The sequence below is a fragment of the Phymastichus coffea genome, unplaced genomic scaffold (assembly GCF_024137745.1).
Source record: "Phymastichus coffea isolate CEN01 unplaced genomic scaffold, Cenicafe_Pcof_1.1 PCOF00110, whole genome shotgun sequence".
In the NCBI taxonomy this organism is placed as follows: Eukaryota; Metazoa; Arthropoda; class Insecta; order Hymenoptera; family Eulophidae; genus Phymastichus; species Phymastichus coffea.
Window position 1 is genome coordinate 525,270 of NW_026706921.1, and position 69,168 is coordinate 594,437.

At 47.5% G+C, this 69,168-nt stretch overlaps 5 protein-coding genes across 10 annotated transcripts; 1 reads left to right on the forward strand and 4 right to left on the reverse strand.

The window, feature by feature from the left end:
• Positions 1 to 3,272: 3,272 nt before the first annotated feature.
• Positions 3,273 to 40,160, forward strand: LOC131670439 (vacuolar protein-sorting-associated protein 36-like). Of its 3 annotated transcripts, none has more exons than XM_058946042.1 (2): positions 3,273 to 3,577; positions 36,813 to 40,160. In XM_058946042.1, exons 1-2 carry the CDS (start codon positions 3,554 to 3,556, stop codon positions 38,109 to 38,111), a joined length of 1,323 nt encoding a protein of 440 aa, XP_058802025.1. In that variant the 5' UTR covers positions 3,273 to 3,553; the 3' UTR covers positions 38,112 to 40,160. The 3 variants fall into 3 exon arrangements, with proteins under 3 accessions (XP_058802025.1, XP_058802023.1, XP_058802024.1); XM_058946040.1 differs by lacking the exon at positions 3,273 to 3,577 and adding an exon at positions 34,343 to 34,713; XM_058946041.1 differs by lacking the exon at positions 3,273 to 3,577 and adding an exon at positions 34,733 to 35,025.
• A 2,170-nt stretch (positions 40,161 to 42,330) lies between these two features.
• LOC131670442 (fatty acyl-CoA reductase 1-like) lies at positions 42,331 to 45,234 on the reverse strand. The gene is given in 5 exon segments (XM_058946044.1): positions 42,331 to 43,530; positions 43,598 to 43,846; positions 44,049 to 44,238; positions 44,343 to 44,652; positions 44,870 to 45,234. Coding segments are annotated over 5 exon segments (1,362 nt in total). The 5' UTR covers positions 45,131 to 45,234; the 3' UTR covers positions 42,331 to 43,178.
• Positions 45,235 to 45,393: 159 nt separating this feature from the next.
• On the reverse strand, positions 45,394 to 50,117 carry LOC131670437 (fatty acyl-CoA reductase 1-like). The gene is made up of 5 exons (XM_058946038.1): positions 49,857 to 50,117; positions 48,231 to 48,750; positions 47,779 to 47,968; positions 47,369 to 47,614; positions 45,394 to 45,849 (listed from the first exon to the last, which is right to left on the reverse strand). Exons 1-5 carry the CDS (start codon positions 50,115 to 50,117, stop codon positions 45,492 to 45,494), a joined length of 1,575 nt encoding a protein of 524 aa, XP_058802021.1. The 3' UTR covers positions 45,394 to 45,491.
• Positions 50,110 to 59,830, reverse strand: LOC131670436 (fatty acyl-CoA reductase 1-like). 4 transcript variants are annotated; one of them, XM_058946036.1, is made up of 7 exons: positions 59,663 to 59,742; positions 59,541 to 59,595; positions 54,818 to 55,337; positions 53,540 to 53,729; positions 53,056 to 53,301; positions 50,304 to 52,280; positions 50,112 to 50,216 (listed from the first exon to the last, which is right to left on the reverse strand). In XM_058946036.1, exons 2-6 carry the CDS (start codon positions 59,562 to 59,564, stop codon positions 51,917 to 51,919), a joined length of 1,344 nt encoding a protein of 447 aa, XP_058802019.1. In that variant the 5' UTR covers positions 59,565 to 59,595; positions 59,663 to 59,742; the 3' UTR covers positions 50,112 to 50,216; positions 50,304 to 51,916. The 4 variants fall into 4 exon arrangements, with proteins under 4 accessions (XP_058802018.1, XP_058802019.1, XP_058802017.1 ...); XM_058946035.1 differs by lacking the exon at positions 59,541 to 59,595 and having other exon boundaries at positions 50,110 to 50,216; positions 59,726 to 59,825; XM_058946034.1 differs by having other exon boundaries at positions 50,123 to 50,216; positions 59,541 to 59,830.
• Positions 59,831 to 61,710: 1,880 nt separating this feature from the next.
• LOC131670438 (fatty acyl-CoA reductase wat-like) lies at positions 61,711 to 65,468 on the reverse strand. The gene is made up of 5 exons (XM_058946039.1): positions 64,759 to 65,468; positions 63,372 to 63,891; positions 63,081 to 63,270; positions 62,779 to 63,024; positions 61,711 to 62,697 (listed from the first exon to the last, which is right to left on the reverse strand). Exons 1-5 carry the CDS (start codon positions 65,011 to 65,013, stop codon positions 62,349 to 62,351), a joined length of 1,560 nt encoding a protein of 519 aa, XP_058802022.1. The 5' UTR covers positions 65,014 to 65,468; the 3' UTR covers positions 61,711 to 62,348.
• Positions 65,469 to 69,168: the final 3,700 nt, after the last annotated feature.

A 69,168-nucleotide genomic window follows, 5' to 3' on the forward strand; every position in this document is an offset into this window, starting at 1 on the left:
GACAGACTGGTTGTTATTCGTGTACATTTGCTTCATCATAATTTCACTTGGCGCGGTCTTCTATGGTGTTGTCAGTGGAAACTTGCTTGGTTCAGTTTGTTTTCATTTTCCAAATTCATGAACTGTTTCATTTGGATTAAAAAGGTAATTATTGTACTGATCTTGGCGCTGACAGCTTCATTGTTTCGTGGAATCTCAAAATGTCTGTTTGAGATTTTATAAATTAGCGAGGCTTGTAAGGCTTGAATTTTACATACTTCCCGTTGGCAATGTATTTCTTTTACTGGCACAGCTGTTTTGAATAGTCAATTAATTAATAGGTATTTACTATCATCGCACGAGGATCATACGTCCCATTAAATTAGGAAATTGTTGTGATGAGTAAGCCGTTAATTAACATGATGAACGCTCAGTCGATATATTTCGAACAAGTCTGAAAAAATCCGATGGGATGCATTTTTCCCAGAGCGTAAATATTCAGAATCCATTTTTGAAGAATAACTAAATAAGCCAGGCATTCGATGCGCGAGGAGCGCGCAGAGTCCGAATGAAATGCTCATTATTCGATCGAGCCAACACCGCATCCCGATCAATACACGTCGCTATCGCGCATTACAAAATACATCGGTCACCACGTACAAACTCTATTAGCATACGTCGAGCGGAGCGCCATAATAACAGGAGCATTAATCCGAGCGCGTAGTTGCGACTGGAATATCAAAACAAACAGATCCAAGCGTCGATACATGGTCGACGGCCGGCGCGCATCGCAATCGACAGCGGACAGCGGAGCGGCACCGGCTAATTCGACTCACAGCTGATCGCTGAAAAGGAAAGGCCTTGAGTTCGTCGCTCGGCCAAACAACCGGCGAAAGAGCGGCGCGAGGTTCTCCCCTCGGCGAGCGCGTGCAGCCTTGGACTAGAGCGTTCGCACTGCGGCGGCACGCGACTGCGACTCATCGTCTAGCACCTTGCCATTGCATAATCGCGCGGCGCCGGCCAGCTCGCAAAGCTCGCGCGTAATTAACGCGCCGAAGCTGCTGCGTGCGCTGCGCCGGCGTCGCTTGATCGCCTCCACTCTCTCTCTCTCTCTCCCCCTGTCGTCCCAGCCGACGATCCGTCAAAACATCGCGCGCGCACGTTTGGCGCGCTCCGGTGGCGGACAATCGCGGCCGCGTCCCCCTCGTCGTTCGAGATCGCGCGAGTCCGGCCGCGGCGACGTCGCAGCGGACGAGGCGCAAATTAATGGCCGACGATGACAATGAACTTGGCCGGTCGTCGTCGCCGCGGCCGTGGTCGTCGTCGGCGCGCCACGCGGACCGCCGCCAACGTGCAATTACGCGGAGTGCATCGCGCGCGCAAACAACGAGGCCGGTCGCAGGTGTCGCGCATTCATTAGCCGCTCGCTCGGTCGCGCGCGCGCGCCACTACTACGCCAGCCGACGCGCCGTTCATTCATGCGCCGAAAATCCCTCGCCGCGCGAGCCGCGCTCGTCACCGATCGATCAGCTGGCGAGCCAATCGTTCTGCCTCGCAAATGCCTACGTCGCACGCGCGCGCGCTCCGTCTATTACGCCGACCGACTCGCTTGCCTTTTTTTCTCTCTCTTCTTCTTCCTCTCCTTTGTTTTGCTTTTTCGCGCCGCGCGCTCATGACGCTCCGCTGATTTGCCCGATAATTGGGTTAGCGTGCTAATTGACGCCTTTTACAAGCTCGCATTACTACTCGCCACGATAAAAAAGAGCGAGAGGTGGTATTGCCATATCGACGTTTCCCATTGATCTCTCGCTCCTGCCTTCGCTACCACTACGCGGGTCGACGAACTTTTGCTTTTTTCTTTTTCATTACACCTATACGCGTGTTTGTTTGTTTGCTTTTTTTCAAGTTCAATGCGATCCCAGCGGCTGTCGTGCCGTTATTGTGTTTGTTCATTACGCGTAATGTCCGATTGCGCTGGCGCGCGAAATAAGTGTGGCGCGTATCAATATTTGCAGATCGTCGTGGGAGAGAGAGACGAACGCGTAGATGTATTTGCTCTCGGAGTCTTCGACAATTACGATACGATTTCCGCTGTTTATTCGGCCTGACGCGCGCGCCACGGGACTTCCCCTCCGAGCAGCCACTGCGCGTTATGCAAAATATGCACGCGAGCATTTTCGCTGCACTGCCGTCTTCTCGGACCTCGCCGGCAATGGTTAGGTGGCAGCTCGCCGAGCGACGTCGACTGCTCGCGACGGTCTCGAAGCGGACGATCGGCAGCTGGCCTACATCCTTCCAACGACCACGCGACCGTCCGGAGCGTCTTGGCGGCAGCGCACGCAGCGTAGCAGCCCCCCGCGGTCCGTCGGTGGCGCTCGCGTGCGTCATTAAGATTTTACGACCCTCGAGCAGCTCAAGCCCAATGATAAACGGGCTCTCGCTGCTCATTCAGCAAAACGACTCTATTGTTGCTTTCTGGCCGCTGCAGAAGCAAACAGGTATACCCACCGCTCGACCGATTATATTCCAGGCTTTCGGCGGGCTTTTATTTTTACTCTCTCCCTCGGCGGCTTCTTCGCTTCTTTATTGCCGGGCGCGTGGCGGCGCCTAACCGATTAACGACCCAATCATTAGGGGGCGCCTGACCGTAACGCGCTTTTGAGGGATTTGCCGCTGCATTCAATTGTCTTGGCATTGCACGACCGCGTTCGTGGGCAGTCGCTTTGCGGTGCACGCCCGTGCCTCCCCGCGTTCTTACACCTGTGATTTTAAACACGGGTTAATGTTTCAGTGGGCTCTCGGCGTGTAATCGCTCACTTTGCGCACCCGACCGACTTGTTAACTCGACGGGCTATAGACGAGCGCGTAAGCAAATAAAAAAAAAAAAAAAAAAGTCGAGCGAGCTGTAAAATTGCCTCTGGATTATTAAGCGGCGTGTTTTCGCTAATAGGCAGGCGTTGACCGGGGAACACCGAGCAGCCGAGCACGGTCGGTGCTCCAGCGCTAGTCTCGGCGAAGCTGCTCGAGCTGGCCGTGGCGATGTGGTAGTATAGGGTATAGCTGGTGCTGATGCTGCTGCAGGTGTGGGTCGCTATATGCTTGCTGGCATGCCGAGGCCGAGCCGAGTCGAGCCGAGCCGAGCGAAAGCCGGACTCTCGCTATAACAGCCAACTTCTCTCTCTCTCTCTCTCTCTCTCTCTCGCTCGTTCGCTCGCTCGCTCGCTCGCTCGTGCGCCTTCGAGCCACGCAGCTCTCTCAGTTTAATACGGCCGCTCGCTCTCTACACGCGCCTAAACTGCACACCGACTCTTGTTGATGTTCACGGCTCTCTGCTTTTCCTTCGTTATCCTTTGCTTTTGATATTTGAATACGACGACGACGACGACGACGATCGTCTCTGAGTGACGCAACGCTCTCGAACGTAGAGTGAGACACAGAGACAGCGGGAGAGAGAGAAACACACACGCACAGTGACGTTGTTCTCTTCCCTCTTTCTGACGATTGTTGTAAACAAATCGTTCGTGCATGACGACGCACCCAACTTCAAGATGCTGTCCCATCTGCCAGCGAAACAATGATGTGGTACGACAGTGGACAGGTGAGTTTGTCGAGTACGCTCGAGCAGCACATTCCCCTTTTCGTCAGCTTCCTCTTTGGCCGTTATGAATTAGCGGCAAATACTTCTCGCTAGAGGGATGCCGACTAGCCACAATTTGATCGTCCTCTGTCACGAGCAATGTTTTCGGACGAAGCAATGTACGCTCGGACGTTTCACGTAACAAAGCAAAACTGCTCCGTCGAGCAAAACGAATTCCACTGTAAATATCGCTCCGAAGCTCCCTCGTCGACACGGTCCTCGAAGAGAAAGCTCGAAAAACGCGAGCTTGCGGGAGCCAGACAAAAAGAGCGCGAGCACGAAGAAAATGAACATCAAAGAAAAAACATTCCGCCCGATGACGTGCAGAGCCGGCACACGCTGGCGGCGGTGCACGATGACGTATGACCGGCGAGTCGGGTATCAGATTTGACGCGTGCCGAGCTAAACCTCGTGTTGGGATAGTTTGAATTCGAAGCGATCCCGCGTTTCCTCGGGCGCTCCCGCGCTCTACAGTTCAGCCTCTCTCTCTCTCTCTCGCTCGCTCGTCAACTCGGCCCGGATCTACCTACTGGCCGGCGCGTATTCGCATTTGCGTAGATGGCATATCGAGCGCTGGAGGGGGAAGGGGAGACGGGCTATAGATAGTGCCCTCTCGCTCTCTCCTTGTGAGGCGAGCCGGCTGCGAGCGCGCCCCGATGACGCTTGGTGGTCGCAAGAGGGCCGACCGCGAGGCGACTGCGTCCGGCCGAGCTTTCCATTGTCCGTGCGCCACGGGGCCCGAAGCCTTGGCGATAGAGAGTTCGTCGGCGAGCGCTGCGCGAGCGTGCAAGGGTCGAGCAGCTATATCAAGCCGGCGGAGGGCAGAGCAGCAGCAGCAGCAGCAGCAGCAGCAGCAGCAGCAGCAACAGCAGCAACAGCAGTACCAGCACCAGCAGTTGTCTTGCTTCACTTGGCCGCGCGCGCGGAGAGCGAGCTGCCGCCGCTGCTGCTGCTGGTGCCGCTGGCACTGGCGCGACTGCGTTCGTCGGCAGGGTGGGGGAGGGCTGGCGACCAATCGCCGAGAGGCAACCGCGTTGCCATGGCCACCGCGACGACAACAAGCCACCGTCGAGAGCTGGTAGCCACGATGAGGGGCTCCGCTGCTTAAGAGCTGCCCCTTCTCTCTCTCTCTCTCTCTCTCTCTCTCTCTCTCTCTCTCTCTCTCTCTCTCTCTCTCTCTCTCTCTCTCTCTCTCTCTCTCTCTCTCTCTCTCTCTCTCTCTCTGTCTTTCCCTCTTTGCCGCATCTAATTGGCCCGACTGTCGATTTCTCGACGGTCGCGGGGCCGAAAGCTCGGCGATCGCGGTGAGCTTGCGCCGCGAGACAGTCGAGGTCTTCGCGACGATAAGCATTGCCGAGCGGACGAATGCCAGAGAGTTGAGTCACGAAACGCCGAGTCTGCCACTTTTTTTTTTCTTCGCAGCGGCAGCTCCGCTCGATCGCCCACACGCGCCTCGGTCGTCTATCGAACTCATTAAACTTGGGACGAATGATAAAAGCCTCGGCGATCGTCCCATTGGAGATACGGCTCGACGACTCGATCGAACGCGAGCGCATTTGACGAAGTCTCGCGCGCGGCGGCGGCGGCGGCAGCAGCGGCGGCGGCGGCGGCGGCTAGGTCATCGGGAACTTCTATCTTTATCCATCAGGAGCGCGCATAGCGCGCTCGGCGCCAGGTGCATTACCCGCGTCCTCGGTTTTGCGGTTCTCTTTTCTCTCCGCGCGGCAACGCACGCGCGCACGCTCGAGCTTTAAATTTTTGAAACAACCGTTCCGCGCGTTGCCGACCCACCGCGCATTATTGATCCCTAAGCCGCTGGCGGTTTTTCGAGATTTCGCCCGGCGTCTCTGCGCCCGCTCTCGTTCCCCGTCGCGCGGACTCGTCGCGATCCAGCGATGCTTTTTCTGCTCGCGAAACGCGCTGCATCCTCCGCCGACGCTCCGGCCGCGCGCACTCCAAATCAACGTCGACGCTCGAACGTGGCGCAAGCCTCGCCGACTGGCCGGTTTATCGCTTTACTTATTTCGACATCTTTGCTCCGCAAAGAAGAAACATTGTGCAACGACACGTAGGAAATATTGATTTACTCGTAAGTCGTTTATTGAGCGAACGTTGCTTGCTACAGACGATCTGCCGCCAGTAACTCAACCGTGCGAAGCCGCGTATTCAAGGTTTCGGAATTGATGAAATAACACGCCGAGCTCGACGCAACGTCTCATCTGCCCGACAAGTCAGCGACTGATTTGCCTCTTTGCGTTGGACGACGACGACGACGAGCGCGGCGAGAAGAGAGCCGCGATAATAATTATGTGACACGCGGGGAAAGCGGGCAGGTACGCGCGAGCCCTCGAGTATCCGGCGAGAGGTAAACAAATGTTTGACGGTCGATCGCTCACGGTAGGTATACGATACGTATAATGCGGTCGGTGGGTATGCCGAGCACGTTGCAATCAGGTTAAACTAGCGAGCGAGACAGAAAGAGAGAGAGAGAGAGAGAGAGAGAGAGAGCGCGTGCTGTAATAGTAACACGTACGAGTATAGGCAAAATATACACGTGCGTGCCATTGACCCAGCGAAGCGCGCGCGAGCCGGTAACAATTCTTTCCCCTCTCCGCCTCCTCCTGCGCCAACTTTGCCGGCTCTTTAATTCGCAATAAAACGCCGGCGAGAGCGCGGCTATCGATACGCGATCTGTCAATAGCCCATTCATAAAGCGCGCGCGCGAGAAAAAAAGAAGGAAAAACGAGAGCGCGTAGCGGCACAACAATGCGCTCGTCAATTCACCCACGTCACTCCGATATTTTCGTTTTTCTGCTTTTTTTTTTTCTTTCTTTCTTTGTTTTATTCAAATTTCAAGTTTTCAATGGCTGAAGGTGGGTCGATCGTTACGGGACTTGAATGGTCAGCACCGATTCGCGTCAACGAAGACACGTACGTGCCGTGTGATTTACGTTGGCCGCGTGTCGCTTAACGGCGCGCGGCGGCATTGCAATTACTATCGACGCCGAAGATCGTTCGCGCACGTTGCGTCGCGAGGGCTAAGCCGAACGCAAGCTGAGAAAAGCGAGCGACGATCGGGCGCACCGGTGCCCGGAGAAATCCAGTCGACAGGCAGGCGCGTCGAGCGTTGCGCAAGGCATCGCTTTGTCGACGCCCGGGAGAGGGACTAAAGGTCCGCCGAGCAGGCGACTAGTGCGCGGTGCGGCGCTTTTCCGCGGTTCGCTCGCGCGTTCGCGGGGCCGCCCGACGCGCACTTGTCCCATGATCGACGAGCGCCGCCAGCCGCGAATATACATCAATCTGGCGTGATCGCCGTCGCTCGAGTAAAAAGCAACGGGGGAGCACAAGCAGAAAATCCCGCGGGCAGTCGGAGAGTCGCGTCGTCGCGGCGCACGCCGTTGTCGGCCGCTCGCTCGTGCTAACGGTAAACCGAACCGTTACACTCTCCCGCGAGCGAGAAACTTCTCTCGCTCGCAGCCGAGTACCGCGCGCCCGAGCCAAGGGGAAGACTCGCGCTGCCTGCGCACGCACGCCGTGCGCGCGTAGGAGGACCGGGCCCCGTGGGCGGCTGCCTCGAGCGGGCACGGGACTTTCGGCGGAAATCCCCGAGGGACGCGCACTCGCGACCAGTGCCAGCAACGATGCTCCCGCACTCGGACAAAGAAGGAAGAAAGGGAGGAGAGCAAACGAAACGAAGCGCGAACGGCCTGGGAGCGTTGCGCGAGCCGAGCGCCGAACCGCGGCTCGCGACGAGTGCGTACGAACGCGCTGCATTTCGAGCGATAGCCACTGGCGGACGCGTTTTCAATCAACGAAACGAGTTCGCGTGGCAGCGAACGGGCGTCGATTCGTCGCCTCGTCCTCGACCGGCGAACGAGTCGCAGCGAAGGAAGCGCCGGGCAATAAAGGTGTCACCTGGCGCGCGCGGCCGACTGCGGTCTCCGGTTGTCCGCGAGAGCGAGACCGGTGTGCAGGTGCCGCGGGGCGACATTGGATGCGCTCTCCTCCTCCCCCGGGCACGTTGTTAAAGACCTTAACCCTCGTTCTCTCGTTCTCGCTCTTTCATCGGACCGATCACCAGCGCGACTGTCCATGCCCGGTGATCGATAAGCCGTCGTCGGAACGTTTGCCGGAAGACGCCCGGGTAAAGGCAACGCAGTTGGGAGCGTAATAATTCAATCGTGCCGCGAGTCGCGTCGCTTCCGCCTGTAATCGACGGGATGCAGCCGGCTGCAGAAGCGCGCCAGGCTCGGCGCCGCTGATCGATCGCGCGTCGCCCGTTAAGAAGTCACTCGCTGGCCGAGCGCGCCCCGCGCCTGTTATTGCCGTGTCGCTGACCCAGTGAGCGGATCGCTTGCGCGCAGCGTGTCGCGCGCGACGAAGCGCCCGGCCGGGCAAGGGAGCGATCCTAGCGAAGGAGAACAAGATGGAATCAGTCGCGCGCGACGCCGGGCGAACGACGTCGTCGACGTATAAACGGGCGGGCGCGAGAGGGCAAGAGAGGTCCCTCGTCACTTTCGCCCTCGGCAGCAGCGGCGACGCACCTACCCGCGAGAGCTCCGGACCGCATGCCTCACCTCGAGATGCAACAGCTGACGGCAACGGGGCGCTTTCTTTTTCTCTCTCCTGTGCAGTCGCTAGCCTGCGATCGATAATACACAGCCTTCGAGCGGTGGTCTGTCATCTACCTGGCAGCGACGATCCGGCCGTGAAAACGGCCTGCGGCTTGACGCGATCGTCGTTTCTCTTTCTTGCGGGCAATCGCGGTGACCCTTCGATAATTGATGCCGTGCAGGTACAAAGAGGCAACGACCTCCGCGCGTAAACACAGGCGCCTTCGGCCGTGCTTGTGCTTCGCCCGGTCGTGGCCCGAACTCCGTACCTGCCTTCGCCGCGCGCCTTTGTTCGCTCGACGCTCCGTCGACGTATCGAGGCCCATTCTTCCGCGCCCGCTGACCGCATTCTGCTGCTGCACTCTCGGCCGCCCGGCGAGCGCTCGCCGCGCGCTCCGTGTCTTCGCCCGATGGGTTGGGTTAATAGCAGCGCGACGAATCGATGCGATCTCGGTCGGACGACCGTGACAAGCTGCGGATCGAGGAGGCGCGTGCGAGTGGACACGGCCAATGTACGTATGTACACATAGGTATCGAGCGATGCCGCTGCGGCCATTTTTCATTTTTCAAAGGCATTTTTCAAAGGCCGCCACTTCCCGACCCGGCGCATGCTAATCTCGAGAGGGTCAGCTTTGCGTAACTATAGTGCGCCTCTACGATTTGCGCGGCGGTTCGCCGTGTGTACACACGAGCTATCCGCCTCTATCTCTCTCTCTCACTCCCCTCGCTTCTCGCGATGCGGAGCCCATTTGAGCGTGAACTTGACAACAGGTGACACACGAGTCTTCTGCCTCTCGCGCGCTCTTGCATTTTCCGTGTACGTGTGTGCACGTGCTCGGTCGCCGCTTCTCCCACACAGACACCCGAGCGCCGTCGCTTTGGCTACTGGCAGCAAACCTTCATTCTACTTTCCTTTTCTCTTTGAGAGTCGCGTGCCACCGCTGCGCCGCACGTCTGGCTTATATACCTGCCCGCCAGAAATATCACGTGTCGACGCTTGTATTTGCTCCGTGTTTTGCTCTTCGTTGCGGGCTCGTCATCGATACTCTTGGCTCGCTCGCCTGCTTACCGTGGCGCACGCGACAGCGCCACCGATCGAGTCGATCGCGCTCGTGCGCGATCCTCCGCGCATACCGCGACCGACAAAAGACAGCCGGCGGCGCAAGCGACCGAGCCACTTGTCGACGCCGTGCGGCCCGATCTCGAACGGCGCGAAGAAGCAGTCGGCCGACGATTCGCCGCAGCCTCCTGCCTTTCGTCCCGTTCCGTCGACTCGGCCGGCGGAAACGAAGCGCCGCCGTGGGTGCGCGAACAAGCGAGACGCGCTCCCTCCGTCCCTTTTATTGGCCGTATTCGCGCTTTACTATCCGGCGAATCGGCCGACGGAGAGAGGAGCACGTACCGCTCCGCACGTGTGTTCATTCACGCATCCTCTCGCCGCCTTGCGCGCACTTCGCGGCGTGTCTCGTGGCGTCGATCGCGCGCGCGCGGCCAGTTTTTCGCCAGCGGCGCGCACGTGGGTACTCGCGTTGGCGCCCCCCGCCCCGTCCCCGGGGAGCAAAAAGAAGCGGACGGACCGCGGCGCGCCAAGACGCTAGTCGCCACGCGGCAGGCGGACGGCGACGGGTCGCGCTTGGCTTTCGCGCGCTTGCTGCTCGGCCCTCCTTCGGGCTCCGTCCACCTCGTCTTCCGAGACTCGGCTGTCCGACGCGGCCGGCCTAGGGCCTTTCGTCGTAGGGCTTTGCAGCGCGTTGCTCTGCCTCGCTGAGCAGCAGCTGGCCGGCGATCCTCTTGCTTCCTCCTTTTGTCGATGCCGCGGCTGTCGATCAGCAGTCCTCGTATGGCTTTCCTTCGACGCGAGCCAAAAGGTGCATCGTCGGCTGGTGACGACTGCCATTGGGGATCGTCGAGAATTCGCGAAACTGCGCTACGCAGGCATGTATACAAGCGACTACATCGGCAGCGCCAGCAGAAGCTAGCGCACATAACGAGTATGCGGCAGTTATCTCGCTAATGACTGCTCGAGCTGCAGCGGCAGCAGCAGCAGCAGCAGCAGCAGCAGGTTGCAGGCAGCGGGATAGGAATAAATTGGCGCGACGGATAGCAGAGTCTGAGGCGAGAGAGAGAGAGAGAGAGAGAGAGAGAGAGAGAGAGAGAGAGAGCGAGGAGCTTATCGTGTGTGAATTGGCCGGAGCGAGCGAACGAGGGAGGAGTGGGAGGAAAGAGCCGCGTGGGTGCCGGGGACTCACACGTGCACACGAGACAGAGGAGACCTTTAAGGCACGCCGCTACGCAAACGAGAGCGCGAGAGGTAGGGGAAAATTTACGGCGAAAAGAGCGCACTCGCGGCGCGGCCTTCGCGCTGACAGGAGGCTCTCCGCGACCTTCTCGCGCTCGCCGCTCCGGCCCGCGATCGACGACGCGCCGATTCGCGATTGGCGGCAGCTTGGTAGCGAGCCCGCGCGACTCGGGCGCGGCGGCGATCGCCCGACGCGCAGGAAACATCGCTGACGCTCGAGTCGAGCGCCGGAGCACGACTGGTCCAGTGAGCGCGAATCAAAGTCGAGCCGCGTCGCCGACGATGGAACTTCGTCAACGCGAAGAACAGCGAACGGCAAGAGCGAGACACGAAGAATCGTCGGCGAATAAAGCAACGACGCGTCGTGGGATTTCTCAAGGCTCACCTACGCCTCTCTCCTGGGCGCGCACGTGCGAAGCCTGCCAACGCGGCCGCTGGCTGGCGCTAGTTCTCCAGCGCGGTCGCGGCTTGTTAGAGACGGCGTATTTCTCTCTCTCTCTCTCCCCTCCGGAAATTCCACGCTCGTACGTGTGCGCTCGCACACGCGCACGCACACACGTACACACACACACGCGCGCGCGAACGAGTATAGCGTCAGAGATAACCTCGTCTCTCCGTGCTGGTTTCGTTCGCTCGCTGCTGCTGCTTCGCTCATGGTTATACTACTCGATTTTACTCTCCTTCGTTTTTTCTCGCAACAAATCGTCGACGAATTTCAATCAAAAGTTATCGCTTTAACTTCTATTTAGCTCTTTGTTCTACGTGGGAGTTGTTTTTTTTTTTCATTCGTTCGTGGCTTTTATAATGTACGAGTTTTGCGATCGAATATTTCGCTTTTGCAGAGACCGAGAGAGAAGTTGAATTATACTCGAAGAGCTGAACTTGCGAGACTGCTCGAACGCGCTTCAACCTCGTTTTTCTTCATTTCATTATTTCGTAAAGTACTTTTTATGAGTCGGAATGAAAAGCGGCTTATAATTATTTTATCCTAAAAAAGGAATATATTTTCTTTGTAATAAATAGACGTTTCATTTATAATACGATTTCAGCGAGTATATATCTGTAGACCTTGTAGATGGTTTGTTTACTCGATATTACTTCATACTTATTAATCAGCTGAGGCCTACACAATTGTATTTCAATCGAAACTATTAATACAGATTTACATTTACGATGGTAAATGCACGTCATCGGGCAATTGATTATTGATTTGGCGTTGGAAGTACATAAGAAATTCGGCAGCCACGTGAAATTTCATTTATCTTTCAACTTCATTCCAGTAATCAATCTTATCAACCTTATCAATCGATCAGCCCTCGAATACTTAGACAAACACAACGGGACAGAAATAAACGTCGAACGATCAACGTATACGCACAGGATTACGAAACAGCAGTGGTGTCCCGTAGGTCCCGCATCCCCCCCTCTATCCCGCGGTCAGTGCGCAGCTCGCAATTACGCAAGAACTCAAGTCTATGTCACGTACTCTAAACTCGAGAAATGCAAAAATGTTCGTGGAAGCAACGGGAGGATGTAACCATGAGGAGGTCGTTACATCCTCGCCGCGGTGTACGTAAACGCGCGACCGTTGCCGACGTTGATCGAGCTTTCGCGCCGTGCCGCGAACGAGGATTACGCAATTGATGCCGTTCCTTGCCCGCGACTCCGCGAGGCGATTTGCGCGTTAAGGGGTCCGGCCGGAGCGCGCGCACTCCGACGCGCGAACGCGGCGCCGCGCCGTTCCAGCGACGGACGAGAGGTCGGGCCCCGGCTAATTATTCGCCGTCAGACGACTCTCGCGCGCCTGTCGACGGCGGGCTGATCGAATTAAACTTTGTGCCGCGGATGACGTTTGCCGCCAACTTCGCGCTCCGACATTTGCATAATCTGAATTAGACGTAATCGGGTTTAAGATTTCGGGCGACGACTCGCGGTTCTTCGGCTTTCTTTTCGACGCTCGCTCGCCGCGCATCGCATGCCGCGCTCAAGTTTGGCGCAAAACACCGCGATGGTACGCGCATTCGCAGGCGTATTTGTACACTTGTGCCTTCCCACTTTTTTTCGTTCGCGACGTAAAAGAAAAAAAAAAAAAAAAAAAAACAAGCTGCACCACAGGCAGTCAGCTTACGTAACGCTCTATGTACTGGCGGGCTCGCGCGCCGATGACTACGCCGTGACGTATACACTGCAAACAACAACAAAAGTGATCATTGTTCCGGCGATTGAGTCTCGTTGAGTTTTTACCACCTCGGCTCGATCGTTCCGACGAATTGCCGACTATTGGCAGTTACGCGGATTACGGCGCACGCACTATAAAGACTCGGAGTCGTTTGTGCATCTTGCGTGGTGATCTTTCGTAATCGCCGTCGCGACGAGAAAAGCTGCGAGGAATCAATAGTCCCATTACGATTGCCCGGTCCCTCGGAGAACAAACAAAGAGAGAGCGTTCCGCGGGGTTCGCTCACCTCTCGGCGAAAAAACAAAAAAAACATCGTGATTAAAAACACATACCTGTGGAGACTGGTCGTCGCAGTCGCCGCGACGGCGGGCGTCGCGCGTGCGTAATGCAAGTAACCTATAAAATAAAAAGAGAGAAAGAGAGAGAGAGAAATGTTGGTGTAGTACGTACGCAGTCGGCTACATAGCTTGCATACGCCTCTGTGTGTGTGTGTGTGCGCGTGTGGCTGTATGTGTATGAAGTTGAAAGCAGGAAGTCAGTGTCCTATGTGGGACATTGGCGCCGCGGCGGCGCCACGTGTGCCCGCTATCGAACCGACATCCACCCACCCGCCTACCGACCCTCCTCCTTCCCTCTGCACTGCCGACGAGCTCGTGGCCCGAACGAATAACGTTCCTGCCAGACTCTGTCTGTCTGTCTGTCTCTCTCTCTCTCCCTCATTTTTTTTTGTATTTTCGAGCATGTTTTTACACGGCTTCGCTGAAATTTATAAATCCATGGATTTACGGCACCATCAGTCGCAGCCTATGCACTGTAATCAGGTCGAATGACACTTTGACGGATCGTCGAGCGTTCGCTGCAATGGAGCGCAGGGATTAACGCTGTGCCGCGGGCCTTCGCGGATCCTCGCCGTGGCAGAGCCGGCAGTTACGCGCGACGGTCAGCGAGCGGGAAAGCAGGAGGTACGGACGAGGGGCACTTTCGAATTCGAGTGGGCGCCGCCTCTCCGGCGCCCTCTTCCTCGTTACCGCGCGGGATCGCGTGCTCGCCGCGCGAGGGAGTCAATTTTCGAGTGGCGCGGATCAAAGTAAGCAGCTAATCAATCGAAGCCTGCGTCCCTCCGCCGCTACGTCGCGTCCGCGTTGTCCAAGCGCGCGCGGACGATTCGAATCGACGATTCCGCTCGCTGCCAAATAACCTGTATGCACTTGGATCGCTCTCTCTCTCTCTCTCTCAAATCTCGGTTTCGCGCTCGCCGTGTCCCGTCCTCTTACGTTTCGATTACTTACTGTTTCTTTTTGGTCCTCTTCGGCGTCTCCGCTGGCTTATCCGCGCTTTCGATCTTGTCTAGCGACTTTACCCGCCCCCTCCTCGCGTCCCCGCGCGTTCTCGTAGATTCGTGTTTCCTATTAAGGTTAAGTTTCCCTTTATTGCGGGATCCGCTCATCTAATTTTCCACTACGAATCATTTCGTTTTCTGCGCGTTCTTTGCCTTGACACGGCCCCTCGTGCGCTCGTAATCAAGACTTCGCGTCGCATACGCGTCCGATCCCATCCTTTTCTGGCCGGTTGCAATGCCGGAGAGTGCAGCGACGACTTCGCGACAAAGTTCGCGTGTCCACGTCGGCGCCGACGGGCGATTTGTTCGATCGACGATCCGATTAACGGTTATTGGCGAACCGAGGGCGACGGCGATTGACTCCGTGCGAAAGGAATAGCCCGACAAGCGGCCAAGCGGCATCTGTACACGGGACGCGCGGCCCGGCGATCGTTGGCGTTCAGTAGAAGCCGCGCGCACCGTTGGGACGGCCACCAATCATCCGTCCATCGCCAAGCAGCGACGACGGGTTATCCAGCAAAATTGCGTACCGGTCAGCGTCTGATTTTCCATTTGCGATTAAAAAGTGGCGGGTGCGCGGGGTGGCTGCCGTGGGGGGGGGGGGGGGGGGCAGGACGGTCAAATATAGCGTCGGATCGATGATTAGCGGCGTGCGGCGGCTAGCTGATATCGATCGAGGCAACAGCAGCGCCATCGGCCCTCCCTTCGCGCAAAGCCACTGCACTCGGTCCAGAATACTATAGCCGGCTTCAGCCCCGAGAGCGCCAGCGCCAGGACTATCGATCCTCCTGCCACCACCACCACCACCACCACCACCGCTGTGCGGAGAGAGAGCGCGCGCACGAATATTTAAACGCGCTCTATTTTTCGACGCTCCCTCTCTCTCTCTCGCATTAATGTGATTGGATTTCTCTCTATCTCTCTCTCTCTCTCGTCCCTCTTCTTTATTCAGGACAAGAAAAACCGGGTTGTCAAAAATTTTTGAGCCTCAGCTGGCATTGTTTTTCCAATAAAAAGCGACAGTGCGAGCGGCATCGGATATCGATTGGCGGGAATTCTTCTGTGTACGCGCGCGCAACAACAAGAAAATAAAAAAAAAAATAAAAGCGAGGTTTTTCAGCGCGTACGACATCCTTTCGCGCGATCGAAATTACTTTTGCTTACACGCGCGCGATGGAATAGCCGAGCCTTGTTATTCCTTGGGCCGTTAGCCGAATAGCATAAAAATGCAAGCTTCTCCGTCCAATTTTCGCGATGGAATGGCTCGTCTTCTTCGGAAATTCCGTCCCCGTTGTCGCCGGTTGCCGCGCGAATATCGCGAATGCGTGAAAACGCTGGATAATTCATTGGCGCCGTGGTCACCGATATTGCCGTTGCATTATTGATAGGCGGAACGTGGGAGGGGGGGGGGGGCTCGGATAAATAATAAGGAAAGAAACAGGTTGTCGAGAGATCTGGATGTCGGTCCGAGAGGCAGGTGCGTGGCGTAATCGGATTATCGAGCGCGTCAAATGCGTCGAGGCGCGCGGATTGTACAATGGAGCGTTCACGGCGGCAAAGTGATGGATGCAGTGCGCGCGGAGAGCACGTGCTCTTTGCCGTCTCGGGCGTTAAAAAGCGCGCTCGCCGCCGCCGGCACACGCGCGTCACGCGTACCTGCACGTCTATTGTTACGGCTCGTAAAAACCCGTCGGGCCGTTAACATTCGGCGCTCCGATACACTGGCTCCGCGATCAGCTGATGTCGGAGCGCCGCCGCGCAAACAAACTCGCATGCATTGTCTCTCTCTCTCTCTCTCTCTCTCTCTCTCTGCTGCCGCTGCCGCTGCCGGTGTGCAGTAGTACACTTCGCCAACTTGTTTTTCCAAGAGTCGCGAGTGCCGGCTCAGCGTCGTAGTGTCGCCGCCGCTGTCGTCGCAGCCGCCGCCGCCGCCGCCGCCGCTAGAGCCACAACAGATAAGCCGTATCGCCGGGAAAACACGTACGATGCGCGTGTATCTCCGACTATATATCGATGGCGATGTGTTTACGGGCAACGTGTGCGCGTACACTGACGTTTAGCCCCGGTCTTTATAATCGCCAGCTGTTAAGACGACCGGTACACTTGCTTCCATGGCTTTTGAGACGATCGGCTTGTGCTTTCATTTGTGCTTGTTTTTTTCTTTTTCTTTTTTTTTTCCTTTGTTTTTCTTTGCGCGCCGATCGTATATTCAAATTAGGATGCGCTTCAGGCTTTTGACTAGCGATGTTATCGAAACGTAATGCAGCTCTTAGTACTTCGCAAATGATGGTTTAACGGGAAATCCATCCGAAAATATTGTATTCTCGCGTTTACGTAATGTAGGCAAAAAAGCGGCGGTTAGAGGCAGGGGGATTCGAGCACGCAACAAACGTGAGCTCATAAAAATTGATTCCCCCAAAAGGCCGGGACCTGTATCCGAATCCCCGCGCGTAACAAACAACAAGAAAAAGGATTCGAAGCCGTACATGACAATGCAAATCCCGTGTATCACGGATTGACATCGCTCACTCTCTCCGCGTGCGGCATTAGAATTTTCGGTAGTCGCGTGCGTGCGAACAGAAGCGGAGAGAGCGAGCGGCCGGCGCTTAATTGGCGATTACCGCAGTACAGATGCTCCTTTAATTACAGGCACGATACACTCTGCGGCGATAATCGCTCATCCGACCTACAGCCTGCCTCTCTGTTTACTTCGGCCGGCTTGGCGCGTTGCCCTGTCTCTCTCGGCGATTCGTTTATTTTCCGGCTGATTTACTCCTCGAAAGCGTCTAAGAGACATGTAGGCGCGAGAGTCGTCGATCGATTCCATCGATTCCACGCGGTTGTGTCCAAGTCGAGTCGCGAGGACGCGGGACGAATCGCCTCTCTCTCTCTCTCTCTCTCTCTCTCTCTCTCAATTGCCCGCGGCCCCACGCACACGTCGCCTTGACTTTCCTCCGATCGCTTTCGCTTTTATTTATCCGATTCCTTTTTCTTCCCTCCGGCTGCGGCCGCGTCCCTCGGCGTTCGCGCGGCCGCTTCTCATCGAAAATGCCATTCCGCCCGGCAGTCGCGCCGCGCGCAGACTCGAAACGCATCCGCGCATCGAGTTTTACGCCTGTGCCAGCGGCGGGGAGGCGTTCGCCCGCCGGATCGCAAAATACCTGCCGCGCCTGATTACGCACCGAGTGGATAATAATACAGCGCGTACGGTTCTCTAGGGCAAAACGACCCACGCTCGCGCGCCGGCTAAACCCATCAAAGCCCGAGCACGCTCGGCTGTAATGAAAAATCGATACGCATCCCCCGCAAAGGCTCTATCTCGATCGACGAGAGAAAAGGAAGTAAAACGACCGGTGTTTTTTTCAATTGGCGCTGCCGAGGCCCTAATACCACCGCAAAGCCGTAGAGCGCCGCGGCCGATCTAGTTTTTTCCTTCCACCTTGCCTTTTTTCTCTCTCTCTCTCTCTCTCTCTCTCTCTCTTCTCCTTTTTTCCCCCGTTTTTTCTTTTCTGCTCCGAAATTCGCGTGCAGCCCGTGTGCTCTATAGCGTCGACTCAGAGCCGAGCTATATGGCGACCCCCTACTCGGCCGCTGGAAAATCCATACGGCGAGGCCGCCCCGGCTGGGGAAGTCCCGACTGCGCGCGCAACGTCCCCCGCGATCATCCCTCTCTGCGGAATTTCGCGATCGCTGCGTTTTTATTTTTTCTTGCCCCCTCTGCCCCGTTTTTTCCCCGTTTCCTTGTCTCCTTTCCCTCGTCCAACATTGCAATTGTCCACGGTACCGTGGTTGATCGATCGATCGACAGTCGGTCAATCTCTCTACTCGGCTGCCCGTTGCGCCAATTGCGTTCGTCGCTGCGTTTCGAAAAAAAGCCTTTTTAGTGGATTTTCGGATGGACGCCGACGAGATTGTTTCCGGCGTCGTGCGACGCCGCTGACCTTCGTTGGCAGCACTCCGCGTCGTCGCTCGCTCGTGCTCCTCTCAAAATCTGATGAGGCTCCCTTGCAAGAGCGATTGTCGAGCGATCGAAGCAACGAGTCGTAGGCGAGCGCCCGATAAAAACAAGGTATCCGCGCGCAAGAGTAGAAATGCGCGTGTGTGCGCTGTTCCTCGTGCTCGCGCGCGTTCGTTCTGAATTAATCTCTCTCTCGCTCTAGCCGGCAGAAAATGAATCATTCTCCGTACGCTCTGACTGGCGGAGGGGCGTTACCACGGCAACCCCTATAGCTCTCTAGGCACTCTCTCTCTCTCTCTCTCTCTCTCTCTCTCTCTCTCTCTCTCTCTCTCTCTCTCTCTCTCTCTCTGCCGCCCCTCGAGTTCGCTTCTATATATATATCTCTCTCTCTCTCCGACTGCGCTGCGCGCGCGGGAGAGCGAGAGAGAGAGAGCGAGGGTGATAAAGTATAAGGAGAAAGGGGGGTGAAAAAGACCAATGCCAAAGGCGAGTGCAATCACCCCCGCTCGCCCGCCCGCCCGCCGTATAGTCGTCGTGACGTTATAGAGCTCTGACGTCGCCGTCGTCGTCGTCGTCGGCCGTACGTACTTTCGCAAACCCCACCCTCCTTCTTCCCCTCGCAGATGAGCTTCGCTGCGACAAGAGGGAAAGAGAGATGCGAAAAACGACAGACAGAAAAATTACCGAAGCGAGAACGCTACCGCCGCTGCTTCGGTCGGTAAAACAGGGGGAAAGACTTCTCGTTTTTTGCTTTGCTTTTATTGCGCTGTTGCTTTTTACTTGTTGTCTTGCCTGCTCCTCTCTCTCGTAGTCTTATATCGACTTTTCTCAGTTTTTTTTCCTTTTTACGAGTGCTTTTTTCCTATTCATCTTATCCGATTTCTCGTCGTAATTGAATTTCTCTCTCTCTCTCTCTCTCTCTCTGTCATTCCCTCTTTTCAAAGTTGCCTTGTCGTAAGCACGTTAAAAATAAATAAAAAAACACGAGTGCCTCCTCGTCATCTCGAACGCGATTACTTTCCAGGTCGAAAGTCAGTCCAACGTCGCTCGTCCCGTGCATTTATTTGCTGGCTGTGCGATACGCACGACTCGCTCGCGATCGGCATAAATCCAACAATTGAAAAAGCCGCGCGAATCAATGTAGAGCGAGATAGAGCCGGTCTGCCAGTGAAAAATAGGTAAATTAAAGTCGAAATAAAAAGAGTGCCACGCTTACAGCTGCAATTCCTAAGACGAACGAGAGAGAGAGAGAGAGAGAGAGAGAGAGAGAGAGAGAGAGAGAGAGAGAGAGAGAGGAAGAAAAAAACACGTACGAACGACCGAACGAACGAACGAACGAACGAACGAGCGAGCGAGCGAGCGAGCGAGGAAGAGAAGAGAGCGAAGTGTGTGCGCGCGCGTGTGTGTGTGCGAGTGCGCGCGCGAGCGTATAAGGCCGAGTGGCGCGGCTGGAACCAGTTTTCCTCCACGCGCGCAACTCCGAGGACACACGCACGCCCACTACCACGAGCAACGCTCCCAAGTGCGTACGCGCGCGCGCGCCTGTCTATGTGTGTGGGAACGGAGAGTAGCGCGGCGACGCACGAGGATACACGACCGCGGCGGAGGAGGGAGATTGAGAGAGAGCGCTGCGCCGTGGCGCGCGCACACAAGCCGAGACTTGCCTCGACGCTCGTTATAAAACCACTTGGCCGACTGATAATCAACATCTTTTTCTCAATTATTCCTGCCCCGCGCGGCCCCTCATTTCCCATCCCGCACGCGCACTGTCGCGTTGGTCGATCGATCGATCGATCGATCGACGGCCAGCGGCGAAAAGCTCGCCGAGCAGCTGCCACGCACCAGCGGCGACGATCGCGCTCGAATGACCAATCCACCGATGCTTCGGGCTCGCGGGCGCACGGCGAAGGAGAGCACCGCCTCGTGGTTTTTTTCTCTCTTTCTTTCTTTCTCTTTTGGTACGCGAGTAGCAAAGTAGCGCGCAAGATAAAGGCGCGCTCCCGCGCTTGCGCGCTCGTCATCCGTCTCGTTCTCAGGCCTCGCGCACGTAGGCGCTGGCCTGTGCGCCTTTGTGTGCGTGCGCGTGTGTGGAAGCGCGCCTCGGCCAAACTAGAAAGTTGCCCTGGCGAAGCGGCGCGCAGCCGAGCTGCGTAGAGAGGCCTTTCGAACGCGCGCGCCTTGCCACGTCCGCGCCGAGCAGCGCTCGGCTTCGAGGACGATCCCCGGACGAGATCTCGCCGCGGCGCCGAGGCCGAGCGCGCGCGCCGGTTTCGACAGCGAGCCGCGAGCGCGGATCTGGCGTTGGCGCTCTTCGAATTCTCCCGCCACGGGCGCGAGGCACACGCACGCACCTCGACGCCCACTCGGCCGTCCTCGTCGGCGTCGAAAGTCCGTCCGCGCGTATCGACCGCCTCGGCGAGAGCAGCGGGCCAAGGATCGCGGACGGCCGGCCGCCTGCCGCGCTCGGCACTCGCTCGCCGAGTGCCGCGGGACACGGAGTCGGCGGACGGGGCCAGGCGGGTGGCCGAGGACGCGGTGGGCGAGCGCGGGCAGCGACGAGACCAAGACGGAACAAGAGGAGGCGGCGGCGGCGTCGACGACGACGACGACGCAGGGAGAAGCCGAGCAGAGGAGCGCGTAGGTGGAGGCGAAAGTGGGGCGAAGCAGCAGCGACAGCAGAAGTCGCGCCGGCGGGGGAGATCGGGGGATGCAGCGGCTGCTCGGCGGCGCGCGGACGGCATTGGCGAGAAGACAACCCCGTTGCCCGCGAGTAGAAAGTCTGCCGTGGCAGGCGCGCGCGGCGAGCCTCGCTGGATCGTGGCTATCAGCACGGAACGCTCGCGCGGCGTTGCCGGCTCTCGAGGCCTTCGCCGCGCGTCGCGCGATCGCCGCGTTGCCAGCTCCGCGCCCGTGTCTACGGCCGAGGCTGCCAGAGGCGGCGGTGGCGGCGGCTCCGCTGGCGGGAAAGCCGCCTTTCGAAATGAATTTCAGCCGCGATCGATTCGTTCGACCTGCACGCGCGCGCTCCTTCGCTCTTGGGGCCACGACGCCGCCCGGCCTCTTCTCCGCGGGCCCCGCGACCAACGACCCGCTGCCAGCGTCGCTCCCGTTAATTTCTCCGACGAGCTCGCAGTCGTCTGTGTGGGTCTTTGTGGGTTTTACTTTCGGGCCGAGCGATCCAAGATACGAGCTTCGGGCAACGAGCAGCCATTAGGAACAGGTTCGGCGCGTCATTCCAATAAGATCTCGTGACCGCCCCGACGATACCGTTATCGACTAGCCGATACCGAAAGAATTGCAGATACGAAGAGCGCCTCTCGTGCGTAGGCATGCACTTTCTCCGTGAGCAGTTACGATCGGCGGAGGCGATCGCCTCGAGGCGGGAGCTGTCGCAAGCTCGCGCGGAAAAATGCGGCGCTGGCGGCGTGGCGACGCGACTTTGAAAATAGAAAGAGAGGCCCGGCAGTCAGCTTGAAAATAGGCTGGCGCGAGCGCGCGCGAAACGAACGAAGGAAGCGCGGCGCTCGCTTTTAGCCGAGTTAAAAATAACAGGCGGAGAGAAGCTCGGCAACCGGTTGTCCTCTTCGTCGTCGTCGCCGTCGTCGTCGTCGTCGACGTCTGACTTTTCCAGTCGCCGGAGGCGTCTTCCTTCGGGCTCCGCTTGCCTATTAAACTTGGAATTGTCTTTTGATTCTGTTTGCATTTTCGCCGAGAGCAAAAGAGCCAACTCGCACTTTTCTCTTTCCCGCCTTTTGTCTCCGGCCGGCCGCTTTTTGCTCGGCTTCAACCTGCCTGTAAATCGAGTCCAACTTAGTCGCGCGAGATAAAAGTATTTCCATTTCATGGGCAAAAATTCGAGAGAAAGAGAGCTTTTTCGAGCAAACTTGCCGTTGGACGAAAAGGAAGGACGAGAGAAGAGAAACAGTCGGCAGCGTCGCTCGTTGTACGGTACAGGCCTCGTAACCTTGAGACGCGCGCGCGCTCGAAAAACCCAAGGAGAGAGAGAGAGAGAGAGAGAGAGAGAGACTCGACGAAATTCGACGACGGTCTGGCCGGACTTTCACGATCGCGTTCTCAGCGCGAGACTCGCGCGCGGTAACCTTGTCTCTACTGCGTCTCTCGGGGATTTTTCGAGCCTGTCCGCCGCGAGAAAGAAAGAGAGGCTCCTTCCGCCCACATCTACGAGCACGAGAGAGACAGAGAGAGAGAGAGAGAGAGAGAGAGCGGCATTTCGGAGAAGCAGCCATTAGGTTTTTCGGAATTCCAGGTTCTCTCTCTCTCTCTAGCCTGTAGCTCCGTTTCCTGCACCATCACGTTTTCGAAAGTTTCGTCTCGTCTCTTCTCTTTTTCTCGCCACTGCAGGTAAGTTCGCGCAACGATCCGGTAATACCCTCTTCTTCTTCTTCTTCTTCTTCTTCTTCTTCTTCTTCTTCTTCTTCTTCTTCTTCTTCTCCTTCTTCTTCTCCTTATTCTTCTTCTTCTTCTTCTTTTTGCGACGAAGAGTATGCGCACGCGGGAATATTCGCGTGCGGTGAGTCAGGCACAGATATACCGTCTTGCTCAAAGCGCAGCGCGTCCGAATTCGACAGTAAAGGAGGGAGAGGGGGGGGCGGTTTCAGTCTCTAAAAAAAAGATGCACAGTCATGTCGCATCAGCGCGGCGTGGTAGCCTTCGCGTATCGCGCACTGCACGCCCGCTGTCCGCTGCTCTTCCTCCTCCTGTTGTCCGCTGGCCGCGAGACACGTGCGCTGCTAATTTGGCGGTCCCCGACGCCGGCTTGACGAGTTGATCGTCAACTGGGAAGTCGGAGGGCGCGCTGCCACTGACGGTGCACGCAAGTGTCGTGCGATTGTCCGTGCGCAGCTCCTGGCGCTGGTCGGCGCTGCTCACTCTCGTGTGTGATGCCGTTAACGACGAATCCGTGGAAATTGCGTCCTGGTATTGTTCGCGCCGGGACGACCGTCCGAAGATTGATACGTCAGCGGCGGACCGAAGGCACGTGGTATCGATACACTTGAAAAGTTGACATGTCAATCCAAAGACAAAGCGCCATTAAGGCCAAGCGAGAGAGACCAAAGAAAAGCAACGCCGGGAGCATTCAAGAGTCATTAGAAGCCGTGGAAAATCGATGTTTACCCGACGCTTGTTTTGACACCTGAGGACAATCTCCGTTTGTCGGCTACCAGACAAAAAAAAAAAAAAAGAAAAGCAAAACAAAAAAAAAAGAGCAGTTCAAGAGATGCAGAAGACGACACTTCTCGGAGGGATGGCTGCTTTTGTTCAGCGCAGTCCGAGAGACGGAACAAGTCGTTGCTGGCGCTTAAGCGCACTCATTCAAGTGGCTTCGCCGGGCGCCGCAATAATAAACGCCAGTTTCCCGAGCAGCGCGGCCGTTTATCGCACCTCCTCGTTTTTACTTCTCTCCGCTGCTTCTTCTTCTTCTTCTTTTTTTCTTTCTTTTCCCTCGATCGCCACGGATCTTACGCTTGCCTAACTGCGTTTTTCCCCGCCCCGACGGAGGTTGGTCTTCGCGTGCGGTTTTATCGCCGAGCCCATTAACGTTGGCTCTCGCTAGACATCGCGTCGAAAATCAACGGCAATGGTGCCGGACAATTTGCACACAAATTTTATCGTCGTTTTGGAAAACCGATGCACACGCGGACGGGAAACGACCAGGCACCCAAGATCGTTCGCGCTACCGACTGAGGACGCGATTCGACGAGTGGGACGAAGTGGATGCGGGGTCGCGTGTGCGCCCCCGCTTCGCGTCTCCATTGTTTTTTTTTTCGTTTTTACCTGTGCACTCGGTGCGGTGCGCGCGCGGTCGCTACGCCCGATTGCATCTCACTTAGGCGAGATCGAGAGACGCCGATCGATGAGGAAGTAAACGGCGCATCGCGTCGTCGATCGAACGAACTAGGCAGTGCAGGTAAACGCGCTGCGATCGTCAGGCCGCATAATAAAAGCGAGCGAACATATTGCCGACAAGTGGGCTACGCGAGCGCTCGTTGATTTGTCAGAGAGAGAGAGAGAGAGAGAGAGAAAGCGATCGCCGCGCGGAGGCAGCGACAAAGACAAGGGTGGCGTTGCCACGCGGAAAATAAATGTCAAGCGCGCGCACAGGTTGCCCGTTTGCGTCCACCCTCCGCGTGCTTTTCCGTCGGCTCTCCCGCGAATAGAGATAGAGAGAGAGAGAGAGAGAGAGAGAGAGAGAGAGAGAGAGAGAGAGAGAGCGCAGCGTCGAGGTCGTTGAATCCCATTAACGGCCACTCGAATCGCTCGCTAATGCACCTGCGCGACTTACGATCCCAGTTTTTCATTCTCCGCCCTCGGCGCTCGCTCGCTTCAATCGACCACCTCGTCTCCTCCCTTGGCTCTCCCCGCGCGATTTTTCCTCCCTGCGCGGCCTCTTCATTAATCGACCAACTTCGTTTTCTCAGCTCTCCGCTTGCTTCTTATTCTCGTGCTCATGCAGCTACTCGCTTTTCATGCTTGCTCTTTCTTTCCCCGGCTTTCCTTATCTCAGCGAGAATTGCATTTACTTATTTCTTTATGCGATAAATATTCGACTGCATCGTTTAGCCGAGCTTTCCTTTTGGGAAGATTTGGATCATCTTATAATGTGTTTTAAAGTGGAAAAGTGCAGAAAAAGGCTCCGCAAGAAACTCGACGTAACGAGGGTCGTCAGCCAAGTAACCCGCGGGCGTGGATCATTCAAGAGAAATAGTGAAAATCGCATACTACATCGTAAACGGCAGGTCACCGGTCAGTCGTCAAGTTCGATAGAGTAGCTGCTCTCTCACGGAGAGAAAAAGCGAGTAAAAAGCACGCACGGGTAGCAGCGATATAAGCAGCGGCGATGAGTTATACTGCAGAGCTCTCTTTCTCTCTCTCTCTTTTGCTTTCTTGGCATGGCACAGTAATAGTAGTACTAGTAGGTAGAGGCCACACCTTTCACCGTGCCCAGTTCTTCCTCCCTCCCCCTCATCCCGCCGTGGCTCTTGTAGCCAACGACGCCGACTATAACAGTAAAATATTCTCCTCTAGTCGGTCTTTTTTATCGAGTATTCGGTAATTGGGCAATGGACAAGGCTGAAGAGGGTGCTCCGTCTCCCGTAGAGTCCCGTAGGCTAATCCTTCTCGGTAGCGGCGATATCCGGTCAATCAACCCTGCTCTCTCTCTCTCTCTCTCTTGCTCCGGCGTTTTTATCTCCCGGAGAGTACGGTGAAGCTCTCCTTTGACCTATTTCTCTCTTGCAACCATTCACCTGCGTCGATATTGACCTTTCGCTACTACCGTGCGTAACATGCATGTAGGCCATCGAGCTTATCCCTCTCTCTCTCTCTCTCTCTCTCTCTCTCTCTCTCTCCCGTGTAGCAGTTTGTTCTTTGCGCGCGCGCGGCTTTTTATTGTTTCCATTGGATTCGGTCGAAGCGCGCTCTCGTCGTGTCGCGTGCGTTCGGATCCAAATACCGAATGGCCCCGCGATTGGCTTTGCGTCGACATCCCAGAGTTGGCGTGCGTCGGCCGATCGTCGCGGTAATTAGCGCGACTGTGCCGCGGCGAGCACCCTCCGCGCGCGACCGACCACAGTGCCACTCGACACGGCGAGGCGCAGTCGGATACTTAATCAGCTCAATGAAACCATCAATGAAGCGCCGCCGTCTGTCCCTCTCTCTGTCTCTCTCGCACGCGCGCGCGCGGAGTGAATCGCCGCGGCAGTCTTGGTTTCGCCGTGCACGAAAAGGCGGCCGCCAGTCGACGCCCGGACGCTGGCTGCGGAGCAACCGTCGCCGCTGCTGCCCGCTGACAAAGACCCTTCGCCGCGCGAACCCTCGGGCCGGCGACTCGCTCTCTCCCCCAAGCGCGCCGCGCACAATGCCCGTAACCCCTCGCGAGCGCCACCGTTTGAAGCTTCCCGCCGCCGCTCGCGCTGCCAGCCTGCCTGCCTGCCTGCCTGCCGCCTGCCTGCCGCCTGCCTGCCGCCTGCCTGCCGCCTGCCTGCCGCCTGCCTGCTTGGCCGTCTGCGCGCCACCGCTCTCCGCCGCGGCGTTGTTATGGGAAACTTTTTCCTTCCCCCTCGCGCCGCGCGCTCCTGTTTTTCGACCGAGGGGCTTTTTCTAGCCGAGCTCAGCTGCCGCCTGTTACGCTCGCGAGCGGTGCCTCTCGCTGCTTCGGCCCGCATTTTCGCTCCGCTCCTGCTTGTCCACGGGGCTTTTCTCTGCGGGCCGCAACTATTTTCCTTGGAAGCCCTGCTTATTTTCAACTTTTTTCCCTTTTTTCGTTTTCAATCTCATCAGGTTGTCGGACAAATTCGATTGTTTCTCTTTTGTTTTTGTTGTTTTTCGCCCTCGTTTCTCCGTTGCTTTGGCTAATAACGAGTGACTCGTTCCCGAGTAAGTCATTTGCCGATCGTTAGCGAGGAATAAAATTAAAAAAACATCACTCGGTCCGTTCGCTAACCGTCTTAGAATTTCTCACGCCGTTGTATTTCGCTCGTTGAGGCGCATTACCATGTAAATAGTTTAACCGATGCAATGAATTACTATCGAACAATCACATCCGGTTCCAGCGCGGCAAAGCTGCCGACAATAATATACGTCATACGTGCGCAACTCTCGGCCAAGCCCGGCGTCGCTATCGTGCACCTGCGACAAAAAAGAAGAAAACTAGAAATGAACCCCGGATGTGCTACGGTCAACTTAGGAAAAGGGGTCAGCGGCAAAACGAGCGTAAAAGTGAAAAGAAAAAAAAACAAACTAACGAAACAGCGGAGCAGAAGATCCACTCGCGACGATCGGCGGGACGCATCGCGATTCGCAACCTTGGTGGCATGGAAAACGCGCCGGCAGCAGTGCGAGGCCGGACGCGCGCGGCATTTGAGAACCACGGGCCTCTTGGGTCCCCGAAACGTCGGACCCTCGTCAAGACTCGGCTTTTGTGCGTAGAAAAGGGAGGGTCCCAGGTACGAAACTGTCTGCGCGCGGGCATAATGCGTTCTAACTATCTCTCTCTCTCTCTCTCTCTCTGTCTCTCTGTCTCTCTGTCTCTCTATCTCGCTGCGCCTACGGAAAATGCCAAAGGGTCCTCGTTAAGTTTTAAGTCCCGGCGAATTTTCCCGCCGGGCTGGCTCGGCCGAGCGAGCGTTTATATTGCCCCCCGGGCGGACTGTTTTTCCGTCTACCTGAGCTGTCGTCCCTTAAGAAAATTCTTGGGCTTTTGTTTTTTCCCGGAAGCGCCGACGGCGAGAGAGAGAGATAGAGAGAAAGACTTCCGGTCGGTCCGAGCCCGCGGAAACTCGATCAGCCTAATGAATTATCGATTTCGCGTGTAGCGCGCCTACGGCGGCGGGGACTTTGCGTAATTAGTTGACGTCTCGATTGCGTTGGCAAATGGACGGCGCACACGCGCAGATAGCATCTCGGGCTTGACGCTCGTGTCCGCAGGTGTAGGCAGCGTCCCGCTTTCGCGCGCCCCGTGCTTGCCGAGATGTTCGTGCAGGACTCGCGCGGTCTCTGCACTCGACGCTCGATTAACGTGAAAAGCGAATTAAAAAATTTAAAAACCAAGAAAAAAGCGAAGGCAGCAGCGCAGCTCTGGCCAGGAAACGAAAGGCCAATTTATTGGTGGCGCCTGGCTACTCGGGGCAATAAATCGGAACCGCTTCGCAAGTGTCAAAGACGGGCACTTCTCTGGAAGAGCGAGAGAGAGAGAGAGAGAGAACAAGGTGTCCCCGGTCAGTCACGCCTTTATCGTCTGACTGCACCTTGCGCGCCTCTCGAATCAAATCCGGCACAAAGTACGGGCAGGCACGAAGAATGGCACGTATGGTTGCGCGCGAGTGGGAACAGGTTCCTCTCTCTCTCTCTCTCTCTCTCTCCTCCGGGCCGCGGCAGTGCGGCTCCTCGGTTTTTGTTGGGCACTTTCTCGCGCGGCTGTTTTCGTCGCGCGCGCGTAGTAAGTGCGTCCAGAGCGCAACGAGCGAAAACCAAGCCGCGACGTTACTCGTCTATCGTCCGCACGTGTTCGGCGACGTCCCGCTATATTTGCACTATTCAACAGGGGTCAGAGCGCCGGCAACGTACGGCTTTCGCGAGCGTCTGAGTCATACGTGCGCAGCGCCGAGGGTTGTCTTGTCAATGAATAGCCCTTGATACGAGGGATACTGTACGGGTCTAAGGCGGGCCGTGGCGGGGGGAAGGGGCACGGGTTAAACAGATTAGAGATTGTTCTCTCGAAGATTGAAAGCCCGTGTGTGCTCCCTTATCGGTGCAATCGCCACGGCTCCAAGCTGAAAATGCAACGATCGCACCGAGATCTGGCGCGCCTGCTCGTTCGGCAGACGAAAGAGAGCCGCGCGACACGCACATCCATCAACATCTCGAAACGGAAAGTACGCGGAGACTTCGCACTCCGGTATACGCGCTGGAGTAAAAAGAGGGGGCGTCCAAAATAAGTGAACGGCTGCGCGTAGGATGTTAAAAAAAGCGCGGCTCTCCCCCCCTCTGCCTCTCCCTTCTGTCTGTCTCCCTCTCGCTCTCTCAGGCGCACGTACACAGCCGTACGGAACAGAAGGGCGCGGCTGTACGACGCACGTGTGTCGACAGGCCATATGGCCCTCTCTTCTCTGGCTCCTTTTTTTCTGTTTTCTACCCGGGCCCCCTAACTTCCGCTACTGCGTATATACGTTCGCGCGGCGCTGCCTATACAACACTGCCGTTGCTCTAAACGCGCGCGAGCGCGCCAACGACGCAAGCCTACGCGACCATTGATAAGCCACGGGATTTCACGAGACTAGGTCAAGTGCACAATTCTCCCTCTCTTTCTCTCTCGCCGACCGTTTTCGGGGAAAAGGGCGCCTCAGTCGTAACAATCCGCCAGGTCAGAGGGAAACAAGGGGACGGAAATCGTCAGGTGGATTCTTCTTTTCCTTCTTCCTTCCACGTATCATTGCTTCTTACGCGCTGATGCACATAGACTCGTACGAGGCTTAATCAGGGTATAAAAATAGCCGTGTCCCGAGAGCGCAGGCGCAAGATAAGCAGAGCGCGATTGGTATCGAATTATCGGTTTGAGAAACTCTCGATCGGATCAGCGAATAAACAAGATTTTCGCGATTCTTGTACAATAGATTACGGCTGCTTTGAAGAGAAGGAGAGAGAGAGAGAAAGACAGAAGCCATTTTTGATCTTTCTCGAGAAATATGCCTTCCTTGTGCAGGCTGTTTGCCAATCGATCGTCCCATGCCTTTTCGGCTACTTCGCGCTGTGCGAATTGCGTGGCACGTGCTTATTGCCGATCACAACGACGAAATAAGACGTCGCGCATGCGTACTGTTTTCAGCGCTCTCTGGTCGGCGATTTTTCCGCGGTTATCAGCTGAATAATAAAGCAAACGCGTCTCGCGCTCGATCTGCTGGAAAAAAAGACCATCGAGTCAATTAACAACGGGATGAAATTAATTCGCGAAGCCGACTGATCGGCGAGGCCTTTGACCCACCGACTACCACTGCAGGTATAAGGTCGAGCGATTAGCTCGGCGCATAACGAGCGGGAATAGCCTCAGGGCAGACACCGCAGTCGCCTCTCCCCAGTTGCGCTTGCCAGCGTTATAAGACCGAGGATGTCGTGCGACGTATATTGGCGCGTGGCCGTACGCTGCCGATCGGAGATCGATGCGAACCACGATGAGATAAGCGACTCCCCCCCCTCTCTGTTTGCTTTCGGATGCCGAGATTTTGCGTGCGGCTACTCGTCCCTTACGCAACACTCGAGTGCCGCGATGCACTTGCTCCGCGAGTCAGATCTATCCAAGTACGCGCGCGCGCGAGATTAGTCAGCGTGGCGTGCTCGACTTTCCGTACAGCTATTGTACGGATGACGAGCGATCGGTGCACCCTCGCGATACGTTCTGGGAATCCGTTCCAAAGAGAGCGCGCGACGCGACTCGTCGAGCAATATCACGAAAACCGCTCGTTTGTCCGTCACTTGCAGCGAGTCGCCGAGTGTTTACTAGCGAAACCAACAGGAATCGCCGCCAAACAAACAAAACAAATAGAAAAGAAACAACTGCGTCCGTTTGCCTTTGAGACGAAGAAGCGAACGGCGGCGAAGAGGCGGAACGATATCGCGTCGCGGCCGCTTATCCCGCGGAGCGGAGCGCGTGAAATATAGAAGAAGGAAAAAGCGCGGCGACGGCGTAACAGGTCTCCGTCCCTCTCCGTCCCGCTCCTCGGCGTCTTTTGCGCAACATCCTCGCGAGGGCGCGCATGACTTTGAATCAGGCGCGAGGCACGCGCTCGGCGGCCCGAGTCCTTGACGAGCGAGCGCCGATGCTCAGCGAGCGAGCGAGCGGATAAGATTGGCCCGGCGAGCGCGCGATAGCCACTTCTTATAATCTGGCACCTTGGCCGCGCATGTGCGCTCTCGGCTCGCGGGCGCGCGGCCCGCCGAGGATCGGCCGGAGGCGCGAGTGTCCGCCGGATCGGAGGCTCGGTCGCGATAAGCGTCGTCGGCCGCGCGGCGTCGCGAGGAGGAGAGGAGAGACGCGCGCTTGCGCCAAGTTTTCTCCTTGGACCGTCGGCAGCTTGGCGAGCGAGTCGCGCGTCGGCGCTGCGGTCGCGCGCTCGCGGCGCAGCCAGCAGGCCAGCGGCAGTCCCCCTTTCGAAAATAACACACGGCCGGTTGACGTCAGCCTCTCGCCAAGCGCTGCCGCGTGCCGCGACCGAGCCAACTGCGACTAGCGCGCGTCCGAGTGCCCGCCGGCCAGCTCTAAACTCGCCGGCCAATCGCCAGCTCGCTCGCGCGACCATTCGGACTCTCCTCTTCTTTCTGTTTTTTTTCGCCTCGCCGCTCTCGGCCGGCTCGCTCCTTCTGCCGACAAATCAAACTCGCGAATCGCGGATCGCGCTGTTTTCTCGCCTCGCGCGAGCTTTCTCGCGCGGGCTTCGCTTGCCGAAACTACGACTTGAAATTCCACCGATCGCGTCCAATCGCGTTTTACGATCTCGCTGGAAATCGTCTGCTTTTTGTATAACACTGCAAACGCGGTATTTACCGAACGAAATAAACGGAAAAAGAGACCTCCAGGTAGCCGGGCTTTGGCTTTGGAACTCGGATGCCACGTCAACCAAACGCGTTTTTGCCACGAAGAAAGCCGCCAAAAATCGCGTCGTGCCGACGGTGTAATTACTCGCCCGTGAGAGGCGGCAGAGTGCGAATTATTTGGCGCCGATGTCAATAGGCATTAGCGTGAGAAAACGAATTTCGCGGCAATCAACGTCGAGGGAAAAAACAAGCCAGCCGATTGTAAAGGTTCAACGGCGAGGGGCAGGAAAATAAAAATGAAGGGAACGCGGGAGGGCAGTGATTGGCGGGCCGTTATATTAAGCTTTGTGTTTGGCGCGTCCACGCGCTTTTAATTGTAGCAGAAGCGCGCGAGCCGCCCGATAAAACCTTCATTTTTTTCGTCGGCCGCGCTGCTACGAATCAATTAGCCGGCGCTGTTTTTTTGTTGCGCGCTCGTCTAGCGAATCTTTCGATATCAATTGTCCGCGGGTCTGTCGCTGACAATAAAGCGCTCCTCGATTACTCAATCGTGGTACATTCTTGTGATGCTTTTCTCTGTTCCGGTCGCATGCGAGTGAAAATTAACGGCTTTCTCTCTCTCTCTCTCTCTCTCTCTCTCTCTCTCTCTCTCTCTCTCTCTCTCTCTCTCTCTCTCTCTCTCTCTCTCTCTTGTGAATCATTGATTAGCTCCAGAATGGAAAGAAAACGTTCATTCAGCGATTATCGGTGGTTTTCGCTCTCTCGCCTCTATTTATAGGCCGAACGCGTGTATTTCTGGAGCGGCCTGTGCGAATGCAAATCGTACTCGGCCGTAAATTATACGCGCGACCGGCGTGAGAATTGGATAATTGCCCGCGAAGAGAGAAAGAGAGAGCTTATCCGTCTCAAATACGCGAGCTCTGCGATCGCAAGTCGAGCTCCGGTTCCCGTAGCGACGCACGGCGGAATTCGATGTTCGCCGGATCGCTCGGACGAGCGGCGAAGGAGCGCGTACAGCAGCAAAAGTCAGCTGCTGCGCGCGGACGTCTGCGCACCGAGGAAAAATACGCTTTTCAAGCGGCGGGACCGCGGACGCGATTCGAGGAGGCGAATATACAAGCGCCACTTACGAAAGCCGCCGCGGCCAGGCCGCGCTCCTCGCGACGTGCGTACGGCCCTGGCTAACTCACGGCTCGACTCCGCTCGCTTTTATCTCCGAACAGCTCTCGCGCAGCAAACATCGCCTGTGTGCACGACGACGAGCTTGCTATTCATCCAGACCATTCACGCTCGAGACTTGTCTATTTCTTCTTCTTCTTCTTCTTTCCCATTTTAATTTCGCTATACCTATTTGTTGATAACAATTACCCGCTCGGCAATTTATTTATTTTCTTTTCACTTGATTAAACACGCACTGTAATAAGATAGTCTTTTATTATGCTTTTATTCTTCTCTTACGTTATCTTGAGCGGTTAGATTTTCACGAGTGACAATTCAACTATTCCGTTCATTTCTCTAGGGCATCAGTTTGACTATCGACAAGTTAATCAGCAGATTGATCACTAAAAATTCTCAATATTAATTTCGATAGTGATGTGATATTTATATATGATCCCGCTGTTTCGAAGTTGAAAATCAGAGTTCATATTGATAATGGACGCAGAAAATATATTCTATCTTCATCGAATCCAATGCAAAATAAATAGCAAGGATTTCATCTGCTATCGGATAAAATTCTACGTTAAAAAAAAGAATGCAATCAGAACGTCAGAGTTTGGCATTACGGTAAATCAATTAAATTACGCAATAAATGTAAAAACTAACGCGAATAAAGAACAATCAATGATGAGCTTCAGCTCGAAACAAAAGGATGAAGTTGGTGAAAACTGGTGAAAAGGTGTATCTATCCGCAAAGTGTCGGGCGAATGTGGAACAATAGCCAAAGGCATAATCGACAGGGTTAAAACTGAATGGCAGAACAGATCGCGAGCACGAGAGCTATATAGCTCTTGACTTTGATTTACGGCAAGTTTAAAGGCGAGCGCTTGCAGAACGGCTAATCCGGTGGGCGAGCGACCAACCGAAGCGAGAGAGAGAGAGAGAGCTTTCGCCGATTCAACAAGTGCCTCCTGGCTTCCTTCCTTGCTGCCTACCTGCCTGCCTCCTTTTCATCCCCTTCACACTTCGATAAGATATGGACCCCCCCCCCCCTCTGTGACACGTGTTTCTCGAAGAAAAGGAAAATACATGGAAATCGTGTTCGCGCGTACACAGAGGCTCTCATGTACGAAAGCGACCTCGTTGGTATAGGAGTGTGGGCCCAAGTAGGACGAGCAACGGATGCTCGACTGTTACTGCTGCTGCTGCTGCTGCTGCTGCTGCTGCTGCTACGGGAGCCGTGCCACGAGGAAAAAGAGGCCGAAAACCACCTATACAATTATCCAGCTCTCCTAGGCAACTACTGCGTTTCTAGAGTAAAAACTACTCTTTCGACCCGCAAATCTTTTTCTTCATCGATGTCTTCGACCGTTGCTTCTTTGATTTGCAATTGTGACGTTCTGGCGTCACATACACACAATCGTAAAATAAAAAAAAAGAGAGAATTAGCACACGGACGTAGCTCATTGTCCCGAGAGTGCGATGGTGGCCTTTGTTCCGGAGTCACGCAGCCGTGACAGTCTCTCGGACGACTCAACCCTTTTATTTATTTGTTCTTCGTACCTTCTCGCACTTCAACTCTGGCGCGAAGAAAATCACGCCCTCCGTTTGAATTCGCTCGATTCGCAAAATATCTAACGCTCAGACAAAAGTCAAAGTGCATACCCTCGAAAGGATCCTTCCACGAGAATAGTTTAATCTTGCGCACTACAATTATACACGTCTGTCTTCATATAAACCGATGCGTTGGACTGCACGATGCTAGTACGATCATTATTTTTAATAACAAGAGAGAGAGAGAGAGAGAGAGAGAGAGAGAGAGAGAGAGAGAGAGAGAGAGATAGAGGGAGGGAGAGAGAGAAGGAACCTAACGCTATTTGACAAAAAAGAAAGTAGAGAAAAGATCGGTGCCGCTGGACAATACGAAAAAGTGTTTATCAAATCGAAGCGCGCACGAGTATACGTATATATAAAGTATAGGCCATTTATATAGGTATAGGTGGAGAACGGCTGAGAGTGTTATGCGTAAGCAAAGTCAACGGGAGCGCCACCTATCCTCGCATGTTGGCGTGAGCGGCGGCGGCTGCGGCGGCGAGCAGTCCGGGCGGCCTTTCGAATAGCCCCGAGGGGAGAGCGCGCAGTCAGTCGGTGCTGTGCCGTTGTGCAGAGTGAACTGAAGCAGATGCCAGGCAGCGAGCGTGCGAGCTAGCAAGCGTACGAAAGAGAGACAGTATACACACGAGCGAGAGAGCGTTGTCGCGCTGCACGCAGGCGGCGCGCGCGAGAGAGTCCGCACTTTCACCGCGTTGCCGACCAGTCTAGATACATATACACACGCGAGATATATAACACACAGACAGACGAGAGCGCGAGTGAAACTAGCTAAGAACTACGTCGGGGCAGAGTTGGTCTGCGAAGCTGGCACGAGAATGGTGGTTGCCCAATGCCTTCAGACCGAGCGCTGTTCGCTAAACTCGGGCTCGCCGTATTGCTGCTATTGCTTTGTGAGTTGTTTATCATGTTCGGTGCTACTTGATATTGTGCTTCTTGGTGACGAGTGATCAATCGCTCATAGAGAGAAAGAGAGAGAGAGTAAGAGAGAGTGAGTGAGTGAGCGAGCGAGCATCGACCAATCAAATATTTTCAGTTTTATTCTGCATAGTAGTTGTTCGGTCGTATCGTTCTTTTGTGTGTGTTGTTGTTGTATTGTTCCAACAACCGGGACAACAGTTGCCTCACCTATGTGTGTGATGGGAGCCTGCAGAACCGAGTTCTGTCGCGTTTTTTACCCTAGCGCCGATGTCGGAGGCTTACAGGTAGAGTCATAGCTTCTTTAATCTTCTTTTTATTCCAACTGATCACACTTTCTTTTCTTATTTCACGTGATTTGCAGTATTTGACAATTGTTTCCCGAATTCTCTGACACGGATATGACATTTGATTTTATTTCGATAGTCATTGATGTTTTGCTCCAAAAAATAAATACCACGCTTGAGTTCGGGTGTATTATCAGTTAGAGTAGTTCGCTGTGAATGACAAATAAGCATGTTTTTCAAGCAGAGATGATGTCGAAACCTTTGTTAGTAGAATTTTGGAAAATATATAGTGAAAAGATTGATATCGCATCGAAAATATCGCTTTAACGAAATTTTTGCTCAATTTGCATTCGTTTTACTTTTTGGTTGTTAAATGAACAAAAAAAAACGAGAAATCGGATAAGAGTGATCGGTTTGAGTGTACTTCAAAAGAAACCTGCAAAATTCAAAAGAAAATTTACATATTTTACGAGTTTTATTAAATATTTTACGTCGGTTACACGAAATTATTGCAAATATCACACAAGAATAAAAAAATATATCTTATCTATTGGGATTTTTTTCAACGTTATCCAATGGATTTATAGCTGTTAGAAGTCTTCGCTAGTTGCCGTGTTAACCACCAGGGGGCGCCACTTACTGGCGATTGCTCGCGTAAAGCGTCAGACTTGAAATATTTAGATACTTAGAATAACATTTTTTTTCTGCATTCATTTCAAATTTTCCTAACAAATTATATTTCTTCCGATTCTTTTAATAGTATCTTTTTTCAAGAGATAATATTAAAGACAATTTAGTCGAGGGCGATCAATGATTTAGTACAATTAAGCAAGAAACCGATTTAAATCTAAAATTCTTTTTCTTATGATATACAGTTGCGGAAGTATAACAGATAAAAAAGCCAGTGCTCACGACTCGAATTTTTGTTTTAAAAGAATAATGAAAATTCGGAAATGGCCCATGCTTGAAAAATGTGCTTTGTTAATGAAAAAGAGAGATAATCTGCCATCAGTGATCTCTAGCTCAATTTGAATTCGAACGCATCCATGTAGACAAGCCTATTAATAGACCAAATTATAAGCGAGACGAAGTCGCAACACCTCTCCGCGCTGCATTGTGCGCACACTTCCGAAAACCCGACACCTCCGCACTTTATAGCAAGGTAAAAAGCTCATCGAGGGGTCTTTATCAATGCCGGGCCTTTTTGTCAACCAAGCCAGCATCCCTCGGGTCCGTCGTCGATTTCTCTGTCTGTGGCTCGGTGCATCAGCAGCGCGAGGACGGGTGGGGACAGCGAAAAGCGCTGGGCCTGACGTCATTCCTTGACGCGCCGACGCTCTGACTCACGCCACCACGAGAAAGCGGCGCACACGTATTCGGGGGAAAAACCGAGATGAGCTTTTTTCACGTTGTCTTGCAAAAAGTCTTTTGTTTTTAAGCGAAATTTTACACATCGCTGTCGCTTGAAGCACGATTACAAATGTACAGAGAAAGTAATGGACATTGATATGTCAGTTTACTGATCGATGATACCTCCATTGGTTATTCCGAGGTAAAATTATTCATTTGACAGTGGCATATGTATACATTATTAAAAGATGTACTCGCTCGTGAAATTGTTCGTTAACGACGATCCTGCGAGCGAGAGTAGCAGCTGGTAAAATGATTCATTGCTCAAATGAATAATTTTGGTCGAATGAGTGTCAATGTATCAATAATGCAATTTCGCCGAGAGAAAGAGAGAGAGAGATCAGTGGTCTAATTGTCATTGGTTGGTAACGTTACAGAGTTGTGCAATGATGGGTCTGCAGGCCACGTCACACAAACGTAAGCTGGAGGGCGGAGTGGGCTGCATGGATTTCGACATGGAGCTGGGCGAGAGCCCGGCGAAGCTTGGCAGATTGGAGGGCAGCTGGTGGGCGATGGACGATTCGAGTTATAGCTCGTCCACGTCGCCCACGCCCACGTCGTCCTCGCCGTCCTACTACGACTCGATGGACGTGGTCTCGCCGCAGTCCTGCCTACAGACCCCCACGAGTCCGTGCCAGCAGCAGCAAGCGCAGCAGCAGCAGACCAGCAGCAGCGTCTCATCCACGACCAGCATCATCACCACCAGCACGAGTACGACGAGTACTTCGTCCACGAATTCCAGCCATCAGCAGCAGCAGCAAGCGCAGCAGCAGCAGCAGCAGCAGCACTATTACCAGAGGCCGACGAGCGGCGCCTCAACGGCTTACCAACAGCAGCAGCAACAGCAGCAGCACCAGCAGCAGCAGCAGCAGAGGTGGCTGCACCACCATCCGCACCATCATCACCAGCAGCAGCAACAACAGCAGCAGCAGCAACAGCAGTCGCAGCAGCAGCAGCAGCAGCAGCAGCAGCAGCAGCAGTCGGGCTACGAGCCGCCGACGATACACCGGGAGCAGAACGGTAAAAGCTACATCGAGCTGGGCTCGAGCTACAGGACGAGCAACGGCCAGAACGAGCGCTGCTGCGAGCGCTCGTCGTGGTGCCGGCGCGGGCGCGCCTGCTACCGTCAGCGCCGCCTGGCCGTGCTCAACATCAGCATGTGCAAGCTGGCGAGGTACCGCCAATTCCCCGACCCCTCGCTGCACCGCTCGGTGCTCATCTGCAACACGCTGAGGTACCTCGAGCGCGAGATGGAGCGCGACCGCAGCCCGCCGCCCTCCCTGGAGCCGCTGCTGCCGGCGCCCATGACGCAGCTGCAGCAGCCCGAGCAGGGACGGCTCACGCCCTTCCCCTTCGGCGCGCTTAGCGGCCCCGGCTCCAACCACGACGGCACGGATGTCGACTCGGGCCTCGGCGACAGCGACGACAGCCGCTCCATCAACTGGGGCAGCGTGCTCTCGCTGTCCAGCCAGTCGCCCCTCGACCCGCTCAACAACAACGAGCTGCTCGACGTCGACATCGGGCCCGACCTCGACCTTGACTTCATGCCCAGCTGGAAGCCCGCCTCCGTGGTGGCCGGCGCCGCTCACGGCAGCGTCAGCCCCGTCGACGAGAGCAGCGGCGCCAGCGGCGCCGGCAGCAGTACGCACGAAGCGCTCATGTGCGCAGGCACATAGCCCCCGACGATACTCGGCTCGCTTAGTCACCTCATCGACTTCTATCCGAGCGCGCCCGCCGGATACTAGTGCGCGTGATTGGCGATCACCACGACCGTCCGAGGCTAAGACTAGAGAGACTGAGGCGAAGACTGAAAGGAGGCGAAGGCAGGCCGAGAGAGAGAGAGAGAAAGAGAGAGTGAGAGAGAAAGAGAGCCAGACGGCTCGCTGATCGCGCGGGGCCTTTCGCGATCGGCATCGCAGCAAGCCAGCCGACTTCCAAAGCGACAGCCAAGTCCGTACTGTTAGCGCTCCTCCCTCTGTCCGCTCTCTCTTTCTCGTGCGCACGTTATCTCTCCCCCGCTCTCGGCCTCTCTTTCTCTCGTTTTCTGTCTCCCGACGCCAATGAAAAGACATACACACCTATACACGCGCGCGTGCGCGCGCGCGTGCACACACCCACACGTACACACAAATCTCTCTTGTCTTCGTGTAGATATTTATTGTTCGTGTCAATTAAAGCACGCGATATATGACATTACCGGCCGAATACCTGTCCCGCGACGATGATGATTCTCTCGGCGATAATGATGATGCGCGTATGAGTGAGTATAATAAGTTGATTTCTTGCGTTACGACTTCGCCTCGGCGCTCTCAACGTTAATACAGAGTCCCCGGGCCGGCGATGATCAAACCAAGTGCATCGCTCGCCTAGCCGGCCGACGTTGAGCGCACTGCAGGTTGCTCTCTGCTGCGGATGCCGCGTATGTGTCCTTTCTCCAATTCGTGGCTGGCTCATGATCCGCAATTCCGCGATCATTTATTCGTCCGATATCTTGCGATAATTTGCAACCCGTGAGAAACGACAGTATCGTTCTTTGGAAGGAATACTTAATCGATTTCTTTCTTATTTTTCGTCCCTTTGTCGTTTTGTTGCTAGGTATTGTAATTACGATCCAGAACTTTTGTTTTTACGTTTAAGACTCAGCATGCGTTTCTCTCAAATTCGATGGGACGTGTTTAATCGAGTAGATTCTTCTTCTTTTTTTTTTATTTTTAACGTTACTTTATACATTCCAATTAGTCACTGACGAATGAATGACTTTCTTTCGTATTGGAGATTACTTTTTTATGTGCGACTTTTTGAGCTGCTTAATTCGACAGGAAATTCTTTTTAGTTCTTTATTGTCATCGGTTGTTCAATAGTAGAATAAAAAGAATAGAGTTATCGCAAGATGCGGATAGACACATTATTACACACAGTTACTGTAAAAACGAAGTGATGGTGCTAGGTCTTACCCCGGTGCTATTTCACCAACGTACTCTTAAAAAAAAGCTGTTATTTTTTTTCTTTTGTCTAGCATGTTTTTTTATACGTAGCATTTGTTTTATCTTCTATACAAGATTTATATCAATTGTTTTTACTTGCAAGTTCTTTTTGTGAAAAAGACTTTTTTGTGTTATTATGCATAAGGTGATACGTGTAAAACTATTACTTTTCTAAGGTTGATAAAAGAGAGAAGAAATGATAGACCCGGGTGCGAGATCCTAACCGAGTCATTGATCTCACGAGCCAGAATAATGAATGTTGTTGCCTCGCGCACGTGATCGTTTAGAATTTCACACTTTGGTCTACCATTCGCGTCTATTTTGTTTGCAGCTTTAACACATAAACAAGCGAAGAGCTTTTTCCGTCGAGTTCTCCTTATTCATTATGAATGTAATTCGCAGTAATGTTAAAATAAGGAGAACCTCATTTAGTCGAATCATGAAGTTTCTCAAAATATTGCTTTACTTCAATTGCAAACTCAGTTTTATAATAAAAAAAAAGAAATAATACCTTTTTTACTTTTTTACTAAACGCAATACTGATAATCCGCATGGATTCGACTGAATATACCTAAAAAATCGCGCATACACAACCAACACCTACACCCAAAGAGCCTAAGCCAGCAGATACGAAAACAAAATTAACGTTTAGTTAATCCCAATCGCATAAAAAACATGCACTTTGAGGGTAATTCTCAAAAATCACTCGATGCGACGTTGACACAAACAAAAAAAAAACAATCGTTCCATCTCCGAGCTTTAACGACGAGCAATAACAAACGAACAAAATGTAGATCGTTCTTTGTGATGTACGAGGTGACTGAACGGTATACGTTGGGGGTACGTACCATGCTCTGCCTGCATCTTTGGACAAGTGGGCGTTTTTGCATTGTTTTTCATACAAGAGTGAAGCAAGTCTGTCAATTGTCAAAAAGAAAAAAAAATGAATTCCACGCGTGTGCGACATTGCGAGATTATTGAGAAAGATACTTAAAGTGTTTCTGTTGCGAAAAAGAAATCAGAAAGAGGCAGAAAGAAAACAAACATGAACGTTCTAAACATTTGATTCTTTTTCGTGCACAGTAGAAACACACCTAGCAATACTCAAATGATGAGACGCGCGGATCGTCAATAGTCGAATGCGCGAGACGCATCGGTGACCGGCACAAAGGATGACGTATTATACCTTGTAAATGTAATATAAGTTGTTTTGTGTAAAAAATACAAGGCGTTCGTGTGTTTGACTTATTATTTTTTTTTCTTCTGTTTTCATTTTTTAATTTTTGTTAGCGTGCATGCTTAAATGCGAGAGATGAGAGAGGAATCGAGTGCTGGATGGGTTGTAATATCGGTGACTATAGAAATGAAGTAAGAATTTTAAAGAATATTGAGAAATTTTTGTAAATAGTATAAATAGCACGCAAAGGTATGTCTAAACGATGAAAAAATTATAGGTATAAATTGAAATATGCATATAAGATATTATTATATATTATATATATATAAACGAAGAAATATATATATATAAGATTATTATATATATTTACCTTGGTAAGTGATATTATGGGGGCCACGATCGCTCACTCGATTCTCAAAAGATCGCCGGGGCCGTCGTAGGCGACTCATACATTGTAAAGAAAATGATAGGCCTTTGCGCTTAAACTCTTATTGTTGTTCTTATTGACATGTCTTTTGATTTTTGTTCACTTGGCTGTTTTCATCTTTTACTGTTCACTTCGACTGCGTTCTGTTATTTTTTTGTGATTCGCATGCGACATCAAAATACTCGTTGTGAATTGGCTCACCTCAACAAGCTATTAAGTTCCTATTATCTCAGTGCAACCGCGACAATTAGTAAGCCAAGTCTGGATTTGAACGAAGCGAGTGCCAGTTCTAGAGAAATTTTATTGACATCTGTATTCAACGATTTTTTATTTCAAAGACATCTGTGGCATTTTAACAATTCAAAGACAATTGTGGCATCTTTACAATTGTAATAAGCGAGTGAAATTGTAAAAGTTATTCATTACATAACTTGTTCGCAACTTACGTCATTGCATTTTAATACTTTTAACAACGAACTCGTTTTTCTTTCGTACGTTGTGCTTTTTCCAAAAGAGAAAAAAACTGGCAGTTTTGAGAGATGTTTAATCTTTGACAGAGCGACGAAAGTAAATTATCGAATACTCTTGGAAAAAGCAGCAGCAGCTTTTCACGCAAAAAAAAATAATAATGTAAGAGAAGCGAGAAGCGATCGCGACCGCCGATGAAACTTAGGGCACTGTACATTGTAAATATTAGTACAGATTAAAGAGAATAAAAGAGCGTTAAATGAGGAAGTGAACGAAGCCGATGGTTACGTACACAAATACGTACATACACCCAATTAACAGTTACACGAACACAGCTACAGAACAGACAGAATTTTCACTGGATTTTAGAATAAAAACAAAACGACGAAAACAGATATTCACGTTTTTAAATGTCTCATTGAGAATCGAACAAAATAAAGTATGTTGTTGATATTGATAATCGCTGGCGTTGTGACAGAATGTGTGTTTGGTATAAAAAAGTTAATAAATAATAGTAACAAAAAAATAGGAAATTATCGAAAAACAGAGTGAGAATGTATCGCAAGCGCTGATCGCGCGTCACGAGTCAAGACTCTAGCACGGGACCGCAACGAGATAACGAATTCGGATTAAAACAAATGAAATAATAATGAGAACGAAGTTTAGCTGATTGCGGTGCATCTTGATCTTTTATAAGCGATATAATGAGCTGTCTTTTGCATTTTTCCAATTTTAAACCAAATGTTGTGAGCGAAGATTAAAATGTGATCAATCGACAAACAAAAAAGGACGTAAAGATTAAACGAAAATGCTGTTACAATAAAGACAAACGAATTACATTTTTCTATGTATTCTAGTCGCAAGCGGTCCCGAAATAAACGCGTTGCAGGCTCGGACCAGCGATCGGACCAAGATTGTTCCGTGCGTTTACATAAGATACTGTTTTTTTTCTTCTGTTAAAAGAATACAATGACGAGAGAAGAATTTACTGTGCGACGATCAATAAATAATTCATTGTACCAGCGGTTATACATTAAAACGAAAAAAAAAAACACTCGACGGCTAAAATTCGAGCAAAAAAGAAAAAACGACTTACAATATGGACAACAACAAGAACTATCAAAAACAATAAAGAGTATTATTCTATATAACGATGGTTATTAATTGATTTGACTTTTCCCCACCTTCTTCCATTCCAATGAAATATTAAGCTTCGCTGAAAAACGAAAATTTATTATTGTGTATTTAGGTGACTGCGCCGATAGCGACATTAAAACCATGAAAAATGCTTTGTCTCGTTGCACGAGAAAACTTGGAAAATTTTTGGCGTGGGTCACACCCGCACGCGTCAACGGCCAAAAGGTACTCAACAATCGCGAACGTATCAGCATATTCCCACGCAGTCAGCTGCCTCGCGCGCGAGAGCTGAGAAACGAAGAAAATTTGCTGACCGTTGACACGGCTCATTGCATATGGATAAACGAGTATTGATACGTTTCTGCTGACGCACTCTTTTGCGCAAGGTGCGTTAAATAAAGATTTTTCTGATCACTTGACGTTCTCGTGCGCGCGCCGGCACGTCTCGAGCATACCACGAGAAAACAAGGCGTTTACTGCACGAGGCTGAGCGTTTATTTGGTAGCGATGGTCGTGCCCAAAAGCGGCTGGTTTACATGAGCGCGGTCTGTCAAAAGAGCAGGGCGTTGATCGCGTAGCAAGCGACGAGCCCGAAGGCGGCGACTATCGCGCCGCAGGCGCACTTGCACTTGCAGGGGCACTTGCATCTCTTGCCATTTGAGTCGTGCTGCGGGCCGTCGAGTCGCTCGCCAAGGTAATGCACGCGAACGCCACGCCAGAAGGTCAGGAAGAAGTCGTCACAGTCGAGGCTTCGCACGTCGCTGTAGAAGATCTCTCGGTCGCGCGAGTTCAGTCGCTCGTACGCCTTCGGCATCTCCGGCATTCGGACTCGCCAGTTGCCGGTCGTGAAGCGGCGCAGTCGGCACATCTCGCCCATTGACTGGCGCACCAGTGACCGCGATCTTGATTGAAAATCACATTGTTTTCCTTTTCGTATTCTCAAGCATCGAAATCCGTTCGTTGACTTACTCGGGTGGGTATCCGTGCAGCACCGTCAGCAAATCGATCATCAGAGCTGGTATATAGTCCATGATTAAGCGTAGAGCGAGGTAAACGAGAAAATTCGAGACGAACACGACGTACGACTTTCTGCAGTTGTTCAGCGAACTCTTCAAGCCGCTTGCATCGCTCATTATTTTCTCCTTGATTTGGCCCATGCTGATTGGTCTTTCTTGACTCGTGCCGTAATTATAAACGAAAGCTTCCCTCTTGATTTGCCTAAAATGCAAAATCCTCGTTAAAATTTCTTTGATCGATCGACACTTGCAAAAGTAATCCTGAAAGTGCCATTTGCAATTCAAATTCACGAAGCCGCATAAGAACGGAAAAAAATTGGCTTTTCAGGGAGGACGAAAACTAACTGGCGGCATCTGGGCGGCAACTGGGATCGATGTTGGAAGAGCGACGGGCGACAACTTACCAGCGATCAACAGCACCCCAGGCGCACACGAGCAAAGCGTTCGCGCTCATATCGGCCGGGATCAAGTCGCAGGGGTAATCGGTTTTGCACATGACGTGCACGGTACCTCTGGCCACTTTGGCGAACAATCCGGCCACTCCGTTCTTTTTGTCGCACCATCCCGGCATCGGCTCTTTGTACGTCGACATCACTGCGACATTGGGGGCGTCAGTTAACGGTCGGCTCAGCGCCCAAGTCGAGCAAATAGATTTTTCTCATGCGAGTGCAGAGGTGGGCTGGCGCTCGTCAGCCTACCGAGACTGGGCCTGAAGACGCAGCAGGCGTAGGTAGCTCCCGGGGCGTGCTGCCGCACGAGCTCCTCGGCGGTAGCCTTGGCGAAGGTGAACACGTCGGGCCACTCGCCGAGCAGCATCCGGAGGGCGTCCTTGGTGAGTCCGCTGGGCGCCTCGTCGGCGACGATCGTGTCCTCCACGGTTTTCAGCTCCGCCGGCGGCAGGCTGGTCTTCGTCGCTCAGGCCCCCAGGTTCTCTTGGCTCAGGTCGCCTCTCACGAACGCGATCTTCTCCTTCGAGTCGGCATTCCGCTCCCTCGCGGCGTCGAACAGCTGCGATTCGATCGTACGTTCGTGAGAGCACGAGCTTTCGCCCCGCTCGCCGCGCCGATTCCATCGCCGATGCGTCGCTCGCCAGCAAGCGCGATCGACGCTCGACAGTGCCGACGCCTAGTTCTCGCGATAGCGGAAAGCTCGCTCTATCGACGCTTTGACTTTTGTCGCGCAGGACTTACCAAGACAGCGCCATCGGCCGGTGGACGATACTCACGCTGTCCTTGAAGAACTTGGTGCACTTGTCCTGGAAATCCTGGCCACTCTTGACCCTCGGCAGCACGTAAACTCGCTGCACTTGAGGGCACGCCCTGAGCAATTTCTCGAGGGCGCACTTGCCGAGGAGATCGGTAGCGCCGGTGAAGAGCACGCTCAGGCCGGCGTAGAACTTGACGAGCTCGCTGTCGCCTTTCGCCTCGGGCTGCGCCTCCGTGTCGTCTCTCATCCTCCGGTGGATCGCGTCGTCGACGGTCGACATCGCAGCGCTCCTGATTTCTCACGGTCGCGGGGAACACAATGGAGAACGTGCCGTCGCTCGCTCGAAAGCGAGACTAAGCAGGTGGGTCGAAAACCAACGCTATTTATGCGGTGCAACTCGTCGCGATATGTATTCTATACGAGCGCTTTGCTTTCGCCCACAGAAGCACGTCGGTCCAGTTTTCAACCAATTCAGAGTTGTGCTCGCGAAAGCACGTCTCGGGAACAGATATATATATGCACACATAATGGCAAGTCGTTCGAGATAAGTTAGCCTTTAATGAGTATATAAGATTACACAATATCGACGCTCTACGAAAGTAAATGTACGAGCAATCGATTGATAGAGGCGAGACGCGAAATTAAGCAACGACGTTGTACAGGTGAAATAGTAACCTCGTCGCGAGATAGATGGCCATTAAAGTGACGATGCCGATAACGGCATAGTGAATGTGTCTCATTCTGTGGTAATGCTTCAGAGCTTTCTTTCTGTTGTCAAGTGGTTCCTTCAGGATGTGGAGTCGACCGCCACGCGCGTATGTGATCACCGTGACCGGCCAGTCCACCTTCCGAATGTCAAAGTCAAATATCGCTTGATCAGTTTCGTTCAGACTGTCGTACAGCTCCATCGTCCTGCAAGGATGGATCTTCCAATTACCGTTGCCAAAGTAATCTATTTTGTCCAGGTTCTTGGTTCCAAACCAAAACAATTGAAGAGCTCTGTGTGGTGAGTATAAATATCAGAACGTGCATTACATTTTTATTTTCTAATTGTAATTATTAACGCAGACCTAAAGGTCATTCCACGATTGCATAACCTTTATTTCTGCATTTTTTTATATAATATGTACATCGGATAGCTATCAGAAATTCATCGAGAGCTTCCATTAATTCGCTCATTATTATTCAATACTGTAAACGGGACATATTTAATTTTTATTAGCATTACTAACATTTACTTTGTGGCAAACAAATTTTTACTTCGGTCTTTATTTTAATTTGCACTCTTTTCAAATCAAATTAGTAGCAATAATCGTAATAAGAAATTCGAACAATTATACTACCTTTAAAAACAGTAATCATGTTTCATCGAAAACTTTATGTTGCTTGTACCGTAGTTTTAATCGTAGAGTCACCGAATGAAATCGTGTGCTCGATAAAAGACAATTTTCGTAAGTTTTTTGTTGTTATTGTTATTGTGACTTTAAGAACTACATCTCCGTGGAACTATGCAGAGGTACACTAGGTACCTTGTACGCATTAGTCTTGGTTCCCTATAGTCATGAGCATGTGGACTCGTCTTCCCTACTATGTTTTTTTAAATGGTATAGGAGGAAAAAGTTTTTCATGCATCACGATTGAATCTACAGTTTTATTAAGATGGAATCCAAACCATCGGAATTACGGTAACAAACATATGACCATTTTATTTTTAAAAATTTTAACATGCCCGGGGCTCTTACCCAGTGAGCCACCGTGACCACTATTTCGTTATCTGTAAAGCAAATGAAGCTGCCGGCTAATATGTGTTGTAAAGTTTAGTTAAAGGATATTATTTATGATGGCTCAGTCTTTTTCAAAATGATTCACAAATCAGTATTATTTATCCGAATTATTATCTATATTTATAACTAACATTGTTAATGAAATTTAATTTATTTTTTATCTTCACTTATCATAAATTCCGTCAATCATCTTATTACAAGATGTTCATGAATATTTTTCAAAATTTGTATTCAGTTTGAGTGAAGTTCTTTTAGAACAATATAAATTATTAAAGAATATTTGAATTTTAGATTAAGGATATTCACAGTACGAACTTGATAATTAAAAGCTTAAGCGGGTCTTGCTATCTTCAGATTATCAAAATTGCAGTGTCAGGTAACATCCTGACGAAACCTATATGATAATAAAAGGCTAGAAATTTTTAAAATACTTCTTTAGAATGGATTATCGAAAAGTGGCATTTTCCAATGTTTGTAATATAATGAATATCCTGCGCTTCATTGGCTTTCCTCTCCTTTCACATAGGTCATATGCAACAAAAAGGATGAGATTCTTCATCGGATAATTACTATCCTTTCTTTGTTAGCTTCACTAATTGTAATTGGTCTTGTTACTGTTATTATTGCATTCAAATCATGTTTTGAAAACAATGGACGCGTTGATAACCCAAAATTCAGATACTCTTTTTGGAAGTTCGGAATGAAACGTTAAGAAATATAGGAAAAAGCTGTACCTTGGTTTTTGGCCCATGCATAAGAGAGCTAGATCAGCAAGTATTGCTGGGATAAAAGCAAGAAAGAAGTGGCCTATCCAGAATTTCCATTTTGAATGGCAAAATATTTGAAATGGATACCAGACAATATTTACAGATCCTATGTGTGGTCCTTCTATCATCAAAGCATCAAATAGTTCTTTCAATGTGATCGGATTCAGCGTGCTACTTCCGTAATTATATACTACCGCTTGTCTTTTCAATTCCCTGTCGGAATAAATTGGTTGTAAGCATTGGCTATATACTGATTCTAAATAAAGCGTTCAATGAAGGAATGGATTTCGGTTCACTTTATAAAAAGCTGAACTATTCGTCAATTTATAATACTCCTATCATTTGAATCAACCAAAAGCTATATTGGTAAGACTTACCGCTTTACGGCCAAATCGTATATTATTGCGATGATGGAGTTTATACTGTAATCTACAGGAATAAAATCTATTGGATAATTCTTATGATAACTGACGTGAATGATTCCTAAAGCAGATCCTAAAAATATTAATGCTGGCCCATTATTATTTCCAATCCATCCTGGCATTGGCTCTTTTATTGCTGCAGTAACTATTAACAATTTCCTTTATTGATATTTTTGGCCAAACAAAATGAAATGTAGTAAAAGCAAATGAAAACAAAGCTTTTCCCAACACGTGTTTTCTCGAATATAAAGCAACAAGTTTATTGATTTTATCGTCTTTATTGTTGGATGAAAATATTGCGACAACAATAGGCAAATTATAAGTGATTAGCATGCCCGCCGATTATCCAAATACTTTTTGCAATATTGACTTCAGTCGGCCAATAACATTAATTTCTAAATACTTACTAACACTCGGTCGGTAAACGGCCATTGCAAAATCCACTCTCTGCCCATACTGACTAACCAAGTCTTCGGCTATCGCTTTCGAAAAGCAGTACACATTGGGATATTCGCCCAACAGTATCTTCAAGACGTCCTCGGTCAAACCATGCTTGGCCGACTCGTCAGCGGCGATCATATCGTAAATCATCTTCAAGTCACCCGGTGGATCGTAAAACTCCTCCTCGATGTTTTTCCTGTAACAGTGTGAGTAGGCCGTGGACACGTACAGAAACGCTTGTATGCGTTTGCACTCTGTGGCCAAATCAAGCATGTGCTTCGTTCCCAATACGTTGATTTTCAGCGACACGCTGACTTTTTCGTCGAACTTGGTCGTGGCGCCGTTGTGAACGATAATATCCACAGACTCGACGAGGGCTCGCCGATCATCGTCGGATAATGCGAGTCTATCTTTTTCCAAATCGCCCGTCACTGTACACACTTTTTCCTCAAACTCTGGATTGATGCTCCTCAAATTGTCAAATATCTAAAAATTTATTCGACAGATTGATGGATGGCTAAAGCTTACTCATTGCTTCAATACACTACCATTCGATCTCCCGCGCTTACGGTAACCAACGCGTTCGAACTTTTAACGAGTAATCGAAAATTCGGTCATTTCTGAGCTTTTGCAAATGCCCGAAAAGTTGGAGCGGTTCGAGTTGGAGCTTGACCGAGGTGATTCGAGGTCGAGTTTATTACCAGGACAACGAAAAATTATAAATTTGTACTGCGGCCACGTAACTTCAAAGAATTAAATGGAAGAAGCTCGAAAGCTCGTGCTGGTTCTTAATTCTAAAACTCAAGTCGGCGTGGAGCTGGTGAATTTTCGTCAGATTAGCCCGTGGTTTTGTAGTCGCACAGTTTTTTCACGTAAAAACTTGAATCAATATATACATTTCCTTTTAATAGAAGCCTCGAAATTGGAGATTACGTGACTGATAAACAAATAGACATTATAAATCGTTGCACTTCAAGTTTCACGAAGACATAAATAGGTAATCGAGATTTCAATGCAGTAAAATAAAAAAAATTTACGTTGTATTGTATTCCCATTCAGAGTCGAATTTCAATAAGCAGCTTGAATAGTATTTGCATGAACTGTCAACATCAAAGGATGCTCTGGTAAGTTTGTACACGCTTAATTTACATAGTTATCGGATGCATTGTGAATTCGTCGTTATCTTTGACTTAACGACGAACAAGGATCTTACGTTTACTTTCATTTATAAAAATATCTGCCAAATGAAATTATCAAATGATCAATTAGATTATGTCAGTTAGAAACGAAACTTTTTGTATGCTTCAGTAAATCATGGGATTGTTTGACAATTTGACAAATGAACAGTTTTAAGAGACACGAATTTTTTTCAAGAACTTCGAATTTTTAAATCGAACCAATTAAATTCAATAAAGAAGATTTACAAAAAGCAAAAATCGATAGTTATTATATAAATTATTAGTTAAAAAAAAGGAAAAAACTGATTTAATTCTGTTATCAACCAAACATTCAGCATGTTTGCAAAAAAAATTATCTGAATTGGACAAGGAGCACACGATGTGCAAGGTAAAATTTAAAGAAAAGCTACTCACCGTGTTCTGAAAGTACGTTTTTATTTTGTCCTGAGGCGTGACGCCCTTCTTTTGCCTGACGAGTATGTAGAGTCGTTTAAGATCTGGACAATCACGAATAACTTTTTCAAGAAAAACCTTTCCCATGTAGCCGGTAGCCCCGGTCAAAAATAACGTTTTTCCCGCAAAAAACTTCTGGATATTGCTGTCGCTCCAGTCGATCTCAGGAGGATAGCTGTCATCGTTCAGATGACGATAAATTTCGTCCATGGCGGTTACCATAATCGTTCCCTTTTAGCAGCCAGCGTCGTATAGCCCCGACGGAGAGCGACGCTTTAATATACTTACGCACGCTCTAGTCGATAGTTTGAAGTCCGGAGACTCGACACAATCGAAAAGAACAATAAAGAACTGATCGGTCAAAGTGTTTCCGCAACGGAGAAGAGTCGAAGGTTTAGGTAACCTTACCTATACGAAAAGATTGGTGAGTGTACGTGACATTTGAGCTTCCTGGTAGCATACCTCTACTATTCGTGACAACGGGAGCTAGAGCTAATGTGTGAACTTTTGACCGCGTAATAATCTCTCGACGTAGTTTTTCTTAAGACATGTTATTTCCTTCGAACGTATTTTCTAAGTCAAAATAAACATATTGAAATCGTTACAAACAAAAAGAAAGGTAATTAGTGATTTCGAAGATATCATTTTATAAAAATAAACAATTTTCTGCTAATTTGAAAATACTATTTATTTGTATTGTTCGTTGACAACTTTTTATTGTTTTTTACTACTTGCCACAATTAAGTAGTAAAACCAGTATGCCCGTGTGAAAATGTCAATAAATAACGTAAAAAAAGAAGAAATATACGAGAAATCAGTGATTACGTGAATTAAATACATACAAATGATTTATTCTGAAGACAGCTGTTATTTTCCGAAAAAAAGACTGCAGAGCGCAATAGGCGATTGATAGTTTTAGAAGTGCTTTTATTTTGGCACAAATTTATTATAAATTTTTGATTGAATTAACCGTTCGTAGTCGAAACTAAAATTTGAAGTAACTTTTGCGTAGGGAGAGCAATTATGTACACATTCACTCGTGGGCCCATTGATTCCTGGATTCGGATATTAATTGAATGCCTTTCATTTATACGGAGGCTTAGCATTGAATAAACGAGAAAGAAAAAATAAATCAATAGATTTTGATAAATGACAGTCACCTTTAGTTTTTACAGCGATAAAACCGGATCACATTTGTTACAAATAATTAAAATTAAAATATAATTAAAGACAAACAATTAAAATATAATTTGAAGTTCAGCGCATTTTTCTGTTCTCTTTTTAAAATAAAAATAGAGAGTAAAATTCAGGATTTAAGATATTATTTTGCACAAATAAATCAAAATAAATTAGTACAGATGTTCTCTCAAAGAAATAAATAATCTTTAAAAAATCAGGATCAATAAAAGTTTTATTAACAAAAACAAGATAACTAATAACACTTAATAACAACAAAAAACAGAATGAAACTTTTATATCGTGAAAATAACTTTCAGAGTTTGTTTTTTGAAGTCCAATTACTTTGTTGGTACGACTGCTCAAAATCAGTTCGATAAAAAACAGACATAAACTTCTATAGTAATATCAAACATTCGTTTTGTCTATTTTAGACAAGGGAATTAAGTTTGCTATATTAATATTTAACAAACTTTCAATTGTTTGCAAACTGCAAAATACAACTTCTTTTTTCTATTCGAACGTCCCACTGTTTCAAGATCGTCTGTGGCCCTAAAAGACTTTTTCTTTCGTGCACACGGCTTAACAAATAACAATTCTCCTGAATTATTAGCTGCCAAGGACGTTGATTTAAATGAATCAAAGAAAGAACTTGAAAGAAGAAAATGAACCTTAATTCTCAGTTAATTTAGTTATTTTATGATATTGACTATTAATTTAAAAGTAATTGGATTCATAATAATTTTGAGTATATACTATTGTTGCGTAACAACAGAAGTTCAAATCACTGCCAAAATAATAATATGATGACTCTATGGTCGACGGTTATGAAAATCACCTCAATGCTAGACTTCAATGAAAAAACTGAATAAATAAAGCAGGAATTTTATAGCGAAATAGGTGATCAACACAGCGATAAAGCTCATGGTGGCATAGTGTAGTTTTTTCATACGTTGGTAAAACCTTTTCGTTTCTTCTACGTTGTCAAAGGGTTCTTTTACAATATGAATTCGACCGCCTCGCGACCAATTGACTGCAGCATCCGCCCAGTCGATCTTCCGAATGTCGAAGTAGAATGTCGTCTGATCGGCTTTTGATAACCGATCATATATCTCCAATGTCTGGGGAACATGGATTCGCCAATTTCCATTGCCAAAGTAATCTATTTTGTCTAGATGCTTTGTGCCAAAATAAAATAGTTGTAGAGCTCTGTGTTCCAAGTGAAAAATATTACACTTTAATCGGAATTCTATATACAGCAACTAAAATATGCATTGAGAAAACAAAAAAATTTAGTTGATTCGACGGGTCAACCGTTCATTTCTGGCTTTCTATCGACTTGACTGGATAAAGTGGTGGATGGAACACGCTATGTCGAAATGAGCCAACTGCAAACTGTTTGTTTATGTTAGGTTTGTCAGAATGACAGTGGTAGAGTTTTATTGAGTTAAATATGGAAGTTGAAGCGAATGAACCTAATTAATTAGTTAACATTTTTTAAGCCTTACTCTTTGAAAGCTTATATTCTTTGCATTAGTGTTGAATTCATTATGTAAAATACGTGAAAAAAATTCAAAGTCCAGTAGGTATACATTGGCAACATTTCATTTACTTAATCATCGCGATGGCTCAGTCGCTATAGCGCGCTGGATTGCGGACAAAGTTCGAATCTTACCTCGGAACATTGAACATTTCCATTATCAAAATATAATTGATCACGCACATACGCATGCGCATGTGGAAGAAAGACTCTTAGCACAACTAGAAGGACGGTAAATAAGAAATGAAAGCGGACAAATTTCCCGTCCATAAGGTTCAATTAGCCCGAATAAGATTTGACGGGCGATTTGACCGACTCATCAAAAAAGATTCTGTAGAATTGACACATCGAGTGACTTGGTTCAACGATTGAGCGCCAATCGGTGCCGTTTAATAGAGCGTACGTTGTTGACTCAATTATATTTGGTCTCGGTGATGTTCTTACCTTGGCTTTTTACCCATGCACAATAATACTAGATCAGCGAATATTGCTGGTATGAAGTGGACTAGTATGTGCCAAAACCAAAATTCCCATTTTTTCTTACAGAAAATCATAAATGCGTGCCATACTACGTTCTTCGATCCAAAATATGGAGCTTCTATTGAGAAATTATTAAACAGCTCAGGTAACGATGTTGGATTTACTGTGCTGCTTCCGAAATTATACATCATTGGCTGCTTTACAATTTCCCTGTCAATTTCAACATAATAATAAAAAACGTATAATCCATTATAATACGAGTATGTTTGAAAAATTGTGACAAGACTGGCAGTTTCAATTGTTTACATTTATGCAATAATTGTTATGCGTATAAAATGTATAAACCTTATAAAATTAATTCTTCTAAGCTTTCAATATTGTTCACGATGAGAAAAGGTTGTTTCTTATTTCAGCATTATATTATATAACTGACCAATAAATGACTTACCATTGTAAAGCGAGGTCATAAATGATGCCAATCAGAGCATTTATACTAAGATCTACCGGAATTAAATCTATTGGATATCCAAAGTGATAGCTGGTATGTAAGACACCCAATGCTGTACCCAAGAAAATCAATGCCGGTCCGTTATTGTTTCCAACCCATCCTGGTGATGGTTCCCACATTGCTGCAGTAACTATAAAGGGGTACTTCTATATAATTTCTCCAAGACTACCAAAAGTTTTGTAGCTACAATGGCTATGTGTTGCCGAGTAGTGTAATGTAAAAAAATTCATGTTTCACACCCTATTAGAATTTTTTTTCTCGAAAACTACATTTTTTACTAAAATTTTCCTAAAAATAAAAAAGCCTTAAAATCAAATAAAGAATATTCTTCGGACTATTTTGAAAAAAATTTGAAGTATTCTTTAACTGATTCTCAGATATTTTTGTTCGTAGAGAATTTTGATAAGAATCCATAGTTTTCTAGAAAAAAAATTTGTGTAGCTATAGGAAAAAATTTATTATTCCGTCCGCCAGTATTGCTCACAGAAGAGCAGAAAAAGCTTCGTTTTCGAATCGTTCAGAACAACCTGCAAATGATTTCTGATTATGTAAATGTACTTAAAAAGATTATTACTGGTGATGAATCATGAGTTTATGGTTATGGTCCCGATGCCAAACAACAGTCTTGACAGTGTAAGCATTTTGGACCCCTAAGACCGAAAAAAGCAAATCAAAGTTGGAGCAATGTCAAGTCAATGCTGATTGTTTTTTTTAATTATGATGGTGTTGTGTACCATTAATATGCTCCTAGAGGTTAAACAATCGATAAAGAATTTTATCGTGAAGTTTTGAAATGATTGCATGATGCAATAAGAAGAAAATGGTCTCGATTTGATCAAACGGTGATTAACTTTTTCACTACGATAATGCGCCAGGGTATTCGTCAAACCTTCTGCAGCATTATTTGACCAAACAAAGCGATAAACCGTACGGCCCCGACACAGCTCCTTATGACTTATGGCTATTTCCAAAATTGAAAATGCCGCTCAAAGAACAGGTGACGACGAGTGCACTGATGGTTATTCCGAAAACTGACTTTCAGGACTTCTTCAAAAAGTGGAAACGCCGCTGGCATGGCAGTGCATTATTCAATCAAATGGGGACTACTTTGAAGGATGTCACCGATGACGAAGATTAATATCAGCGTGGAGATATGAAGGTATTCCGAATACTTTTCGGGCACACCTCGTAAAGCAAGTGTAAGTTTTCGAATCTTACCAACAGTGGGTCGATATACGCCAGTGGCAAAGCCAGCTGTGTCACCATGCTGCTTGACTAAACCCTCGGCAATCGCTTTCGAAAAGCAGTACACATTGGGATATTCGCCCAACAGCATCTTCAAGACGTCCTCGGTCAAACCATGCTTGGCCGACTCGTCAGCGGCGATCATATCGTAAATCATCTTCAAGTCACCCGGTGGATCGTAAAACTCCTCCTCGATGTTTTTCCTGTAACAGTGTGAGTAGGCCGTGGACACGTACAGAAACACTTGTATGCGTTTGCACTCCGTGGCCAAGTCAAGCATGTGCTTCGTTCCCAATACGTTGATTTTCAGCGAGACGCTGACTTTTTCGTCGAACTTGGTCGTGGCGCCGTTGTGAACGATAATATCCACAGACTCGACGAGGGCTCGCCGATCCTCGTCGGATAATCCAAGTCGGTCCGCTTGCAAGTCACCCACCACCGTACAAACTTTTTCCTCGAAATTAGGATTCTTGTTTCTCAATCTTTCAAATATCTAAAATTGTATCAAATTTATTGAACCGATTATTATGAAAACGATTGTTGTTGGGGTTCCTTGTAATATAATTGTGTAAATAATATATAAAATAATTTTCATTCAGGAATAATAAAACTGAGAAGATCGAGTTTTATCTCCTTTATCAATCCTAGCGATATATATTTCATTCAAAGCTTTGTCTTGAATTCCAATTTATGGAAATTTTTTTTTCAGATGTTATTTCTTTTCTTTTGAAAAAAACAACGTTATTTCATTCAAATATTAAAATGGTATAAACAGATCATTTAAAAGATCAGTATGAAGATTTTAGAAGGAAAACTATATTTTAATTTTGCCTATAAGGCGAGCTCATGATAATAATTAATATTTTTTAACATGAGTTCTTTGCAAGAGAGCGTTTACACATGTGCATTCATGGGTGGTGTATTTATGAGTGGCACCTTAAAATGTGTATTTAATGCAAATATTTCAAAAGTTGTGATAGTACGACAGTAAAGTCAAGGTATTACAGATTTTCTGAAACTTGGAGCGAAACTAGTTAATGCTTGAAAGTGACTATGTCTTCATTATTAAAATAATTAATATTTAGCTTTTATAAAATATATCAAGGTAATGGATTTACTGATATTTCCGTTATCTCTATGCTTTCTACAAGAGCGCTGAAATTTTTTAATATTGTAAACAGAATACAGACATTTTTTATAAAATTTCATTGACGTATATCAAGTATTTGTTGTCGACAAATGATCTGAGTCATTTATAATACCGACATATCGCCTTAAAATTTTAATCGGATTTAATTCACGCCAGTACAAAAATGATTGCTAAATTTCATAATTGCAGTTCGACTTACTTAGACGAAATAGATATTGCTTGAAATGTAAAAATACCATATAATGAAAAAAATAAAAATTTCTAGTATATCTTATAAATATTGATCAATCGCTTTTAAAATCTATCTAATTGTAGGCTAAAGATAGGTCAACATGATTACCAAAATATATTACCATAGCTCGAACGATTTAGACACAATAAAAATAGCTAAAACTAGGAAATTTGGTAAAATTGGAGTAAAGAAAAATTGTAATAACGTTGATAACATGAAAATGACGCAATCGCAAATCTTCGCTGTTACGAAATTTCTCTTTGAGAAGGCAATGAAATATACTTTTTATCCAAACCCGAACGAAATTAGATTACAACTTAAACAACCGAAATAAAAAAAAGAAATGATCGTCCAGTTTCAGTGATATACGATACATAGCATTTCGATTGGATGATTTTACTCTATTATTTTTTGCCATTACTCTCAAATGTATGTGTCAATCAAGTCAATAATGAAACAAAACCTTATCAATAAATACTCAAAAGATTGGTTTAACTTAATGGTTTATTTACTGAAAATATTGGCAGGACGAATTAATTAAACGTTTTCTTATTGACTGATTTTTGATTTCAAACAAAATATATTTATGTGTTATCTAAGTAATAACAATTTTAATTGAATTTTTTAAATAAATTTACGTACAAACTTCAACTTTAACTTTAACAGAATCTTCTTAAAAGTATAGATTTTCAAATTAGCCTACCCACTGAAATCGATCCAACAGTTCCAGAGTTATATATATGAACATACATAAAAAAGGGCTGCCAGCTGCTCTAGCGGAATGCTTCCTTAGAGGTGGGAAAGAACATTTATTTATGTATTATTTATTCGATAAAAAATGCAAGTAAATAACTATAAAATTAAAAAGCGAATAAAAAGTAAACACTTTCAGCGCAAGTGAACATAAGTTGATCTAATTGCATCACTGCTGGGTGCTTTCACAGAGATCACAAAAATAATCATATAGGTCGGATCGAATCTCATTTATCCTAAAATTTATAAATTCACAGCATTATTTGTGAATACAGTCATTGTACACATACAGTTGTTAATTAATGTTCGTACCGATATTTTAATCAGCTGTTTTAACAGGCCGATACTCTCTCGTGTGGCTGCACTTTGAGATCAATTGACGAATTTTGACGCGCTATATTTTAAGTCGGTCATCGCAGTTTATTCACTTTTCCTTTTCATTGAAAATCTCATATATAAACTCACAATAAACGTGAATACAAGCATATCAATACGTGTAAGCCACGTCATCTAATAAATCGAATCAAATTTATTTCACACATGCCAAGCAATAATTCGCATATATAAATCAACAAATAAATAATAACGAGAAGGCGTAGATGCTTTGTGATTTTTTTATGTAAAATTTTCACTCATTGATTTCATCCACTGGTGTTCTGGCGTTCAAGGAAAAAATAAGCGTACAATGCAATTCTGGACGGCTACGGTTCCAGTGAATATATGAATGGCCTCCGGCGCTGTTACTCCAAGAATTTTCGTGACCCTGCCGTATGAAAATAAAACCAGTCCAATTCTTTTACCCATTGGCATTTCACCGTAACAATGAAATCAAAGGTTTTTTTTTTATTCTTTCGCTGTCGGTGTGCACTCAATGTCAATATTAACTTAAAAAATTGACATTTTCCCAGAAAAAGCAAAGACGAAGCTTCCTTAGTAACGAAGTCGTCTCTTCATAACTTATAACTAAAGTACACATAATAATTATTTACCAATTGTACGTAGGAGTTTAAATTCAAACAGAAGTGCGGCGATTAAACTGAACGTTGGTAAAAGAAAAAATAATTTAAAAAATTGATGTAAAATCCACTTTTACATAGCGGGAGAAAGCAGCAACGTCGTTTTCTCGTAACTTTCGATCCAGTGTACATAAAGCAATTATTCATAAATTATCTAAATTTAATAGAAAAACCAAAAATTAAGCATGTACAAAACAAAATTTTCAAAAATTTGTAAAATTTTGATTTGTATAAAAAAAGAGATTTGCTTTGAAATGCGATATCTTTAGCATAGGTATAATTGAAAAATCGCGCTACAGTTTATTTGAGCACTGCTTCCATAATGTCAATATAGGTGGTCACTCTTTAAAAAAATTCGTTCTTAAACGAAAGTTACAACAGTTTGCTTATAGTATAGTTCGATATAAATCTTGCACCTCACTTTAATAATTTTTTTTAATATTTATAAAATTTTTTCTGGTCAATGAATCTTCTCAAAAAGAAATTTCCCATTTATCGTCTAAAATTTCCATACGTATGAACAAAGATTCATTAAAATCTATCGAGTAAAAAAAATCACACCGATTGAATGAACACGACCACACGACTCTGCGGGCAGACACGTTATAAAAATATGACTGTCGAGTCCGCATGATTTACAATGAAAAAATTACAATAAAGATTTTTCCCCAGTTATCTGCACGAAATTTAGATTTATTGGAAAGAACAAGATTGAAGAATATAACGCCAGAGTGAAACAATCGGTAGAGGAAAATAAATAATGTTCAAACAAGAGTAGATAAGCTTCTTTTCCTATGAAACAATGAGTAAGAAAAAAATTTCAAGCCAAACACAAAACCTGCTTTCAGACGCTGGAAAATTCGTTTAATTATTGACTTGATTTACATATAATATAACTTTGTAAGTAATTGCAAGCAATTAATTTGAACGCTATTGTTCTATGTTTGTTGTTCAATAAATATCACGAATAACAATAGCAATAACCTTTGCTTTAATGTTTAATTAATTATTATACCTATGTACTGCTAACTCAAATAAGTATTCAAATATTAGTCTTCAGCAAAGACTATTTTATAACTCCGTGCGGTTTTAAACAGTCGATATAACGACTTAAAACGATAGGCAATATCGTATGAACAATGAATAAACGATTTATTCGGTAAGATTATCTTGGCAATGTAATTCTCACTACAGAGTGACAACCAACGAACACGCATTCAATTTTTTGTAGAAACGTAAATGTATTTTTATATCATGCAATAATTATACAGTACTCGTTCATTACGTAAATGGAAACTGTTTAAAATTGAATAAAAATGTATCCGAACAATAGCCCACTTTATGCATGCGATTTGGTTATGTAAAATTGTTGGGTGGTATCAATGACCCCTTTCAGAAATGAAATTCTCTATAAGTTTTCATAGACGTAGATCGCAGCTAGAGCGCCAAAACTGAATGTCACACGCGTATCGCGAAGAATTGTTTCGCTGGAAAAACTGTACAGTGCTTGTTTTTTACTGCGCCGGGAAGTAAGACGTTACTCACCCCGTTTTCGAAATATCTCTTCATTTTGTCCTGAGGCGTAACGCCGCTCTTGTGCCTGACAAGTACATACAGGCGCTTCAGATCTGGACAATCGCGAAGAATTTTCTCGACGAAAACCTTACCCATGAATCCAGTGGCACCACTCAACAGCAAAGTTTTTCCGGCGAAATACTTTGGAATCTTACTCTCGGTCCAGTTGATCTCCGTTGGCTCGCTGTCGTCATTCAGACGTCGATAAATTTCATCGATTTCGCTCGACATTGTGATCGACTCGGTATATCACTACCTATTCTGACGAAGAGTGCAACACGAATAATCGCCAGCGTCAATTCGGTTATTCTCGAGCTGACGCAGTGAGTGTATGAAAATGGAATAGCTGATGCTTAACAAGTTTATGCTAACGTACATTCAATACGAAAAATCGAAAGAGCTTACCGCGCTTTTCAGTGTCAAAAATAATAAACTAGTCGTCAGTTTGCACCAGTCATTCGTCAAAATATTTTTTATACGTTTTTAATAACCATTTTCAGACATTTAATTTTCTATGAGTTTTCATAGCATTATATCGCGTTTAGAAGGCCAAACATATAATGTGCGCTTTGGATGTCTCCTGCTTTTCTGCATTGATACTCTTAAATAACTACTTCATCTTTGAGAGACCCTTCGTTAAAAAACAAATAAATTACTATCATATTGTAAGACAAGTAGCCAAGCTTAGCGTAGAAAAGTACAAAATTTTATCCTTCGAGAGCTTAGTGTAACTGCTTCATTGTAATTATTGCAATGGTTCTATCGAGTCGACAGTGAAAAGAAGTCAGCGAGTTCAAAGAGGTCAGCATTTCATGGCCACGGACATGTAGAAGTTCGATTGTGACATTCATGCTTCAAGTTCTTGTTCTTCACGGAACCAAAAATATTTCCTGTATCCAGCGTAGTTAACATGAACGTTTGTCTTCAATAAATCAGTAAGTTTATAGTCAAAAATCTCGATACGGCAATGGAATCCAATTATTTATTAACTGCTTGGATTATTTCAAATTTATTTTTTAAATAATCATAAATGTTGTTTTAAGTTAAAAAACTATGCACAGTGATATCTTAACTCAACAATCATATTTGAATTTTATTTTTCATCGAGTCTACTTAACGTTTTTGCGTTCTATTATTCATGGAAATATTTTCATAACAATAAATTAAATTTTCTTAATCGTGAATTGAATGTATAGATTGTATTTTTTGAAGTAGTCGATGAACGAAAATTGTATCAATTAGTTTTGTAACTTTTATAACTTAATTAGTTCTTAATCGAGAAGTGTTCGTTATAAAGTAGAGCGAAGCACACTTTTCCTATGAAAATTCCTTTTGATATCCAACCGGCTGATATTGTGGATCTCTGAATGATGTTTGTACCGATAATTACCTACCTTGTTTTAAAAATATATTGTGATCGTTAATTTCGATTATATATAAGCGCTTGAACTTCGGTTCGTTCCAAAGAAGTTTTTCAAAAATAACTTTTCTCACGTATCTGGTGGCTCCGCTTAAAAACCACGTTTTTCCATCGAACTTTTGGACGTAATCTCTTTATCAGATGATCATGGATTTCATTAATCGCAACGAACCTTCTACATTACATTTTCACGTCCTTAAAATGTAGCCTATTATTAACTGACATCAGCACGTCATTGTTTATCGATAAATTTTGGGCTGCATATGGGCTACTTGCAATAAAATTTTTCTTTTTTGTTTTCTATAGTAGGGTTTTAACGCGAGTATAGTTATACGTTACTATTGATACGTTCTGTATATTGAATTGTAAGTCAATAGGGGGTTTGAAAAAAAAAACGAATGATTGACGTATATAATATTATACAAAGCGTACTTATCAATCCAGACTTGTCTTCTTACGTTAATTATTGTTAATTGAGCACAAACAGTACGACGATTGGTGTTTTTCTTTCATCTTATGATTTGTGTAGCTCCCTCAGCAATCATAAACCTCAACAACCTTTCTAGTTTTACTTGATTGATGAAATTTCATTTTTATTTTAAACTTCATGGACCGTGATTTAACGTCAGGAAAGCTTACTATAAATAGGCAAATTAAATCATCTCGAAGGCAATTTTTCAAAATTTACTCAAATTAAAAATATATTGATTAATAAAAAAGGCAAGCGTTTGAAGTCTTCAGTCACAGTAATGTTGATGTATTAATTTTTTATGAAAAAAAAAATAGTACCGGGACGGCAACTCAATCTGAATTTATATTCTAGATTGGGCAAACCGTCAGAGCTGCTATTCACAGTTTATTTTTAGTTTTCTATAAATTATGCAAGCCAAATCGAGGTAGGTGTAATACAGAGGAGAACGACTTCAGTGGTTCGCGTGTAAGTCGATTCAGAGACCGATTTCTGATCGGTGGCAGTATACCATCTCGCAGTTTTTATCAAAATATCAATCGATACTAAAGTTAATACTTATTTAGAAGAAACTATTACATACGAAGAAAGAGTTACTAATTAAATAAGAAAAACACTACGACTCATTTTACACAGTAACATTGTCAGGATCAAGATTTATATTTATACAAAAGCCGTAACACATATTTCAATCGACATAATTTAATTGTACAAGTTGACAGATCAGAGAGCTGTTAAAAATAAAAATAAGCTTAATTTTGCGTGTTTGCTGCTTCTATTCAGTGATTGTCTCGATTTGTCGAAGGACTTAGCTCGCAAGCTCGCACCAGCACGCTTCGAAATTAGCGTCAAGTCTCGAACAAAGATCGGATAAGACATCGCTTTAGTTCTACTGGATGCACAGTTTGATCAACGGCATGACGACGACGTAGCAGAAAAGTACGAAAAACATTGTGAGAACTGCATAGTGAATATACCATATTTGAGTGTATCTTCGGACACCGGCGTCGCTGTTCAAATCTTCTTTCAAGAAGTATACTCTCAGTCCTCTCCACATTACCCAAACGTAATGCTGCCACTTGAGTTCGCGTATGTCGCAGCAAAATAATTCCCGATCCGTCGAGTTCATTTTGTTCATGACCTCTATTGTTTTCGGCATGTAGATTCTCCAATTTCCATTGCCGAAATAGTCAATTTTATCCAAGTTCTGCGTTACTTTCATGAAGATCGACACGGCGCTGTAGTGAAAAGTTTGGATTAGGAAACGATTGGAAGTTGGTTACCACATTCGAGTAGATATCACAGCTGTCGCGGCTTACATGGGCTTCTTTCCGATTATAATGAGAAACAGATCCAAGAAACAGGCGGGTATAAAATGGAACAGCAGGTGTAATATGAAAAACAACAGTTTACTGGAGGTGAAGTACATGGCGTTGACCCAGACGGTCTTGGGGGAGGCTTCGCGCCATTCGTACTTCATGTAGTCGTACAATTGCGGCAGAGTGGTGGGATTGGTGGTGCTGCTGCTGTAATTGTAAATAATCGCGTCGCCCTGCTCTCTTTGCCTGGAAAGAAATTCCATTGGTTATCGAGGCGCGAGCTGCGATTTCAAGTGTCTCACCATCGGGTAGGAACGTCCCACGTTATCGCCAGCAACGCGTTGATCGTGTAGTCAGACGGGACGAAGTCCAGGGGATGACCGTGGTGATAGGCCGTGTGAATCATCCCGAGGCCAGCACCGAGTATAATATTTACAGGCCCGTTGGAATTCCCTACCCAACCTGGCAGCGGCTCCTTGTAAGCGGATATGACTGAAAGCGCGCAAATTTTCCACGTTAATTTCTTGGTCGTGGCGCGTCCTGCGTACCGCAAGCAAGCGATCATCTTTCGCGAGTCCATTACCGATACTCACCGATACTCGGCCTGTAAATGGCGACTGCGAATGCACAATCTTTGGAGTGTTGCCTGACCAAATCTTCAGCTATCGACTTGGTGTAAGTGTAAATGTTAGGATGATTGCCGAGCAATGTCTTTAAAGCGGCCTCCGTTAATCCGTTTGGCGTGCCCTCGTCGGCCTTTATGGCGTCGTAAACGGCCTTCAGATCGGCTGGCGAATGGTAAAACTCTTCCTCGATTTTCTTCCGGTAACAGTGCGAATACGCTGTTGATATGTATATAAATATGCTCAGTTTCTTGCATTCTCGTGCTAATTCGAGCATTTTCAATGTTCCAAGCACGTTGATTTTTAACGACAAACTTATCCTTATGTCGAATTTCACGTTGGCAGCGTTATGGTACATTATATCCACATCGCGTACGATAGTGTTTCTGTCTTCTCTAGATAGGCCTAAGCCGTCGGAAATCAAGTCGCCTTTTATTACTGTTACTTTTTCTCGGAAATTCGGATTTTCTCTGCGCAAAACGTCGAAAATCTGCGTAAAAGTAAATCTATTGAATCCTCGATGAGTACCCACTGTTACACACCGCAGTTCTGATATATCTAACAAATGCTTAATGTAACTGTGCAGTTATTTGTTATACATTGTCGAAAATGTTACCTCATAATGAATTATCTATCCAAAGATTACATTGTGTTTTAGCGTAAAAAAAAACGTGCTTCGACGAAGCTCGACAGTCGTGTTCTTTTTCTTAACTGAAAACTAAATGAAGTATCTGGAAAAATTTTTACTCTTAATTTTGTAATTAAACTCGAACGAAGCTCGGTCAACATACAAGGCTATCCAAACTTCTAAAAGGAGCATTGAAAAGTCATCGACAAAGTGAATACCCAACAAACATTTGTCAATAAATTCAAGATTTATGTTTACTCGAACGTTTCGCAAACCAAGCGAATGCTGATGTCGAGCGATCTATGGAATAAAAAATACGCATGATTTTCACGTAACGCTGAATGACCGCGTCGGCAACGGAAGAAGAATATTGCTGGCAGTATCGCGAAAATTGAATTTACCCGTTCTCGTAATCGCAAGCGTGTCACTTGATTTTGACTGTGCGAAACTAATTTAAATTTGATCCGTAAGGTCGACCCTCCAATGAATAAACATAAAGCCCCGGATAACTTTGCTTCTGCTTCCAGTCGATTAAACTTTCAAGCATTATGACCTACTTAATCGGAATATTTTGTTACGGTTGACTCTTTGAAATGAATTTAGAAAATGTTAGCGTGGTAGCAATTGTTGTTGTTGTCGATCGTTTTCTCACATTGACATTGGCGAGAGACGGTTAGCCGTCCAGCAACGAGCGCGGATTTGGAATCCGAAGCGAGCGCCGATACGCACCACGTGTTTGAAGTACTTGTTGGCCTGGTCCTCGAGCGTGCCGGTCTTCCTCTCTCGCATCAGGATGTAGAGGTGCTTGACGGGAACGCTCCTGAGCAGCTTTTCCAGCAGGCACTTGCCCATGAAGCCCGTGGCGCCGGTGACGAAGAGCGTCTTGTTCTCGAAGCGCTGGCAAATCTGGCTCTGCTCGCGCGGGCCCCTCTGGGCCTCGGTGTCGTCGCGCATGGCCCCGTAAATTCGATCGATCTGCGACATCGCTGCGGCGCGAGCGTCTACCGAGCAACGGGCGAAAGGAGGCGCACAGCGTTGTCAAGGCTCGAAACTACAAATAACCACGGGCCAACAGCTGCAACAGCTTATATCGCCGTTGCTACGGTGTACATGCGCGATGTTGGGCCGCGAGGTAGGGGTCCCCGCTAAAAGAAACCCGAGCAATTGTCTAATCGGCTAGCGGTGGTTTGTCCCGATCGCTCGGAGGCGCGCACGAGCTTCGCCAAGTCCGCGGCACAACAGAACCGTCGAATACCGAATAAACGCAGTGTTTCTAAGCGACGCGCGTCCCGCCGTCATTCCTTTTAGCCGATGACGGAAGCTCGTCAACGCCGACACGCGTCGACGACACGCGGCCTCCTTCGTTCGCGCGTTGACCGATCTGACTGAGCCACCGGTCAACGGTGCTTCTCTCTTTCTCACATTACAATGCGCGCGCGCTCGCCGAGAACCCGAAGGACAAGTAGAAAATCTACGAGGCGATTTGCCTCCGTCGCAGGTTACCCGAGTGACTCTGCGCGCTTACTTCTCGTCCATCCAGAGAAAATCTAATGGTCGCGCGTCGATTCCCATTGCATCGCATCCCATGAAAAGTACAAACGAACGCAATGATTTTATTCGGTCGCATAGGCTGCCGGACTGGCAAGCGACTTCCCGTGGCTTTTTATACAACGTTGTCGGTGGAAAAATCTTTCATGAATATGCCGACACATGTACGTGTATTCCAGGTGGTTAGTTTTGCGCTCGTCAAAGTTGCAAATTCAGAGAATCGCGGAAATTTACGATGACAATTTTTCATCGTAATTTTAACTTCTGCTGGCAAATTCGATTTCGTTATTGATAACAATTATCACATTATCATTTTCCAATTTATTAGCATGCACTAGGGGCAGGTCATAATTACTTCGAACGATTAAGCAGATTAGACCAGCAAATTTCAGCTTAAAAAAGTTATGGTGATCTTCTTGTTATTTTCTTGTTAAAATAATGTCATAATTTCAATTGTTAAAATTCGGATTTTCAGTGACTACACTTTTATAAATATTTAGATGTTGTGTCACATTTATATTTGACTTGAATTGAAATTTTTGTAGACACTGAGATGAGCTTGTGAACTCATGAGGATTATTAAGTCGGTCAAATACACACATAAAATCCTTACTTTTTTGTCTGATTTTAAACCACATCTGCCGCTTTTAATTTATTATAGATTTTTATAATATAGTTATCATTTCCGAGTCCATGGAAATCAAATGCACAAATCTAAGTAATTGCAGTTGAAAAATTGCATATGCTTTAGGTTTCCGTTAATAAAAAGTCGTATCGAATCGAAAAATCGAAAGAGGTTCCCATTCTTGTTAACAGTATTCATAATGAATATATATTTACTGGATTTTATTTTTTAACTCAAATCTAAAGTATGCTACGATCACGATAGCACGCGATTAAAAAAAAACACATTCCTCATTGGTTAAAAGACAGGCGCTCTTTTTTAACCGAGACAATTAGTCACTGCATGCCTTCGAGTGTCTCTTATCAAAATATAACGTGTTCCTGCAGAGCCATATGTTTTATATTTGAATATTTTTTTTTTCAATTCATTATCGTGGAGAAGGAGTGCAACTAAAATAAGACAATTCATGTATAATGAGTATAGCTAATTAGTTTTAAAAATAGTTTCAACACTTTTACACGCTATCATTTATATTTTTCTTGTTTATTACTTTATTCATTACGAATCAATTGAGAAATATTGAAATTTCTTATTTGAATTAACTATGAAAAATCCATGGTGTTACGAAATCTAAATTCAGATGTTTTTATATAACGAATCAAATTAGGTATTTTATTTGAAAAATAAATTATGAGTAACGGAATAGAAGTATAGGATGCAATAGGTCTAGGAGCTTTAAAAAATCAAATGTACGTTTTCTATTTTTTCAGCGTTATTTACCGCTGCGACATTGGCGCGATGAAAATTTCTCAGAATCCATCTACATTTGGTTATTGCATAACTTACCATTGTCTATATATGCATTCAAATAATAGTGTTTGTTACGTTTGCTATGACGACTGTGCATTGTATGATTTTTCAAAACTCCCTCTCTTCGAAACAATAGACTATACAAATGGCGTAATGGAAACATCGACAGAAAATTATTTAGCTAACACTGCACTCTAAAAAATTCAGTGTATGATAAGTCATGCATTTTTCAAGGGTAAACGTTTTAATAGTCAGCGTAGATTCGAAATGCCTCATATGTATTATATTTTAATTTATATTTTTATATAGATATTAAATTGTAATAGGTCCAGAGTCGCTCTAGTAATCCATTGCTTGATGTAGAAGTATATTATCAAACATAAAAAACTTAATAATATATACATAATATATACTCACAAATAAATCTTAATAACCCCTAGAGTTACCAACAAAGGAGTTACCTAAGGAGTCGTTCTCAGTTCCTTATTCTATAACATTCTTACTTGAGATATCGCCTACAGCTTATCTAAGCAAGTTAAAGCTTCTTAGTTTGCAGATGACTTAGCTATATATGTCAAGTTTTCTTCTACTAAATAGACAGTGAAAACCATAGAACCAGCGGTTAAAAAATTACCATCAATTTAACACTTATCGGTCAACAACTCGCTCCCTAAAACAATTCTACTCCATTACAATCAGAAATATCACCTTTCAGGCGCAATTTATATTCGCATAGAAAACCAAATACCACACACCGATCATACTATCAAGTCGTTTTGTTCGTTTCCTAGATACTTTATTTGATTATCGAATGAGTTTTCTTCCCCACGTCAGATAAATTCATAAGAAATGCACTCAAGCTCTTGACATCTTGCAATATATACCCATGTGGAACTAGATGAAGCTCCAACAAAAGTACTCTCCAAATATATTATAAGATCGTATCGATCTAACAATCTCAGCATTTTCGAGCACCGCCCCAATATATCCATTTCCTCAACCACGTATAGGCCAATGACCCAAACAGTGCCTTCGACGAATTCACTCGCGATCAGAATGCTCTTCTACTGATATTCAACGATGGGAACAAAACTCTGACTGCGGCGTAAATTCAGAACTCGGAACCCTTATGACTCTCGCACCTTCCATTCGCAAGCCTCCATCTTTACGGCTGAACGCTTGGCCCTTAATGACGCTTTAGGCCTTGCTCTACGTAACTTGGAAAGAGACTACCTAATATTTACTGACTCGTTGATTTGTAAGTGCCTTCACGGCTCTTTCTTCTGTCAGGATCAACGCCCACGAGTTAACCCTTATAATCACAACATCAAGAATAAATCGGGCATGTTTCAAAACTCCACCCTGAACAACTCTTTTGGATCTCTGCTCACATCAGAATTAATGGCGGTGAAGCCGTTGATCAAGCAGCTAAAGCAGCTTCGCAGTCTCGTAACATAAACTCTCCTCTTGATCCTTACCGTGATCGGAAATCAATTTCTTCTCGGCTACAGTTATTTTGTCACGCCAATTCAAAAAGATCGATCAAATGTATGAAAAATCTAACCGAAAAACAAGTCATTCCAGGGAAGAGATAAATAAATATACAAGTATAGGTCATTGAAGAAAATGATAACACCAGCTGAGAAATATTATTTTCATTAAATAATCCAGGAAAACAGATAAACTCTGGTTCCCCTGGTGATTTCCATTCCGATACGGACAAATTCAGTAAAAATGATTGATTCCAAAGTATCACTCGTATCTGTGCAGGTAGTAGATACAGAAAGAGATTAATTCAGAAAGCATATCGTTTCGGGTAACGACCACACCCAGCTAACTAAGCTATTCCCATCTCTTTCCAACTACACTTACTCATCGAAAAAGATCGACGAAGGAGTCAAAGATTCCAGTGACGTTGTATTCATATACCTATTTATTTTTTTCCGGGAACCAACTCTCCTTCAGTCAGGTTTTTCATACTTTTCTTGATTGATCTTTGAGCGTGTCAAAATAAGTATGGTTGTAAAAAGATGAAAACAGTTTTTCTTTCAACTAGCGTGATTGTTACCTCAAATGATCTCTTTTTTTAATTAACCTTTTACTAATCTACCTGCGCGTATACGGGCAATTATCCGCTTTTAATTAGCGTGGATTTT

Excerpts from the sequence above, each read along its gene's own strand:
- LOC131670439 (XM_058946040.1), top strand. The coding sequence starts at position 34,639 with ATGGTGGTTGCCCAATGCCTTCAGACCGAGCGCTGTTCGCTAAACTCG. Across the intron at positions 34,714-36,812 it reads CGTATTGCTGCTATTGCTTT|AGTTGTGCAATGATGGGTCT; the intron begins GTGAGTTGTTTA and ends GTAACGTTACAG.
- LOC131670437 (XM_058946038.1), bottom strand. The coding sequence starts at position 50,117 with ATGGTAACCGCCATGGACGAAATTTATCGTCATCTGAACGATGACAGC. Across the intron at positions 47,969-48,230 it reads CGTTTACCGACCGAGTGTTA|TTACTGCAGCAATAAAAGAG; the intron begins GTAAGTATTTAG and ends AATTGTTAATAG. Across the intron at positions 45,850-47,368 it reads TGCATGGGCCAAAAACCAAG|AGCTCTTCAATTGTTTTGGT; the intron begins GTACAGCTTTTT and ends CTCACCACACAG.
- LOC131670436 (XM_058946034.1), bottom strand. The coding sequence starts at position 59,801 with ATGTCGAGCGAAATCGATGAAATTTATCGACGTCTGAATGACGACAGC. Across the intron at positions 55,338-59,540 it reads AGAGATATTTCGAAAACGGG|ATATTTGAAAGATTGAGAAA; the intron begins GTGAGTAACGTC and ends ATACAATTTTAG. Across the intron at positions 53,302-53,539 it reads TATGACCTCGCTTTACAATG|GGAAATTGTAAAGCAGCCAA; the intron begins GTAAGTCATTTA and ends TGAAATTGACAG.
- LOC131670438 (XM_058946039.1), bottom strand. The coding sequence starts at position 65,013 with ATGTCGCAGATCGATCGAATTTACGGGGCCATGCGCGACGACACCGAG. Across the intron at positions 63,271-63,371 it reads CATTTACAGGCCGAGTATCG|TCATATCCGCTTACAAGGAG; the intron begins GTGAGTATCGGT and ends GCGCGCTTTCAG. Across the intron at positions 62,698-62,778 it reads ATAATCGGAAAGAAGCCCAT|CGCCGTGTCGATCTTCATGA; the intron begins GTAAGCCGCGAC and ends TTTTCACTACAG.